This window comes from Triticum aestivum, chromosome 4A, assembly GCF_018294505.1.
Source record: "Triticum aestivum cultivar Chinese Spring chromosome 4A, IWGSC CS RefSeq v2.1, whole genome shotgun sequence".
Taxonomy (NCBI): Eukaryota; Viridiplantae; Streptophyta; class Magnoliopsida; order Poales; family Poaceae; genus Triticum; species Triticum aestivum.
The window spans coordinates 35,584,333-35,643,125 of record NC_057803.1 but is presented as its reverse complement, the minus strand read 5'-3'; the positions used below and the strand labels follow the sequence as shown (position 1 = coordinate 35,643,125).

General features: G+C 44.6%; 4 protein-coding genes across 6 annotated transcripts; 1 reads left to right on the top strand and 3 right to left on the bottom strand.

Moving 5' to 3' along the window:
* Positions 1-30,995: 30,995 nt before the first annotated feature.
* Positions 30,996-34,216, bottom strand: LOC123084952 (cyanelle 30S ribosomal protein S10). Of its 2 annotated transcripts, none has more exons than XM_044506494.1 (3): positions 33,904-34,216; positions 33,665-33,721; positions 30,996-31,470 (listed from the first exon to the last, which is right to left on the bottom strand). In XM_044506494.1, the coding sequence occupies exons 1-3, from the start codon at positions 34,084-34,086 to the stop codon at positions 31,159-31,161; spliced, it is 552 nt and encodes a 183-aa protein (XP_044362429.1). In that variant the 5' UTR covers positions 34,087-34,216; the 3' UTR covers positions 30,996-31,158. The 2 variants fall into 2 exon arrangements, with proteins under 2 accessions (XP_044362429.1, XP_044362428.1); XM_044506493.1 differs by lacking the exon at positions 30,996-31,470 and adding an exon at positions 31,559-32,556 and having other exon boundaries at positions 33,904-34,195.
* A 187-nt stretch (positions 34,217-34,403) lies between these two features.
* LOC123084951 (plant-specific TFIIB-related protein 1) lies at positions 34,404-40,309 on the bottom strand. The gene is made up of 3 exons (XM_044506492.1): positions 39,552-40,309; positions 35,570-35,728; positions 34,404-35,489 (listed from the first exon to the last, which is right to left on the bottom strand). The coding sequence occupies exons 1-3, from the start codon at positions 40,281-40,283 to the stop codon at positions 34,671-34,673; spliced, it is 1,710 nt and encodes a 569-aa protein (XP_044362427.1). The 5' UTR covers positions 40,284-40,309; the 3' UTR covers positions 34,404-34,670.
* A 634-nt stretch (positions 40,310-40,943) lies between these two features.
* On the bottom strand, positions 40,944-44,701 carry LOC123084949 (uncharacterized). Of its 2 annotated transcripts, none has more exons than XR_006439471.1 (7): positions 44,339-44,701; positions 43,554-43,842; positions 43,128-43,195; positions 42,783-43,011; positions 42,556-42,603; positions 41,692-41,774; positions 40,944-41,272 (listed from the first exon to the last, which is right to left on the bottom strand). XR_006439471.1 is itself a non-coding variant. In XM_044506490.1 (7 exons), the coding sequence occupies exons 1-7, from the start codon at positions 44,699-44,701 to the stop codon at positions 41,265-41,267; spliced, it is 1,137 nt and encodes a 378-aa protein (XP_044362425.1). In that variant the 3' UTR covers positions 40,944-41,264. The 2 variants fall into 2 exon arrangements, 1 of the variants encoding a protein (XP_044362425.1); XM_044506490.1 differs by having other exon boundaries at positions 42,556-42,652.
* A 59-nt stretch (positions 44,702-44,760) lies between these two features.
* LOC123084950 (uncharacterized) lies at positions 44,761-46,540 on the top strand. The gene is made up of 2 exons (XM_044506491.1): positions 44,761-45,840; positions 46,122-46,540. The coding sequence occupies exon 1, from the start codon at positions 44,761-44,763 to the stop codon at positions 45,625-45,627; it is 867 nt and encodes a 288-aa protein (XP_044362426.1). The 3' UTR covers positions 45,628-45,840; positions 46,122-46,540.
* Positions 46,541-58,793: the final 12,253 nt, after the last annotated feature.

Below are 58,793 nucleotides of genomic sequence, written 5' to 3'. Positions count from 1 at the left end.
GGCGCGGGGCGGCTCGGGCCCGATCCGGCCCGGGGCAGGCTCCCCGTGGGCCGAGCGGGCCGCGGCGGCGGTAGGTGGCGGCGTCCATGTGGCAGCGCGCTAGTGGGCGTGGGCGGCGGCGGACATTGTCCGGCCCGCTCCGGACACGTCCGGCGGCGGCGGATCTGGGATTTTTAGGGTTAGGGGGAAGAGGATCCGCGAATTTGGAATGGGGAGTGTATATATAGGCATAGAGGGAGCTAGGAGAGTCCAAATGAGGTGCGGTTTTCGGCCACGCGATCGTGATCGAACGCTCTAGGACATGGAGCAGAGTTTGGTGGGTTTTGGGCCAAATTGGAGGGGTGTTGGGCTGCAATGCACACGAGGCCTTTTCGGTCCCTCGGTTAACCGTTGGAGTATCAAATGAAGTCCAAATGATACGAAACTTGACAGGCGGTCTACCGGTAGTAAACCAAGGCCGCTTGGCAAGTCTCGGTCCAGTCCGGAAATGTTTAATCCCCACACACGAAAGAGAGCTAGAAATGACCACCGGAGGAGAACGAAGCGCCGGAATGCAAAACGGACAACGGGGAAAATGGTCGAATGCATGAGACGAACACGTATGCAAATGCAATGCACATGATGACATGATATGAGATGCATGACAATGATAACAACACCGGAGACAAAAACCCGAACCCGATGAAATAAATATAACTTAACGCCAGAAACAGCAAGAGTTGGAGTACAAATTGGGAAAGTTACATCCGGGGTGTTACACCATCTTCATCCTACGCCTCCCACGGATTGATAAACCTTAGGTCATCCACTTGAGGGAAATTTGCTACTGTCCTACAAACCTCTGCACTTGGAGGCCCAACAACGTCTACAAGAAGAAGGTTGTGTAGTAGACATCAAGACCTAGCCACAAACAACATGTAGGGTTGTTACCGGATGATGTTTCCCGGGGCCCGAAGCTATCTAAATCTTTGTCTTGCGTGTTACATCTCTCGATTCCGATCAACCCCTCTCAATCTACTACATAGATGTGTTGGCCTCACGACTAAGTCCTCTCACTAGGACATCTGTCGTGACAAATCCACGACACACCCCGACCCAAGCAAAAGCTCTCAAGAGTTCAAGCAAGAGTCTCAAGAGATCCCGTCAAACAAATCTTCAATGATATCCAAAACGGGAGAATCACTCGCTCTAAAACTCGTTTGGAAAATTTCGGTGAACATTATTCATTCATCTCTAGCATTGAACCTATGAAGGTTGAAGAAGCATTGGAAGATCCAGATTGGATAAATGCCATGCATGAAGAGCTACGCAACTTCGAGAGAAACCAAGTGTGGACATTGGTCGAGAAGCCCGACAACAACCACAACATCATCGTTACCAAATGGGTGTTTCGCAACAAGCAAGATGAAGACGGACAAGTCGTTCGCAACAAAGCATGTCTCGTCGCCCAAGGCTACACTCAAGTCGAAGGTATGGACTATGGTGAGACATATGCCCCCGTTGCTAGACTTGAGTCCATCCGCATCTTACTTGCCTATGCTAATCACCATGATATTACCTTGTACCAAATGGACATTAAAAGTGCTTTTCTAAATGGTGAAATTGAGGAGGAAGTCTATGTTAAACAACCTCTCGGCTTTGTTAACCCTAAGAAACCCGACCATGTTTACAAACATCACAAAGCTCTTTATGGTCTTAAACAAGCTCCTAGAGCGTGGTATAAATTCTTGATCAAGTTCCTTATTAAAAAAGGGTTTGATATTGGAAAAATATATTCTACTCTTTTTACTAAAAGGGTTAATGGTGAATTATTTGTGTGCCAAATTTATGTTGATGATATCATATTTGGTTCTACTAACCCTCATTTTAGTGAAGAGTTTGGAAAGCTAATGTCGGAGAAGTTTGAGATGTCTATGATGAGTGAACTCAAGTTCTTTCTTGGTTTGCAAATCAAGGAAACTAAGGAGGGTACCTTTGTTTCCCAAACAAAGTATACCAAGGACTTATTCAAGAAGTTCAACATGCAAGAATGCAAAGGTATGAATACACCCATTCCTACTAGTGGACATCTTGACTTGACCAAGGATGGCGAGCCGGTTGACCAAAAGGTTTATCGCTGTATGATTGGTTCATTGTTATATCTATGTGCCTCCCATCCCGATATTATGCTAAGAGTGTGCATGTGTGCACGATATCAAGTGGCCCCCAAAGAATGTCATCTGAAGGCTGTGAAAAGGATAGTGAGATACTTAATCCATACACCAAATTTTGGCATTTTGGTATCCTAAGAGGTCTTCTTTTGATCTTGTTGGCTATTCCAACTCGGACTATGCCGGAGACAAGGTTGATAGAAAGTCCACTTCGGGTACTTGTCAATTTCTTGGTAGATCTCTTGTGTCTTGGTCCTCCAAGAAACAAAACTCGGTATCCTTATCCACCGCCGAAGCGGAATACATTGCCGCTGGTTCATGTTGTGCTCAATTACTTTGGATGACCCAAACTCTTAAAGATTGTGGGATCTACGTGAAACATGTTCCATTGCTTTGTGACAATGAAAGTGCTATTAAGATTGCTCATAATCCCATGCAACATTCTCGAACTAAGCATATTGAAGTTCGTCATCATTTCATTTGAGATCATGTTGCAAAAGGGGACATTGATCTTAAGCATGTTCGTATCGATAAGCAATTGGCGGATATATTCACCAACCCGCTTGATGAGAAAGTATCTTGTCGTTTGAGAGGTGAATTGAACATCATTGATGCTTCAAACTTGGAGTAGAAACTCCATTTTGATACATGCAAGGCATGAGCCTTTGACTAATCCTTGATATTTCTCTTATGATGATGATCATATATCTTGGATATATTTGCACCCTTGCATGCTATCTAAACCTTGTAGGTACTTGGATGAATCTAAATCAATGAGATTGCAAACCACTCACATCTTGAGCAATCTATACATCACCAAGTCTCTACAATATGGTGGTCGAAGACAAGGAAGCATGAATCCTTTCAACATATCCTTTGACAATTTCTTTATATCCAATTTCATGATTGTCATTTCGGATACACAAGTGCTCTTCCTTGCAAGACTAACCTATGTAGCTAGATGAACTCAAAATATAAGCGGTGCTCCCAACTCTTGATGAGCTACATCAACCTTGAGCATTCTAGACAAGTTCATCTACATGATCAAGTTCAACACAACCACCCAAGGTATGTCATTCCATCTTAGAGAAGCTTTATCCCAAGTCATGGGTCAAAGTATCTCAACAAGATGTGAATACATCAAAATGCTTAAACGAAAAATGGCAACCCCATTTTGAGCTTAAACGATGAGTATGACCTATGATCAAGTGTTCTCACTTGACTCCTTAGTCAATATACTCTAACATAGGTGACTTTGTCACCGACCAATTCTAGATGAAGTTCTCTAGTGTTTTTCTGAGTTCTTGCATTTGTCTCTTGCATATTTGTTCCCCTTCTTTATGTTGGGGATCGTAGCAGAAATTTAAAATTTTCTATGCATCACCAAGATCAATCTATGGAGTAATCTAGCAACGAGGGGAAGGGGAGTGCATCTACATACCCTTGTATATCTCTAAGCGAAAGCGTTGCAAGAACGCGGATGAAGGAGTCGTACTCGTAGCGATTCAGATCGCGGTTGATTCCGATCTAAGCGCCGAACCATGGCGCCTCCGCGTTCAACACACGTGCAGCCCGGTGACGTCTCCTATGCCTTGATCCAGCAAGGGGAGAAGGAGAGGTTGGGGAAGACTCCTTCCAGCAGCAGCACAACGACGTCGTGGTGGTGGAGGAGCGCGGAACTCCAACAGGGCTTCGCCAAGCACTATGAGAGACGAGGAGGGAGAGAGGTAGGGCTGCGCCAAGAGGGAGATGATCTCGCGTGTGTTGCAGCCCCCAATACCTCAAGTATATATAGGGGAAGGGGAGGGGCTGCGCCCCCATCTAGGGTTCCCTCCCTAGGGGTGGAGGCAGCCCCAAAACCCATCTAGGGTTGCGGCCAAGGGGGAAGAGAGGGGGCGCACCTAGGGTAGGCCTTAAGGCCCATCTAGACCTAGGGTTTGCCCCCTGCCACTCTTCCTTGTGCCTTGGGCCTTGGTGGGAGGCGCCCCGGCCCACCTAGGGGCTGGTCCCTTCCCACTATTGGCCCATGTAGGCCTCCGGGGCCGGTGGCCCCTCCCGGTGGACCCCCGGACCCCTCCGGTGGTCCCGGTACACTACCGGTGATGCCTGAAACACTTCCGGTGGCCAAAACCATACTTACTATATATCAATCTTTACCTCCGGACCATTCCGGAACTCCTCTTGACGTCCGGGATCTCATCCGGGACTCCAAAGAACATTCGGTAACCGCGTACATACTTTCCCTATAACCCTAGCGTCATCGAACCTTAAGTGTGTAGACCCTACAGGCTCGGGAGTCATGCAAACATGGCCGAGACAACTCTCCGGTCAATAACCAACAGCGGGATCTGGATACCCATGTTGGCTCCCACATGCTCCACTATGATCTCATCGGATGAACCACGATGTCAAGGATTCAATCAATCTCGTATACAATTCCCTTTGTCTAGCGGTATAGTACTTGCCCGAGATTCGATCGTCGGTATCCCGATACCTTGTTCAATCTCATTACCAGCAAGTCTCTTTACTCGTTCCGTAACACATCATCCCGTGATCAACTCCTTGGTCACATTGTGCACATTATGATGATGTCCTACCGAGTGGGCCCGAGATACCTCTCCATTACACAGAGTGACAAATCCCAGTCTCGATTCGTGCCAACCCAACAGACACTTTCGGAGATACCTGTGGTGAACCTTTATAGCCACCCAGTTACGTTGTGACGTTTGGCACACCCAAAGCACTCCTACGGTATCCAGGAGTTGCACAATCTCATGGTCTAAGGAAATGATACTTGACATTAGAAAAGCTTTAGCATACGAACTACACGATCTTGTGCTACGCTTAGGATTGGGTCTTGTCCATCACATCATTCTCCTAATGATGTGATCCCGTTATCAATGACATCCAATGCCCATGGTCAGGAAACCGTAACCATTTATTGATCAACGAGCTAGTCAACTAGAGGCTTACTAGGGACATGGTGTTGTCTATGTATCCACACATGTATCTGAGTTTCCTATCAATAAAATTCTAGCATGGATAATAAACGATTATCATGAACAAGGAAATATAATAATAAACAATTTATTATTGCCTCTAGGGCATATTTCCAACAGTCTCCCACTTGCACTAGAGTCAATAATCTAGTTCACATCGCCATGTGATTAACACTCACAGGCACATCGCCATGTGACCAACATCCAAAGAGTTTACTAGAGTCACTAATCTAGTTCACATCACTATGTGATTAATACTCAATGAGTTCTGGGTTTAATCATGTTATGCTTGTGAGAGAGGTTGTAGTCAACGGGTCTTGCCATATTCAGATCCCTATGTATTTCGCAAAACTTTATATCATGGATGCTGCTACCATGTTCCACTTGGAGCTATTCCAAATTATTGCTCCATTATACGTATCTAGTATCTCTACTCAGAGCTATCCGGATAGGTGTTAAGCTTGCATCGACGTAACTCTTTATGTCGAACTCTTTATCACCTCCATAACCGAGAAACATTTCTTTATTCCTCTAAGGATAATTTTGACTGCTATCTGGTAATCCTCTCCTAGATCACCTTTGTACCCTCTTGCCAGACATGTGGCAAGGCACACATTAGGTGCGGTACTTCAGCATGGCATACCATATAGAGCCTATGACAAGAGCATAGGGGACGACCTTCGTCCTTCTTCTTTCTTCTGCCGTGGTCAAGCTTTGAGTCTTACTCAACTTCACACCTTACAACACAGGTAAGAACTCCTTCTTTGACTGATCTATTTTGAACTCCTTCAAAAACATGTCAAGGTGCGCGTTCTTTGAAAGTATCATCAGGCGTTTTGATCTATCTCTATAGATCTTGATGCCCAATATGTAAGCAGCTTTATCCAGGTCTTCCTTTGAAAAACACACTTCAAACAACCGTTTATGCTTTCTAGAAATTCTACATTATTTCGGATCAACAATATGTCATCCACATATACTTATCAGAAATGTTGTAGTGCTCCCACTCACTTTCTTGTAAATACAAGTTTCTAGCAAACATTGTATAAACCTAAAAGCTTTGATCACTCCATCAAAGCATATATTCTGACTCCGAGATGCTTGCTCTAGTCCATAGAAGGATTGCTGGAGCCAGCATACCTTTTAGCATCCTTAGGATCGAAAAACCTTTTATTGTATCACATACAACCTTTTCTTACGGAAACTGGTAAGAAAACTTGTTTTGACATCCATCTGTCAGATTTCATAATCGAAAAATACACCTAATGCTAACATGATTCCGACGGACTTAAGCATCGCTACGGGTGAGAAATTCTCATCGTAGTCAACTCCTTGAACTTGTGAAAAGACTCTTTCCCACAAGTCGAGCTTCATAGACGGTAACATTACCTCCCACATCCGTATTCTTCTTAAAGATCCATTTATCTCAATGGCTTGCCGATCATCGGGCAAGTCAACCAAAGTCCATACTTTGTTCTGATATATGGATCCTATCTCAGATTTCATGGCTTCTAACCATTTGTCGGAATACGGGCCCACCATCGCTTCTCCATAGCTCATAGGTTCATTGTTGTCTAACAACATGATATGTAAGACAGGATTACTGTACCACTCAGGAGTAGTACATATCCTTGTCGACCTATGAGGTTCGATAGCAACTTGATCTGAAGCTTCATGATCACTATCATTAACTTCCTCTTCAACAGACGTAGGCGCCACAGAAAACATCTTTCTGTGTTGCATCACTCTCTGGTTGAAGTAAAGGTTCGACAACCTCATCAAGTTCTATCTTCCTCCCACTCAATTCTTTCGAGAGAAACTCCTTCTCGAGAAAGGACCCGTTCTTAGCGACAAACAATTTGCCCTCGGATCTGAGATAGAAGGTATACCCAACTGTCACCCTTGGGTATCCTATGAAGATGTGTTTGTCCGCTTTGGGTTCGAGCTTCTCCGGCTGAAGCCCTAAGCATCGCATCCCCAAACATTAAGAAACGACAACTTTGGTTTCTTGCCAAACCAATGTTCATATGAAGTCGTCTCAACGGACTTAGATGGTGTCCTATCTAAAGTGAATGCAGCTGTCTCTAACGCATAACCTCAAAATGAAAACGGTAGATTGGTAAGAGACATCATAGATCGCACCATATCTCATAGGGTTCGATTACGACGTCCGGACACACCATTACCTTGTGGTGTTCCAGGTGGCTTCAACTGTGAAACAATTCCACAATGTCTTAAGTGATTGCCAAACTCATAACTCAGAAAATCCCCTTTTGATCAGATCGTAGGAACATGATCTTATTGTTATGATGATTCTTAACTTCACTCTGAAATCGCTTGAACTTTTCAAACGTTTCAGACTTGTGCTTCATTAAGTAGATATACCTATATCTACCCAAATCGTTAGTGAAGATGAGAAAATAGCGATATCCACCACACGCTTCCAATCTCATTGGATCACACGCATCAGCATGCATGATTTCCAACAAGACACTTGCCTATTTCATTGTACCTGAAAACGGGGTCTTAGTCATCCTGCCCATGAGGCATGGCTCGCATGTGTCAAGTGATTCAAAATCAAGTGACTCCAAACATCCATCGACATGGAGTTTCTTCATGCATCTTACGCCAATATGACCTAAGCGGCAGTGCCACGAGAAAGTGGTACTATCATTATTAACTCTACATCTTTTGGTGTGAACATGTGTATTACCACGATCGAGATTCAATGAACCATTCACATAGGGTGCATGACCATGAAAGGTATCATTCATGTAAACAGAATAACCATTATTCTCTAACTTAAATGAATGACCGTATTGCAATGAACATGATGTAATCATATTCATGCTCAACGTAGACACCTGATAACATTTATCTAGGTTCAATACTAATCCCGAAGGAAAATGGAGCGTGCGATGGTGATCTCATCAACTTTGGAAACACTTCCAACACACATCGTCACCTCGCCCTTAGCCAGTCTCCGTTTAGTCCGTAGCTTTTGCTTCAAGTCCCCAATAATAGTAACTGAACTGGTATCCAATACCCAGGTGCTACTAGGAGTACTAGTGAGGTACACATTAATAACACGTATATACTTTGAAGTTACAAGCCTTCTTATCTACCATGCATTTGGGGTAATTCCGCTAGCAGTGACCGTTCCCCTTACAATAGAAGCATTTAGTCTCGGGTTTTGGTTCAACCTTGGGTTCCTTCACTGGAGCGGCAACTGGTTTGCCATCCATGAAGTTTCCCTTCTAGCCCTTGCCCTTCTTGAAACCAGTGGTCTTGTCAAACCATCAACACTTGATGCTCCTTCTTGATTTCTACCTTTTGCGGTCTTAAGCACCGCGAACAGCTCCTGGATCAACTCCATCCCTTGCATGTCATAGTTCATCACGAAGATCTAGTAGCTTAGTGATAGTGGCTAGAGAACTCTATCAATCACTATCTTATCTGTAAGTTTAACTCCCACTTGATTTAAGTGATTGTAGCACCCAGACATTCTGAGCACATGCTCACTAGCTGAGCTATTCTCCTCCATCTTGTTGGCAAAAGAACTTGTCAGAGGTCTCACACCTCTCAACACGGGCATGAGCCTGAAATCCCAATTTCAGCTCTTGGAACATCTCATATGTTCTATGGCGTTCAAAACGTCATTGGAATCCCGATTCTAAGCTGTAAAGTATGGTGCACTAAACTATCAAGTAGTCATCAGGATGTGTCTGTCAGGTGTTCACAACATCCACAGATGACGTTGTAGGGGTTTGCACATCGAGCGGTGCATCAAAGACGTAAGCCTTCTGTGTAGCAGTGAGGACACTCCTCGGACTACGGACCTAGTCCGCATCGTTGCTTACAATATCTTTCAACTTAATCTTTCTCTAGGAACATATTGAAACAGGGAGCTACAATGTGAGCTATTTATCTACAACTTATTTGCAAAGAAAATTTAGACTATGTTCATGATAATTGAGTTCATCTAATCAAATTATTTAATGAACTCCCACTCAGATAGACATCCCTCTAGTCATCTAAGTGAAACATGATCTGAATCGACTAGGCCGTGTCCGATCATCACATGAGACGGACCAGTCATCAACGGTGAACATCTCATGTTGATCATATCTTCTATACGACTCATGTTCGACCTTTCGGTCTTCCGTGTTCCGAGGCCATGTCTGTACATGCTAGGCTCGTCAAGTCAACCTAAGTGTATTGCGTGTGTAAATCTGGCTTACACCCGTTGTATTCGAACGTTAGAATCTATCACACCCGATCATCACGTGGTGCTTCGACACGACGAACCTTCGCAAAGGTGCACAGTTAGGGGGAACACTTTCCTTGAAATTATTGCGAGGGATCGTCTTATTTAAGCTACCGTCATTCTAAGCAAATAAGATGTAAAACATGATAAACATCACATGTAATCAAATAGTGACATGATATGGCCAATATCATTTTGCTCCTTTTGATCTCCATCTTCGGGGCTCCATGATCATCGTTGTCACCGGCATGACATCATGATCTCCATCATCATGATCTCCATCATCGTGTCTTCTTGAAGTTGTCTCGTCATCTATTACTTCTACTACTATGGCTAACGCTTTAGCAATAAAGTAAAGTAATTACATGACGTTTATGTTGACACGCAGGTCATAAATAAATTAAGACAACTCCTATGGCTCCTGCCGGTTGTCATACTCATCGACATGCAAGTCGTGATTCCTATTACAAGAACATGATCAATCTCATACATCACATATATCATTCATCACATCATTTTGGCCATATCACATCACAAGGCATATGCTGCAAAAACAAGTTAGACGTCCTCTAATTGTTGTTGCAAGTTTTTACATGGCTGCTATAGGTTTCTAGCAAGAACGTTTCTTACCTACGCCAAAACCACAACATGAATTGCCAATTTATATTTACCCTTCATAAGTACCCTGTTCATCGAATCTGATCCGACTAAAGTGGGAGAGACAGACACCCGCTAGCCACCTTATGCAACTAGTGCATGTCAGTCGGTGGAACCGGTCTCAGGTAAGCATACGTGTAAGGTTGGTCCGGGCCGCTTCATCCCACAATGCCGCTGAATCAAGATAAGACTAGTGACGGCAAGATAATTGACAATATCGACGCCCACAACTACTTTGTGTTCTACTCATGCATAGAAACTACGCATAGACCTAGCTCTGATACCACTGTTGGGGATCGTAGCAGAAATTTAAAATTTTCTACGCATCACCAAGATCAATCTATGGAGTAATCTAGCAACAAGGGGAAGGGGAGTGCATCTACATACCCTTGTAGATCGCGAAGCGGAAGCATTGCAAGAACGCGGATGAAGGAGTCGTACTCGTAGTGATTCAGATCGCGGTTGATTCCGATCTAAGCGCCGAACCACGGCGCCTCCGTGTTCAACACACGTGCAGCCCGGTGACGTCTCCTACGCCTTGATCCAGCAAGGGGAGAAGGAGAGGTTGGGGAAGACTCCGTCCAGCAGCAGCACGACGGCGTGGTGGTGGTGGAGGAGCGCAGAACTCCAGCAGGGCTTCGCCAAGCACTACGAGAGACGAGGAGAGAGAGAGGTAGGGCTGCGCCAAGAGGGAGATGATCTCGCGTGTGTTGCAGCCCCCAATACCTCAAGTATATATAGGGGAAGGGGAGGGGCTGCGCCCCCATCTAGGGTTCCCTCCCTAGGGGTGGCGGCAGCCCCAAAACCCATCTAGGGTTGCGGCCAAGGGGGAAGAGAGGGGGGCGCACCTAGGGTGGGCCTTAAGGCCCATCTGGACCTAGGGTTTGCCCCCTCCCACTCTTCCTTGCGCCTTGGGCCTTGGTGGGAGGCGCCCCAGCCCACCTAGGGGCTGGTCCCTTCCCACTATTGGCCCATGTAGGGCCCCGGGGCCGGTGGCCCCTCCCGGTGGACCCTCGGACCCCTCCGGTGGTCCCGGTACACTACCCGTGATGCCTGGAACACTTCCGGTGGCCAAAACCATACTTCCTATATATCAATCTTTACCTCCGAACCATTCCGGAACTCCTTGTGACGTCCGGGATCTCATCTGGGACTCCGAACAACATTCGGTAACCGCGTACATACTTTCCCTGTAACCCTAGTGTCATCGAACCTTAAGTGTGTAGACCCTACGAGCTCGGGAGTCATGCAAACATGGCCGAGACAACTCTCCAGTCAATAACCAACAGCGGGATCTGGATACCCATGTTGGCTCCCACATGCTCCACGATGATCTCATCGGATGAACCATGATGTCAAGGATTCAATCAATCCCGTATACAATTCCCTTTGTCTAGCGGTATAGTACTTGCCCGAGATTCGATCGTCGGTATCCCAATACCTTGTTCAATCTCATTACCGGCAAGTCTCTTTACTCGTTTCGTAACACATCATCCCGTGATCAACTCCTTGGTCACATTGTGCACATTATGATGATGTCCTACCGAGTGGGCCCGGAGATACCTCTCCGTTACACGGAGTGACAAATCCCAGTCTCGATTCGTGCCAACCCAACAGACACTTTCAGAGATACCTGTAGTGAACCTTTATAGCCACCCAGTTATGTTGTGACGTTTGGCACACCCAAAGCACTCCTACGGTATCCGGGAGTTGCACAATCTCATGGTCTAAGGAAATGATACTTGACATTAGAAAAGCTTTAGCATACGAACTACACGATCTTGTGCTACGCTTAGGATTGGGTCTTGTCCATCACATCATTCTCCTAATGATGTGGTCCCGTCATCAACGACATCGTATGCCCATGATCAGGAAACCGTAACCATCTATTGATCAACGAGTTAGTCAACTAGAGGCTTACTAGGGACATGGTGTTGTCTATGTATCCACACATGTATCTGAGTTTCCTATCAATACAATTCTAGCATGGATAATAAACGATTATCATGAACAAGGAAATATAATAATAACCAATTTATTATTGCCTCTAGGACATATTTCCAACACTTTATTCAAAAAAAACCTTCATCTAGATTTCTTTTTTTTCTCTGTTTTTGTTCTGCATTCCCTGCATCCAATTCATTGCAAATCTTTCAGTTAATTCCTTGCAAATGTGAGATCTTATTTGCCTAAGTGAGCTGAGATGACAATTGTTCTCTCTCTGTGTTGAACTCGGACACACCGGTTTGTTCCTTTCGGCTAAACCGAACCATCTCGGTGCCACCGAAGAAAACAACTCGGTGTTACCGACTTCAACGCCGAGAAGACACTTTGCCATTTTCATCCTGCATATTTGTTCCAGCTCCACTCAATGATTCTTGTCCTCTACCTGCATCACATTCTATATGCTACTTTGCCATGTGACTCAAGGACCGAACCTATTCGACTCACATTCCAGAAGACCCTTCTTGGAAATTGATGTCAAAGGGGGTGAGAGATCACATCAAAGCTTAATCACATCAAAGGGGGAGAGTGCTTAATCACATCAAAGGGAGAGAGACCCCGGATGCTTGGTATTCAAGAGGAGAGAAGTCACATGTCTTTAAGAGGGGAAAGATATATTAGTATGTTTTATGACTGTGTTGTTCTGATTTTTCTGTTGTGCTCTGATTTTCTTTTCCCTATCTTCTCCCATTATCCATATCAAATTCAGGGGGAGAAATACATCTAAGGGGAGGAAATCTTTGAATTCATTGCATATCTATACCTTTGGGAACATGTCTATATCAAGTAGAGTACCTAGTACTCACTCACTACATGTCATCCCAATCTTGGAACTCTTGTGGTTTGCTGTTATTGCTCTATTTAGTAGATGTTTCTGTGTTATCTAACCTTGTTTACTCAGGTTCATCTCTTCCAAAGCTAGCTCAAGACCACAAGGTAAGTATATGCATCACACTCATGTGCATGAAGATCTCTTGCTGATGTACATATTGTTTGCAAGAAGGACTCATGAACTTGAAGGTACAATTCCTATATCACATCATTTGCTCTGGTGCATATAGCCAAGATACATGTAACTCGGTGCTTACTCTGTCATGTTTATGCATTCACATGCTCTTATACTTCATATTCACATGATTGCATACATGTAGGGGGAGCCTATGCATGTTACATGTTCTTCCAAAGCTTTACTTGTTATTCTTCATATCTTTATATAAAGCTTTGATGTATGTTTTCATCAATTACCAAAAAGAGGGAGCTTGAAAGCACAAGTGCTCCCTGGGTGATTTTGGTAATTAATGTCAACATATCTCTTATTGGACTAATACTTTTATCTAGTATATTTCAGATGAGTTCAACAGTGAAGTGGCGTGGACAAGAGGATGTGGAACCCCTTCAAGATGCTGTGGATAGAAGATTGGCAAAAGCTCAAAAGCTCAAGACTCTACATTTTCATGTTAGTGATCCAAGATCACATTGAGTCCATAGGAAAAGCCAATACTATTAAAAGGGGATGAGGTATTGCTTAATGGCTTGCTTGCTCAAAGTGCTTAGTGATATGCTCCAAAGCCCTCAATCACTTTCTCATTTCCACATTTGTCCCAGACCAAAAGTCAAACTCGACCCCACCGATTTGATCTACCCGGCGCCACCGAGTTCACTTGACATAGCCACTGCCAGAAACCCTAATCAGTTCAGTCTCACCAATGGGATCTCGGTCTCACCGGGATGGGCTTGCAAACTCTTTGTTACCTGTTGCAATAATTTCGCTCCCACCAAGATATGCAATCGGTCCCACCGAGTTTGCCTGACCAACTCTCTGTTTTGCTTATTACCAAAATCGGTCCCACCGAGTTTGTGTAATCGGTCAAACCGAGTTGAGGTTTTACCCTAATCCTAGCACATCGGTCTCACCGAGTTGATCATATCGGTCCCACCGAAAATCCTAACGTTCACATTTTGAACTAAATCGGTCTGACCGAGTTTTATGATTCGGTCCCACTGAATTTGGTAAATTGTGTGTAATGGTTAGATTTTGTGTGTAGGCTATAATTACCCCTCCACCCACTCTTCATTCACGGAGAGAGCCATCAGAACGTGCCTACACTTCCAGCATTCATTTTCTGAGAGAGAACCACCTACTCATGTGTTGAGACCAAGATATTCCAATCCAATCACAAGAATCTTGATCTATAGCCTTCCTCAAGTTGCTTTCTACTCAAATCATCTTTTCACCAAATCCAAATCTGTGAGAGAGAGTTGAGTGTTGGGGAGACTATCATTTGAAGCACAAGAGCAAGGAGTTCATCATCAACACATCATCTATTACCTTTTGGAGAGTGGTGTATCCTAGATTGGTTAGGTGTCACTTGGGAGTCTCTGACAAGATTGTGGAGTTGAACCAAGGAGTTTGTATGGGCAAAGAGATCACCTACTTCATGAAGATCTACCCAAGTGAGGCAAGTCCTTCGTGGGTGATGTCCATGGTGGGATAGACAAGGTTGCTTCTTCGTGGACCCTTCGTGGGTGGAGCCCTTCGTGGACTCGCGCAACAATTACCCTTCGTGGGTTGAAGTCTCCATCAACGTGGTTGTACGATAGCACCACCTATCGGAACCACACCAAAAATCTCCATGTCTCCAATTGCGTTTGCACACTCCAATCCCATTCCTTTACTTTGTTGCAACTTGCATGCTTTACTTTTCGTAGCTCATATACTCTTGCCATGTTTGCTTGAAATGTATTGTGAATGTTTAGACTTGTGCTAAAACTCCACCTTAACTTAAAGAATTTAAAATTTGCTATTTTTCCTTGTTGAGGGTCTAATCACCCCCCTCTAGACACCTCTTCTCGATCCTACACACTGGCACTATGTCAATAGGCTAGTCCAAAAAAATGATACAAAGTTGCTATAAAATGATTGTAAAACATCCAAGAATGATAATATAACAGCATGGAAAAATCAAAAATTATAGATACGTTGGAGATGTATCACATTACTGAAGGAAATATGCCCTAGAGGCAATAATAAAGTTATTATTTATTTCCTTATAATCATGATAAATGTTTATTATTCATGCTAGAATTGTATTAACCGGAAACATAATACATGTGTGAATACATAGACAAACAAAGTGTCACTAGTATGCCTCTACTTGACTAGCTCGTTAATCAAAGATGGTTATGTTTCCTAACCATGAACAATGAGTTGTTATTTGATTAACGAGGTCACATCATTAGTTGAATGATCTGATTGACATGACCCATTCCATTAGCTTAGCACCCGATCGCTTAGTATGTTGCTATTGCTTTCTTCATGACTTATACATGTTCCTATAACTATGAGATTATGCAACTCCCGTTTGCCGGAGGAACACTTTGGGTGCTACCAAACGTCACAACGTAACTGGGTGATTATAAAGGAGCATTACAGGTGTCTCCAAAGGTAGATGTTGGGTTGGCATATTTCGAGATTAGGTTTTGTCACTCCGATTGTCAGAGAGGTATCTCTGGGCCCTCTCGGTAATGCACATCACATAAGCCTTGCAAGCATTGCAACTAATGAGTTAGTTGCGGGATGATGTATTACAGAATGAGTAAAGAGACTTGCCGGTAACGAGATTGAACTAGGTATTGGATACCGACGATCGAATCTCGGGCAAGTAACATACCGATGACAAAGGGAACAACGTATGTTGTTATGCGGTCTGACCGATAAAGATCTTCATAGAATATGTAGGAGCCAATATGGGCATCCAGGTCCCGCTATTGGTTATTGACCGGAGACATGTCTCGGTCATGTCTACATTGTTCTCAAACCCGTAGGGTCCGAACGCTTAAGGTTACGATGACAGTTATATTATGAGTTTATGCATTTTGATGTACCGAAGGTTGTTCGGAGTCCCGGATGTGATCACGGACATGACGAGGAGTCTCGAAATGGTCGAGACGTAAAGATTGATATATTGGAAGCCTATGTTTGGATATCGAAAGTGTTTCGGGTGAAATCGGGATTTTACCGGAGTACCGGGAAGGTTACCGGAACCCCCCGGGAGCTAAATGGGCCATGATGGGCCTTAGTGGAAAAGAGAAGAGGCAGCCCTACATGGGCTGCGCGCCTCCCCCTTCCCCTAGTCCTATTAGGACTAGGAGAGGTGGCCGGCCCCCTCTCTCTCTTTTCCCCCTCCGCGAATCCTATTCCAACTAGGATTGGGGGGGGGGGGCAATCCTACTCCCAGAGGGAGTAGGACTCTCCTGGCGCGCCTCCTATGGCCGGCCAGCCTCCCCCCCTCTAGTCCTTTATATACTGAGGTAGAGGCACCCTAGAACACACAAGTTGATCCACGTGATCTATTCCTTAGCCGTGTGCGGTGCCCCCAGCCACCATAGTCCTCGATAATACTGTAGCGGAGTTTAGGCGAAGCCCTGCTGCTGTAGTGCATCAAGATCGTCACCACGCCGTCGTGCTGACGGAACTCTTCCCCGACACTTTGCTGGATCGGAGTCCGGGGATCGTCATCGAGCTGAACGTGTGCTCGAACTCGGAGGTGTCGTAGTTTTGGTGCTTGATCGGTTGGATCGTGAAGACGTACGACTACTTCCTCTATGTTGCGTCAACGCTTCCGCAGTCGGTCTGCGTGGGTACGTAGACAACACTCTCCCATCTCGTTGCTATGCATCACATGATCTTGCGTGAGCATAGGAATTTTTTTGAAATTACTACGAAACCCAACAGTGGCATCCGAGCCTAGGTTATTTATGTTGATGTTATATGCACGAGTAGAACACAAGTGAGTTGTGGGCGATATATGTCATACTGCCTACCAGCATGTCATACTTTGGTTTGGCGGCATTGTTGGACGAGACGACCCGGACCAACATTACGCGTACGCTTACGCGAGACCGGTTCCCTCGACGTGCTTTGCACAGAGGTGGCTTGCGGGCGACTGTCTCTCCAACTTTAGTTGAACCAAGTATGGCTACGCCCGGTCCTTGCGAAGGTTAAAACGGAGTCTATTTGACAAACTATCGTTGTGGTTTTGATGCGTAGGTGAGATTGGTTCTTGCTTAAGCCCGTAGCAGCCACGTAAAACTTGCAACAACAAAGTAGAGGACGTCTAACTTGTTTTTGCAGGGCATGTTGTGATGTGATATGGTCAAGACATGATGCTGAATTTTATTGTATGAGATGATCATGTTTTGTAACCGAGTTATCGGCAACTGGCAGGAGCCATATGGTTGTCGCTTTATTGTATGCAATGAAATCGCGATGTAATGCTTTACTTTATTACTAAGCGGTAGTGATAGTCGTGGAAGCATAAGCTTGGCGAGACGACAACGATGCTACGATGGATATCAAGGTGTCACGCCGGTGACGATGGTGATCACGACGGTGCTTCGGAGATGGAGATCACAAGCACAAGATGATGATGGCCATATCATATTACTTATATTGATTGCATGTGATGTTTATCCTTTTATCTTATCTTGCTTTGATTGACGGTAGCATTATAAGATGATCTCTCACTAAATTATCAAGAAGTGTTCTCCCTGAGTATGCACCATTGCGAAAGTTCTTCGTGCTGAGACACCACGTGATGATCGGGTGTGATAGGTTCTACGTTCAAATACAACGGGTGCAAAACAGTTGCACACGCGGAATACTCAGGTTATACTTGACGAGCCAAGCATATACAGATATGGCCTCGGAACACGGAGACCGAAAGGTCGAGCATGAATCATATAGTAGATATGATAAACATAACGATGTTCACCATTGAAAACTACTCCATCTCACGTGATGATCGGTTTTGGTTTAGTTGATTTGGATCACGTAATCACTTAGAGGATTAGAGGGATGTCTATCTAAGTGGGAGTTCTTTAAACTTGATTAACTGAACTTAAATTTATCATGAAACTTAGTACCTGATTAGTATCTTGCTTGTTTATGTTTGATTGTAGATAGATGGCTCGTGCTGTTGTTCCGTTAAATTTTAATGTGTTCCTTGAGAAAGCAAAGTTGAAAGATGATGGTAGCAATTACACGGACTGGGTCCGTAACTTGAGGATTATCCTCATTGCTGCACAGAAGAATTACGCCCTGGAAGCACCGCTGGGTGCCAGGCCTGCTGCAGGAGCAACGCCAGATGTTATGAACGTCTGGCAGAGCAAAGCTGATGACTACTCGATAGTTCAGTGTGCCATGCTTTACGGCTTAGAATCGGGACTTCAACGACGTTTTGAACGTCATGGAGCATATGAGATGTTTCAGGAGTTGAAGTTAATATTTCAAGCAAATGCCCGGATTGAGAGATATGAAGTCTCCAATAAGTTCTATAGCTGCAAGATGGAGGAGAACAGTTCTGTCAGTGAGCATATACTCAAAATGTCTGGGTATAATAATCACTTGATTCAATTGGGAGTTAATCTTCCAGATGATAGCGTCATTGACAGAATTCTTCAATCACTGCCACCAAGCTACAAGAGCTTAGTGATGAACTATAATATGCAAGGGATGAACAAGACTATTCCCGAGCTCTTCGCGATGCTGAAAGCTGCGGAGGTAGAAATCAAGAAGGAGCATCAAGTGTTGATGGTCAGCAAGACCACTAGTTTCAAGAAAAAGGGCAAAGGGAAGAAGAAGGGGAACTTCAAGAAGAACAGCAAACAAGTTGCTACTCAAGAGAAGAAACCCAAACCTGGACCTAAGCCTGAAACTGAGTGCTTCTATTGCAAGCAGACTGGTCACTGGAAGCGGAATTGCCCCAAGTATTTGGCAGATAAGAAGGATGGCAAGGTGAACAAAGGTATATGTGATATACATGTTATTGATGTGTACCTTACTAATGCTCGCAGTAGCACCTGGGTATTTGATATTGGTTCTGTTGCTAATATCTGCAACTCGAAACAGGGACTACGGATCAAGCGAAGATTGGTTAAGGACGAGGTGACGATGCGCGTGGGAAACGGTTCCAAAGTCGATGTGATCGCAGTCGGCACGCTACCTCTACATCTACCTTCGGGATTAGTATTAGACCTAAATAATTGTTATTTGTTGCCAGTGTTAAGCATGAACATTATATTTGGATCTTTTTTGATGCGAGACGGTTATTCATTTAAATCAGAGAATAATGGTTGTTCTATTTATATGAGTAATATCTTTTATGGTCATGCACCCTTGAAGAGTGGTCTATTCTTGTTGAATCTCGATAGTAGTAACACACATATTCATAATGTTGAAGCCAAAAGATGCAGAGTTGATAATGAGAGTGCAACTTATTTGTGGCACTGCCGTTTAGGTCATATCGGTGTAAAGCGCATGAAGAAACTCCATTCTGATGGACTTTTGGAACCACTTGATTATGAATCACTTGGTACTTGCGAACCGTGCCTCATGGGCAAGATGACCAAAACACCATTCTCCGGTACTATGGAGAGAGCAACAGATTTGTTGGAAATCATACATACAGATGTATATGGACCGATGAATATTGAGGCTCGTGGCGGATATCGTTATTTTCTCACCTTCACAGATGATTTAAGCAGATATGGGTATATCTACTTAATGAAACATAAGTCTGAAACATTTGAAAAGTTCAAGGAATTTCAGAGTGAAGTTGAAAATCATCGTAACAAGAAAATAAAGTTTCTACGGTCTAATCGTGGAGGAGAATATTTGAGTTACGAGTTTGGTGTACATTTGAAAAATTATGGAATAGTTTCGCAACTCACGCCACCCGGAACACCACAGCGTAATGGTGTGTCCGAACGTCGTAATCGTACTTTACTAGATATGGTGCGATCTATGATGTCTCTTACTGATTTACCGCTATCGTTTTGGGGATACGCTCTAGAGACAGCCGCATTCACGTTAAATAGGGCACCATCCAAATCCATTGAGACGACGCCTTATGAACTGTGGTTTGGCAAGAAACCAAAGTTGTCGTTTCTGAAAGTTTGGGGCTGTGATGCTTATGTGAAAAAACTTCAACCTGATAAGCTCGAACCCAAATCGGAGAAATGTGTCTTCATAGGATATCCAAAGGAAACTATTGGATACACCTTCTATCACAGATCCGAAGGCAAGACTTTTGTTGCTAAATTAGGAAACTTTCTAGAGAAGGAGTTTCTCTCGAAAGAAGTGAGTGGGAGGAAAGTAGAACTTGACGAGGTAACTGTACCTGCTCCCTTATTGGAAAGTAGTACATTACAGAAAACTATTTCTACGACACCTACACCAGTCAGTGAGGAAGCTAATGATGATGATCATGAAACTTCAGAACAAGATACTATTGAACCTCGTAGATCAACCAGAGTAAGATCCGCACCAGAGTGGTACGGTAATCCTGTTCTGGAAGTCATGTTATTAGATCATGATGAACCTACGAACTATGAAGAAGCGATGGTGAGCCCAGATTCCGCAAAGTGGCTTGAAGCCATGAAATCTGAGATGGGATCCATGTATGAGAACAGAGTGTGGACTTTGGTTGACTTGCCTGATGATCGGCAAGCAATTGAGAATAAATGGATTTTCAAGAAGAAGACTGACGCTGACGGTAATGTTACTGTCTACAAAGCTCGACTTGTCGCAAACGGTTTTCGGCAAGTTCAAGGGATTGACTACGATGAGACCTTCTCACCCGTAGCGATGCTTAAGTCTGTCCGAATCATGTTAGCAATTGCCGCATTTTATGATTATGAAATTTGGCAGATGGATGTCAAAACTGCATTCCTGAATGGATTTCTGGAAGAAGAGTTGTATATGATGCAACCAGAAGGTTTTGTCGATCCAAAGGGAGCTAACAAAGTGTGCAAGCTCCAACGATCCATTTATGGACTGGTGCAAGCCTCTCGGAGTTGGAATAAACATTTTGATAGTGTGATCAAAGCATTTGGTTTTATACAGACTTTCGGAGAAGCCTGTATTTACAAGAAAGTGAGTGGGAGCTCTGTAGCATTTCTGATATTATATGTGGATGACATATTGTTAATTGGAAATAATATAGAATTTCTGGATAGCATAAAGGGATACTTGAATAAGAGTTTTTCAATGAAAGACCTCGGTGAAGCTGCTTACATATTAGGCATAAAGATCTATAGAGATAGATCAAGACGCTTAATTGGACTTTCACAAACAACATACCTTGACAAAATTTCGAAAAAGTTCAAAATGGATCAAGCAAAGAAATGATTCGTGCCTGTGTTACAAGGTGTGAAATTGAGTAAGACTCAATGCCCGACCACTTCAGAAGATAGAGAGAATATGAAAGATGTTCCCTATGCATCAGCAATAGGATCTATCATGTATGCAATGTTGTGTACCAGACCTGATGTGTGCCTTGCTATAAGTCTAGCAGGGAGGTACCAAAGTAATCCAGGAGTGGATCACTGGACAGCGGTCAAGAACATCCTGAAATACCTGAAAAGGACTAAGGATATGCTTCTCGTATATGGAGGTGACAAAGAGCTCGTCGTAAAAGGTTACGTTGATGCAAGCTTTGACACTGATCCGGACGATTCTAAATCGCAAACTGGATACGTGTTTACATTAAACGGTGGAGCTGTCAGTTGGTGCAGTTCTAAACAAAGCGTCGTAGCGGGATCTACATGTGAAGCGGAGTACATAGCTGCTTCGGAAGCAGCAAATGAAGGAGTCTGGATGAAGGAGTTCATATCCGATCTAGGTGTCATACCTAGTGCATCGGGTCCAATGAAAATCTTTTGTGACAATACTGGTGCAATTGCCTTGGCAAAGGAATCCAGATTTCACAAGAGAACCAAGCACATCAAGAGACGCTTCAATTCCATCCGGGATCTAGTCCAGGTGGGAGACATAGAGATTTGCAAGATACATACGGATCTGAGTGTTGCAGACCCATTGACTAAGCCTCTTCCACGAGCAAAACATGATCAGCACCAAGGCTCCATGGGTGTTAGAATCATTACAGTGTAATCTAGATTATTGACTCTAGTGCAAGTGGGAGACTGAAGGAAATATGCCCTAGAGGCAATAATAAAGTTATTATTTATTTCCTTATAATCATGATAAATGTTTATTATTCATGCTAGAATTGTATTAACCGGAAACATAATACATGTGTGAATACATAGACAAACAAAGTGTCACTAGTATCCCTCTACTTGACTAGCTCGTTAATCAAAGATGGTTATGTTTCCTAACCATGAACAATGAGTTGTTATTTGATTAACGAGGTCACATCATTAGTTGAATGATCTGATTGACATGACCCATTCCATTAGCTTAGCACCTGATCGTTTAGTATGTTGCTATTGCTTTCTTCATGACTTATACATGTTCCTATAACTATGAGATTATGCAACTCCCGTTTGCCGGAGGAACACTTTGGGTGCTACCAAACGTCACAACGTAACTGGGTGATTATAAAGGAGCATTACATGTGTCTCCAAAGGTAGATGTTGGGTTGGCGTATTTCGAGATTAGGTTTTGTCACTCTGATTGTCGGAGAGGTATCTCTGGGCCCTCTCGGTAATGCACATCACATAAGCCTTGCAAGCATTGCAACTAATGAGTTAGTTGCGGGATGATGTATTATAGAACGAGTAAAGAGACTTGCCGGTAACGAGATTGAACTAGGTATTGGATACCGACGATCGAATCTCGGGCAAGTAACATACCGATGACAAAGGGAACAACGTATGTTGTTATGCGGTCTGACCGATAAAGATCTTCGTAGAATATGTAGGAGCCAATATGGGCATCCAGGTCCCGCTATTGGTTATTGACCGGAGACATGTCTCGGTCATGTCTACATTGTTCTCGAACCCGTAGGGTCCGCACGCTTAAGGTTACGATGACAGTTATATTATGAGTTTATGCATTTTGATGTACCGAAGGTTGTTCGGAGTCCCGGATGTGATCACGGACATGACGAGGAGTCTCGAAATGGTCGAGACGTAAAGATTGATATATTGGAAGCCTATGTTTGGATATCGGAAGTGTTCCGGGTGAAATCGGGATTTTACCGGAGTATCGGGAAGGTTACCGGAACCCCCTGGGAGCTAAATGGGCCATGATGGGCCTTAGTGGAAAAGAGAAGAGGCAGCCCTACATGGGCTGCGCGCCTCCCCCTTCCCCTAGTCCTATTAGGACTAGGAGAGGTGGTCGGCCCCCTCTCTCTCTTTTCCCCCTCCGCGAATCCTATTCCAACTAGGATTGGGGGGGGGGGAATCCTACTCCCAGAGGGAGTAGGACTCTCCTGGCGCGCCTCCTATGGCCGGCCAGCCTCCCCCCCCCTCTAGTCCTTTATATACTAAGGTAGAGGCACCCTAGAACACACAAGTTGATCCACGTGATCTATTCCTTAGCCGTGTGCGGTGCCCCCAACCACCATAGTCCTCGATAATGCTGTAGCGGAGTTTAGGTGAAGCCCTGGTGCTGTAGTGCATCAAGATCGTCACCACGCGGTCGTGCTGACGGAACTCTTCCCCGACACTTTGCTGGATCGGAGTCCGGGGATCGTCATCGAGCTGAACATGTGCTCGAACTCAGAGGTGCCGTAGTTTCGGTGCTTGATCGGTTGGATCGTGAAGATGTACGACTACTTCCTCTACGTTGCGTCAACGCTTCCGCAGTCGGTCTGCGTGGGTACGTAGACAACACTCTCCCATCTCGTTGCTATGCATCACATGATCTTGCGTGAGCGTAGGAAATTTTTTGAAATTACTACGAAACCCAACAATTACAACTACATATTAGCACACATATAGAAACTAAACATAAATTTGAATGTTCAAGCAAATCACGAATATAGTTTACAAACCAAATTACTAAAATTTAAACACGCTGAATGGTCCAAATGTAACAAATAGGATGTGGATAGAACAACTAGGACTTGCTAAGACGTTTCCAGTGATGCTCAATAAGATCTTGTTGGAGTTGAGCATGAACTTGTCGGTCCTCAATCTTGCGATGCTCCTCAAGGAATGCCATGATTCTCTTCGTATCATACTCTGGCTCAATCAGAGTCCCGTTGGTGATGTACCAAAAGTTCTCAGGCATGTCCCTCTCGTCTTCAATGATCATGTTATGCAATATGATGCAACAAGTCATGATCCGCCATAGAACCTTTGAGTTCCAGTACTCAACAGGGCCACGAACAATTGCAAAGCGCTTTTGAAGCACATCGAACGCTCTCAACATCTTTCCTAGCAGCTTCTTGACATTGGGCAAAGTAAATGTTTTTGTTACCTTTTTAGACAGGGAATTGTTTTGACCAAGGTGGCCCATGGTGGATAGGTGCTATCTGCAAGGTAGTAACCCATCGAGTAGTTATGCATGTTGACCGAGTAGTTGTAAGCAGGGGCATCGCCTATAATAAGCCTAGAAAACAATGGTGATCTCGACAGCACATTCAAGTCACCATGAGAGCCAGGCAAACCAAAGAATGAATGCCATATCCAAAGATCCTTCGATGCAACTACCTCAAGAATGATGGTTGGATTATTGCAGTGGCCTTTGTACATACCCTTCCACCCTGCAGGACAATTCTTCCATGTCCAGCGCATACAGTCAAGTGATCCAAGCATCTCTAGCCTTCCTCTTGCTTCACTCTCAATCATCAGCCTCTGGGTGTCTTCCTCAGTTGGTGATCTCAACTACTCTGGGCCAAAGACAGCGAGCACTGCTTTAGTGAACCTTCAAACAACCTCCAAGATTGTGTCTTCACCAATGTGGACACAGTCATCAATTGCATCAGCCGGACACCATATGCCAAGACTCAAACAGTTGCAATGCACTTCATCAGAGAGCTTGCACTATCTCTCCACATGCATTTCGCCGGAGTTTGAATCAGTCATCATATCTCTCAATGGCTTTTGCAATGGTCAGAAAAAGACTTGTGTGCATCCGAAAGCGTCGGCGAAAGTGCTTCTCCGGTTAGGTTGGCTTTGGATCAAAGCAGTCTCTCATAATCTTGGCATGACCCTCCGCTCTATTACAATTGATGTGCATGCGGCCAAACTGTGATCCTCTCCTAGGTTGTCGAACATCATCACTGAAATCATGCCTAAAACGGTGTCAAAGTCATCATCGTCTTCTTCCTCTTTGGACGATGATGAGTCCTCCAAGACCATCTCCCTCAACATCTTCATCTACAATTCAAATGGCTAGGTTCAATCCAAACGGCTTGGTTTAAAAAGAAACGAACAAAAAAACTCACCTAGGCATTTCGTCGAACACTTGTGGTGCGATGGTGGTGCATCGGCTGTCTGCTGTCGTTTAGACCAAACCAATGCGCGGAGACGCATGCGAATGACCTGCATCGGTGTGCAAGCAAGGTGAGATGCGGTGGCCGACAAAAAATGAGGAAGTTTCGAAGTAATCCGATGAATCGGCTATGGCGATGACGATGGCGTTCCACCTTGATTCCGGTGACGACGACGGGGGCCGAACGGGCTCGACGTCGAGCAGAAGGGTGGCGGGGGTCAAGGGAGGCAACTAGGTAGCGACGGGGCTGGGGGGCGCATCGGCAAAGATGCAGGGGCGGGGGGGCCGACGCGAGGGAGAGGCGCGACTTTTACTCGGAGCCGCAGCGGTTGAGTATATTTAGGGAGAAGGTTGGTGCTGGAGTATAATTTTTACTCCCTTACGGTGAATTGGGGATCGGTTAGGTGCGCGTTAGAGGAGTGAAACCGACTTTTTACTCGTCTAACGCCGGATAGGGGATCGGTTAGAAATGCCCTAATGCATTTGCTCATGGTTACCTCACTGTTAATGGTAAGAGAAATAAACACTTCGTATAAAACGAAATCAGACAAGATACATTTGTTTTTCTGCTTTGCCTTGCATAAGTATCTCCAACTTTATAATCCACTTCCCGCAAAAAAAATAAAAACTTTATAATCCACTCTCTAGATGAGCAGTCATCACCTGTGGAAAGAACTCACAGGGCTCACCCAGTGTTTTACGCTATGTTAGGCATAAACAGTCAATTTTATTTATTTCTCGATAAGAGGAGACACTCAGTCCTACTTCTTACGAAAAATATAGTTTTAGCCATGCATCACATCTCTAGCATACAAACCACATCAAAGATGCTTGAAACCTACCTAGAGTAAAGCTAAGCGTGAACTCCACACTACAAAAGTACTATTGTCGAACTAGAAATATGAACTTCTATTTCATAGAACCTCGTCAGAGGGTCGGGGTTGTCACATTAACAAGAAAAGATTTGATGTAGTTACTGAGGGAAACTAGAACCGAAAACCACACCTCTATTGGTTAATTAAAGAAAACCAGGCGAAAACCAAATACAAACATAAAACCAGAAAAAATAGAACTCGGGGATAGGATTTAGATGAAGATACACTCGCAGCATCATGGAACATCATCTGAGCAAGATAGAAGACATTGAGGCCCAAAACCATATGATACAACTCAAAAACACGAACGCCTTTGTATCCAAGCAAACATGAACTAACATTTCACAGTGTCCACCTTTGACTTACCGTTGATGCCCGCCAATGCGCGGATTGGGGATCGTCTCGATCGCTTGTGAAGAAAGTTAATTTTTGAATTCATGCCCCGACCAGTTCACCCAAAAGTCTGAACTAGAGTAGAGAGGTGGGCAATATGCCCCAACACTCACTCTCACGTCTAGTCTTTTTAGCCCTTAGACATGGGAGTGATGTAGGGCGCATGGTTTTTTTAATACTAGATTGGCAGAGTCTTCTACTCAAGACCTCTTGACTTCGATATATATTGAATTCATGTTCTAACCAGTTCACTCAAAAGCCTAAATTGATGAAGAAAGCCAGACAATATATTTCAACACTGGAAACTCATCAAAAGCCTTAGTCAATCCTATGCTCCACATGCTTGGCCATCGGGATATTGCACACATTGCTCTTCTTATGTAGATGCTCATTACGCCTCTCCGTGTGAGAGGCACCACTTCCTCCACACACGAGGGCATTGGGGTCCCAAGCAGTGTGTGTGGGATCACGCGATCGAGAAACTCATCCATCGAGATTGGTGGCGCATCAACCTGTGTCACATTGCCATCAACATGCATCTCCTCAACCCATGACCCAAACTCGGTACGAGGCTTGCGCTTCACACTGGACTCGGTGTTGTTCAAGGAAGTAGGTGGCTCCTCCCAATTGAACACCGGACATGCACGAGATTGCACATCGGTGCTCGGAGAGCATTAGGTCAAGGCAACAAGATCAGGGCCTCACAGTACATGAGGTCAATATATTCCTTGCCCCCGCTGACAAAACAACGAAGTCCATAATCAAATCCTCACCCCAAGCAGAGCACGTCGGCAGGGACTTGATCACATGCGCAACCTGGAGAGACGACACTATGGCTTCAACATGACAGGGTCATTCCTGCCAAACATTGTCCATCGACCCAGCCAAGAGCATCGCAACAACATCAAGCCTATAGAAGGTGAATCAGAGGACAACCAGAGTAACTATAGGGGCTTTGAGACCAATATACCACATCAATTGACTTCACATAATCCTTTTCATATGCGGCGCCAAACCATGTCCACTTCCGATGATATTGTGCGTCACCAGCGGAATACGTCTAGACACCTGTGGAAGCACGAACCCAAGATGGAGAAAACAGAGAAAATAACACCACTAGGATCTCTAGGCAAAACACTTTCAAAACATGACTTGTTCCTTGTTCTCCGGATTGACCACAACCGAGTAGCAACACCAAGTGAAACAATTATCAACAGCACCCATTATTTGTTCCATAATCCCATCGTGCTATCCTTCCATATATGTGATGATATTGAGATAGTGCCCCACTGGTCGTCTGCAATTCGATCTCATCTATCTTTTTGATATCATGTTTAAATGGAGATTGCCAGTCTGTTACACTTTTTTCGAAATGGCAAGATTCTTGCATTCACTAAGAAGAGCCCGGTTAATTAACAGAAAATCAAGCAAAAACTGTCATATCACGCCCGCAAAAACAAGGCACTTACGATGACCTGGCAACCCACACAAGAACGCACACACGTCGTGGAGCAGAAAAATGTCTTCGAGGTTGCAATCTGATGTCATCGTTATTACACCTCCGCTAGGGCGACTCGGACTCCGCCATCAACGACCACCGATGTAGCCCTCACCACAAAAGAGCATCGAAACCTGCGTCGGTCGATACCAAACAGTCCACCGCACGTGTCGGTGATCAGGCAGCTCCGACTGCATCGACGAGCATTGCAGGGGAAAGGCGTTGGGCCTGCGCCGAGCCAGCACCGGAACCACCCACCCGTCTCGCGTCATCGTTGCCGCAAGGGCCCTCCCTCGGTAGCTCGGACACAAGGAAGACAAAGTGAGGCACGACGACCCCTCGAACACGCCCGACGAGACCGACTACCAAAATGCAGCGAGCATCCAGTCCATAGAGCCGTAAATAGGATCAAATACTCTTCAAGGCGACGCCCCCAAAGAGGGAAGCGACGATGCCAACGCCGTCGTCCGACCTTAACGGGCCTTGGGAGAAAACCTTAGGCTTTCACCCTAAGAACTGAATCCGAGGGTGTGCAGGGGAGGACTCCACGGCGCCTCACACCAGCGGTTACCACCTACGTACCGGCGTGAGATTTGTACCAGCGTGCACCCGGCCGGATCCCAGAGTTGCTGGGCCACATCCGATCCAGCCCTTAGATTATTGGCGCGAGCGAACGTAGCAAGTGACACAAATCCAGTCCAAGCGAAAGCGACGCCTGCGTCGTCGCGGTAGCTAAATTTCAAACAGAGAGCGCACTCGCCACTCGGAATCGATAAGCCGCCGCCGCCGCCGCCAGAGCCGCGCGCAAGATCTATCCTATCCCTCTCTGTCCAAAAAGCAAGCAGCCGGAGAAATTCGGAGGAGGGAGAAGGCACCATGCATGATGCAAACGGGGGGCAAAAACAGTGCAGGGGAGCGCGCGAGCTACTGTTGTGACCGATATGTGCTGCCACTATTCGGCCCGGCCGATAGTCAGTCAGAAAAATGACAAGGAGAACGTTTCAAGCGTTGAAACTTGAAGTGCTCTACTACTTTGTTTTCTCAGCTCAAAAATGGAACAGGATAGTGCTCTCAGCAGCTCGACGGCGACGCGTCGGTCAGCTGCTCTGCATTTCAGGAGTTCAATATGCGGTTCACTCCAGTGTGCCAGCAGCCCTACATCCGACTCATCTAGTGATCAAGCAGCCGGAAACAACAATAATAAAAATAGAAAAAGGAAAGGAAAAGGCCAAAGCGGCAGGATTGTGGTCAGTGACCTGACGGTGACATCTCGGTCAGTGATTCTGCATTTCGAGAGGAGGCAAACGTATGCGATTCCACTGATAGACAAGTAGCCGGAAACAATGATGAAAATACGTAGCAGAGAAAGGCCAAAGCATCGGAACCAGGTAAGCTCGTATGGGCCACCTCCATACATAAGATGAGAGATGCTAGACTTACGGACACATTCTCATAGGATTTCTGTTACGGGCTCGCGGAAGTTGACATAAAATACCCCACACACGCCCAAGGTCTCGTGGAGACAGCATGTAGGCGTCATCATCATCACTCTTCTCCTAGAGGTCATCATCCTTAAACCCTGAGCAAATGACTCCAACTTCGACGCACGCGATCGTCGACTCAACCACATTGTAGAGGCTGAGTGATGATGAATGAAGATCCGCGCCAAACAACCACATTGCGATCAAACGGCGCAGTTCCGACTCTGACGGAGAACCACGAGGGACAAAACCAGGCACGGCAATATGACTCTTATAGTGATCAAGCAGCCGGAAACAATGATAATAAAAGTATAAAAGGAAAAAGGCCAAAGCGGTAGGATTGTGGTCAGCGATTCTGCATTTCAAGAGCAGCGTATGCGATTCCACTGATAAACAAGTAGCCGGAAACAATAATAAAAATACAAAGGCATCGAAGGAGGCAGGTAAGCTCGTATGGGCCACCCCCAAGGATGGATAAATTATGCATTTGTTGGTCCACAAACACTGGCCAGTTTCGGCAATGCTGCGGCCGTTTCGAATGGAGGCAAAAAATAATGGACACTGCAAATATACTACTCAATGCATGAGCAGATGAGTTATGGGGGCTGCGAGGTGTATGTAGTAGGCTGCTAAGAGTAAAGACCAACTTTTTTTAGTCATTTTTTTTCTCAACCAGGAAGACCAACTTTTTTTTAGTCATTTTTTTCTCAACCAGGAAGACCAGTTGATCCACACGAACAAACGTCTCATCAACCGTGAGATCAAATAACAGATGCTTTTTTGGGGACAAACCAATCACAGATGCTCACTGAATTGGCCGGCAATCTGCAGCTACTGCACTGTATTGCTACTGACACATGCCTGTGAATGTCTGTTTTGCACTCCTCTGTTTCTAAATATAAGCCCTTTTAGAGATTTCAATATAGACTACATACGGATATACAGACATATTTTAAAGTGTAGATTCACACATTTTGCTTCGTATGTAGTCAATATTGAAATCTCAAATGTCTTATATTTAGGAACGGAGGGAGTAGCTGAATTTAGCCCACAACAGCTTTTCCCACAAGTGATGCTAGATTGGCTACATACCAACCAAACAGAGCTTCCCGTGGCTTTTAGGTCGAAACTTTAGAACATACCCTGATCAAACTAGCTTGTGAACTTCTACTATTTTCAGGAGAAATCAGAAAGCTTTGCCAGTAGTATGTTGAATCAGCGCAAGAATCAGTGCAACCAGTATGAATGGGGCAATTTCTAGATGAATCTGTTCTGGGACAGGAAACCAAAAAACAAATGCCCACCGACAATTTGCAGCTGCTGCACTGTTACTAACGATCAAGGTCAGACAATTCCGCTCCTTCAAGAAACTTAGATTTAAACAAGACATCAACATAGCACAATGCAAATAACCTTGCTCGATACTTCTTTAACTGCATGATATTTCATATCTGAACATGTTTTTCCGTGTTACAGGCTCTACATATGTTTCAAGTCTCAGACAGCAAAAAAAGATCGGTCAACTAGGAAGCCTGCAGAAAAGAGCATAACATGACATAGAATTTTAAAGAGTTCAGCTCTAGTGGGATCATAGCTTAACCTCAACATCCACCCCGGCGGGGAGCTGGAGCTGCATCAATGAATCGATTGTCTGGGCAGTCGGGTACATGATATCAATCAACCGCTGGTGTGTCCGGATCTCGAAGTGGAACCTTGAATCTTTGTGCACATGGGGAGAGTTGAGCACACAGTATATTCTCTTCTTGGTTGGCAGAGGAACAGGACCCATGGTCTTGGCATTAGTTGTCTTTGCAGCTTCGATGATCTGCTTGCAGGAGTCCTCGATCAATGGCACCCAGTAAGACCTCAGCTTGATTCTGATCTTCTGCTTAGGTGCCAGCTGCAAACATAAAATGTTGATACCCAATAGTGTTAGTTCTACAGAGAACAGCAACTTCTGCAGGTGACCCCAATGAAACAGAAACACCAAATGAAAATATGCAGTTGACTAAGGTATGATGGAAATACAGCCAATAGTGCCAGAAGCATGAAAACTTCGCACTTCAACTAAATTTGATAGGGCAATCACAAAAACATTTGGTCAAACATGCATCGTCATGGTTACATTTGTTCCAACATCGTTCTGTCAGACAGATGTAACAAATTTCATTACAATGTTAGCCAGCTCAAGCCGATGAGATGAATATCTATGATCAGCTCCTTCAATAATATGCACTTCGTGGTTGCCTATATATTTATGAAATTCCAGAGCATCCTCTGATGGCACAACATCATCGTCAGAACCGTGAACTGTCAGGACCCTGCAATTAGGGTCAATAGACATGCATGCACTTTGCATATCTATGCTAAGACGGTCCATCAGACTTTCTTTGGTTACACGGTACATGAACTGTCCTGTTTTCTGTGCCACGTCAATGAAACCATGTTGATTTATCCTTTCCATATAGTCACCGCCAAGACGATCTGCAATTCCACGTTTCAGATCAAATCTGCCCGATATGTTGATTACACGAGATACATCTTGATACATGGACGCATAGATGATGACCACATCTCCTCCCTTACTGTGGCCAGCAATAGCACGAGTATCACGCTTGTGTTCCTTAAAATGCTGGATTACATTATGCAAATCATCCACCTCTTTATAGTAGTTGCCATACTGAAATGTACCTTCACTTTCTCCATTGCCAGAAAAATCAAACTGAAATACACTAATCTTCTCTGATGTTAATGCATCAGTAAGACCCATTATGGTTCTACTTTCCTTTGATGACCTAAACCCATGGCATAACACTACAATGTCCTTAGATCCAGCTTCGTGCAAAACACCAATGAGTTTCTCTCCAGAACTGTTGGTTATCACTATCCTCTCTTGAGATACATTGAAGGAATCACTGAAGGACGAGTGCGACTGCGCACGTGCCCTTGAAACAGTTTCTTTCCCGGCAGTAGCACCAAACAGTAACTGCACGCAGACATGTACGATGGACATGCTTAAGAACTGACAAACGTGCAAGCAAGAAAGGAAGCACATAATGTTAGGCAGTAGTAATCACTGGCAGATTACTAACCAAATGTAACACAAAATCTACTTCACCAACACCAACAATATTAGAAGTCAGCAGTTAGAACACAATCTAAGGAGTTCCCACAAAAGATAAGCAACCATCCATAGATTATTCCTGAGAGGGATAATCAGTTTTGGTGATAGACTACTTTTTCTCAGCCCATAAACCTAGCAAATCAGTCCCAAGAAAGAAAAGGCAATAAGAGCTAACCGCAGAGAGAATGATGCTGTTGGTGTTATAAAATCTTTGCATCTATGCACGAATAATGGTTGAGCAAATATATAGCAGAAGATAATAAAAAGAATGGGAAACCATTTGAGAATTTAAGGCAGGTGGTTAGAGAAAATTCAGAAGATCATTGACATGGAGAAACCCACAAGAGTGAGAGAACAAGGTGTTCAACAAGAGCGGTGATAGACAGGTTAAGGGCACAACTGAAGAATATTTAAACTAAGCTTCGAAACCACAAGGCCGACTATTTTAAGAAAGATACATGAGATGGAGTCATGGTTAAATACAGTTAGCCTTTTCATCCAGAGACCATTTTAGCATTCAGTTGAACATGGAAGACTTCACCAGCAGTCCCACGTCCAAAACAGAGTCACACCAGCAACATTTATCACGAGTCAAATGCTCAATGTGTGCGCTAACCAAGAACCCACGAAGAACTTTACCCCACATAATGTCACTAGTCACTATGCTTAGTACTCCCTCCGTAAACTAATATAAGAGCGTTTAGATCACTACTTTAGTAATCTAAACGCTCTTATATTAATTTACAGAGGGAGTACGTTGTATGCTTACTATCAATTTTTAGCTCAGCTTATCAACACACCCATTTCATTTGACATGGTTATATGCAAAGTATGCAGCAGTCACAAGACAAGGAGGCAATGCGTGAACATGAAATCTTGCAATGCAGTCACATCAATAACAGCTCGTGAATGGAAACATTTGCCAACATAACAACCATGATGAAAAAGTTTAAGCTCGTGGATAAGGTACCTCCTCCCCATCCTCCCCAATCGACGACGGCATCGGAATTCCCGACCCCTCACCAACCTGAAAAACAACGAGGGCAACAAATTTACAATCACTTGAATAATAACAAATTCCAACAGAGATATACGAACTGTACCAATGCCTCCAGGCAATTACACGCCAGTAACGAGAACATGTCTACAATGCAATCTACAAGTTTCACAACACATATACGCGAAAGCACATGCTCACGTATCACGTACCGGGGGCGTGTCGGAGGGTAGGTCGTCGGCGAGGGTCTCGGCTGGCGGGGCGGCGGAGGCGCGGGAGCGCAGCGGGGACGCGCGGAGGGGGGAGGCGAAGGAGAGCGCGGTGGGGTTCGGGCTTGCGGTGGAGCGGTGGAGGAAGAGGAGGGGGAGCGTGGTGGTGGAGGTGGAGACGGCCATGGCGACGGGGAGGGGATGAGAGTGGAAGGAAGGGAGAGCGGCGAGGGAAGGAGGAGGCGTTGGAAGGCCTCTGCTTCGCTATCGTGCTGTATTATCCAGTTCGGAGCGCGTTTTTGCGTTTGGGCCCTTCAAATTTGTCCAATTGTGATTTACACTTCAACAGTTGTCCGGCTTTAGCATGTTTTGGGGGAAACCATGGCGATTTTTCACCCGTATTTTCTGCTTGAAACTCAACTGCATCTCTGTACTAGAAAAAAAAATGAGGCAAATCTCTGTATTAGATGATCAACTACTGGAAGATCCATTGGAAATCTCCGTGTTCAAAATGGGTGCTGCTGTTTTCTTGGTGTAGATTGTGTAGGCAATGCAAGAAATTGAAAGGCACGCCAATTGGTTACATGAAACATTATGAGAACTGGCAAGCTAAATAATTTGGAAGTATCAGGTTACACATTATGAAGTAAAGTTCATCATCTATATGATGCATCTTGTTGTCAAATTAATCTCGACTATAGATGAACATCTATATCTACACAGCTGATTTCTTCTAATTTGGTTATAAACATCTGCAGCTGCAACCTTCTTCACTTGCCCTCTTTATCACGGCCATCGCCGCCACCATCCCCGGCGCTCCTTTTGCCACGCCCAGACAGAAAGTCCATGCCCAAGCCCAGCTGCGTCTCACGACTCCTCGGATAAGACGATGACCCGGCTGTCGGCGCCGCTTGCTTAAGCTGCCATGGCAGAGGCTGCCTATTGGGAGGGGATGGAAGCACCTTTGGTTCAGTCGGCCATCGATCAGCAAAGGGCGGCTTCATTGAGACGTCTGGCTTTTCGCAATCCATTGGGCATGATTCCTCGTTGAGGTTAAACCCACGAATGTTCGTCTCCATATTGTCGCGGTCCAATTTTGGAGACGCCGAAAATGGAACATTCGGCTGCCAACCCGCCTGGTTCAAGTCATGGGGCTCATGCTTTGAAGGGGGCCACCCAGGAGGAGCGGTTTTCTTATCTTCATCCTCTCTTACAATTACCATGTGATCAGGCTCTGCAGCTTCAGAGCCTTTTTGCTTGATATTCTCCATCAACTTGTCCTGATAAAGATCTTTTCCACTCGACGAGCGCGCTGAATATATGTTTGTCATTGGGAAAGCTTTCTCCGGTGGTGTAGCTGGTGTGTAGTTAGGGGGTAGCAGATCATCCCAATTTTCCAAAAGCTCTTTATACACTTTGCGTAGGGTCACCTCTGTAAGGCCTGTAACCTTACAGATCTCGGCCTGGGTCTTGCGCTTGTCTTCAAGCTGACATGCAAGGTAGATAGCAGCAGCAGATATGCTTATAGGGTTTCGCCGCGTGCAGAAGCATTTATTAACAACCACCTCGCCGATGTGGGCTGCAAGTTCCTAAGTAAACAACACAGAGTATGTTAAAAGCAGGACAAATTAATTGTCATGATGTCTCAGGTTTACAGCTCATCTGATACCTGGGCGGATTTATTGAGCTGGAGGAGGTTGCAAAACCGAGGCATGTGAACTGCTATTGAATTGCTGTTAAGAGGTTGGCTCAGTTTAAGAGATTCGCCAAGTATTTTGATGTATTTTCCTATTTCTTTCTGAGGAAGATTGCTAGCTGTGGAGATTTCCTGGATATGCAGTACACAGAAAATGGATCAGCGCTAACTGAAAAATACAGCAATAACCAAAAATGCTGCTACATCAACTATATTTACTATCTACTCCCTCCATTCCATATCAAGTGTCCCTGATTTAGTACAAAGTTGTACTATATCAGCGACAATTAATTTGGAACGGAGAGAGTATCTATTATATATGAGAAAAGCATAATACAAACGAAAAAATAGAGAGATACGCTAGAAATTCTCACGAAAAAACAAAAACATCTGAACATCGATCTGGCAGGCCCTCTTTACATCAAGAAAGCATAACCATTAGATGTTCATATTTGCACTCAATTTCATTGACTGGTGTACCCATATTACCTATGCAGCACAGCAGTAGATCTAGACCACGAATCTCCTATACTTTAGGTTAACCAAAACCAGCACAAACACGTATGTCACGTTTTGATCTCTTCAGTGCTGTGACCTTCCTTAAATTTGTTTGCCCCTTTTATGTCTCTCCACATGCACGTGCAGGTACGCACCATGTTTTTTTCTTAATAATATGGATATAGCCCCTATCTCTAAGTTTTGCTACATACACGAATGTAGCATGTACTTAGTATGTGATGATGGTTGGCGCTGTTCACCAAAGAGAGATTAAGTAGGATCAGCAGATTAATTAGGGAGCTGCTCTGATGCATATATACATGTCATGTAGGGCGGCTCCTGGATGACATTGTTGCATGGTTGTCAGTGGCACAGCTAGCTCCCGGCGACCCCAAGCAACTGCTCAGGCCCAGCCGACGAAGTTCCCCACTGGAATTTGAGCCAATCATGAACAGTCGATTAATGGGCAAAGGCCTAGCTAGCTCAGTGCCTTTTATTCTTTGCCCAGGCACTACGATCTGTATAGCTCCATCCCTGGTGGTGGTGGTGGTGCAAAGTCTGGAATATAGGGCTAATTTTGTGGTCCACTCTGGGTCTCAACTAGCAGCCCAAATTGATCAAAAGATCACGAACACACAAAAAAATACTATACAATCTTATTAGAAAAACAATATAGCCATTATAATTGCAGCTAAATGCATCCAACCATTGATCTTGTAAATACCTCTCCTAGATGGTGCATACTATTATAAGCAAACATCATTCAATCTTCTGAATTGTAGGCTTGGGCATTGGTACACAAGAAGGTCGATTTAATGTCTATCTATCCTTTCGAATAGCATCCATCCACCAGAATACACATGCGCACCTTGCCCGCGGGAGTTCCAAATCAAAAACCAAAAGAAGGTAGTAAATGAAAAGCCTCCCATGTGTGTTGATCCGACATCAGGGTTAACGATCCAAACTTTTGTTCCGAGCACCATTTAATACAGTAGACGAACGTAATATACAAAACAACCTTCTGGCTTGATACATACATACGACCAACATATTTTGATCTGAACATTAACTCCATCATATCGATCTAATACCATGTTCAATGACCAGCCTCTTTTGTTAACAACTAACCAACCTTATTTTTTTGTAACTGTCTCAACAACCGGCCATCTCATGTGGTGTTACAGCAATGATGCATACCCTACTAAAAAGTAAACATGGTTAAAATGCGCCCCACGCAGGCATACCAGACTCACTGCCTTCGTGTACTATGCAAACGACAAATATGAAGGTTAGTCTGGAGTTATTGATAATATATACCTAGGACAAGGCATTGCTTTTGCCGCGTACTAGGCTCAATTAATTTTGTGTACTGATCTGATATCAAAAGGCAAAACCATCCGTAGATATATTGTTGTTGTGACAATAATAATAGGCAAATTAAGATAAATAGACAATTAAAATATTTCCAAAATTACATGATTAAATTATTTCCCGCGCGGGACACCATGCTAGTTTACACAGCACAAATTTCCATGATCGACGGCTGACTCGGTGTTCGGTTCCATGGACTAATGTGGTTTTGTTAGGTTGAATCAAGGTATTTGTGACACACAATACTATATAATTCGACAAAATAGAGCAAATGTTACTAAGAATCAAGCAAAAGAAATTTTATTTGCTATCCTCGTAGTTAGCAAAACTCCGCCTATGTCTTCTAGGCATAGCCGGTCCCAAGCCCGGGTAAAGGAGGAGGGTTGTGATAGGCTTGGCGAGCCAACGTAAAAACTAGCCAGTCCCATAGGTATGAAACCCATTTGAGCGAGAATAGTACTAGGATGGGTGACCTCCTAGGAAGTCCTCGTGAAAGGGTTTCATATCTAAGGGTTGTGATAGGCTTGGCGAGCCAACGTAAAAACTAGCCAGTCTTTTGGGTATGAAACCCATTTGGGCGAGAGTAGTACTAGGATGGGTGACCTCCTGGGAAGTCCTCGTGAAAGGGTTTCATATCTAGCCTACCCCAACTTGTTTGGGATAAAAGGTTTCGTAAGTAAGTAAGTAAGTATCCTCGTAGTTAGCAAGACCAGATGCTCCATAAAAAGGAATACTGCTAAGTAGAGCCATTTCAGTAAATTGATTGGGAGACCTTTGGTCCGTAAATCAGTTTACAGGAAAGCAGCATATGATCCAACAACAATTCTGTCCAGACAGGGATCATCTGTTGAGTTGCTTGAAAATTGAAAGGATAGGATGATTAGAATTGTTGAACAAGATCCCCAATTTTGAAGCAATTAAATCTTAAATTAAATTGTGGCGATCCATCTTTTCTTTTCAGAACCTAACTAACATTCCTGGTTAGTCCAAATCCTGGCTGCTTGGAGCAACACACCCATATATGCCTATCAATCTCCACACGGGAGAATCTGAATGATCATGTTGATCTAATAAACATAAACTCCATCACATTGATCTAATACCATGTTCAAGTTCAACGACCAATCTCTTTTGTAAAAAACCAACTAACTATGTTTCTTGTAACTGTCAACAACCAACCGTCTCATGTGGTGTTATGGCAATGATACGTACCTACCCTAATAAAAGGTAAACATGGTTAAAATGCGCCCCGCACAGGCATACCAGACTCACTGCTTTCGTGTACCATGTAACGATAAATATGATGGTTATTCCGGTGTAATTGGTAATATATACCCAGGACAAGGCTCGACTGCTTTTGTCGCATACTAGGCTCGATCAATTTTGTGTACTGATCTGATATCAACAGGCAAAACCGGTCGTAGATATATTGTTGATGTGATAATAATAACCATAGGTAGATTAAGATAAATAGATTATTAAAATATTTCCACAATCACATGATTAAATTATTTCCCGCGCAAACACCATGCTAGTTTACACAACAGAAATCGCCATGATCCAAGGCTGACTCGGCGTCCGGTTCAGCCATTGACTAATGTGGTTTTGTTAGGTTGAATCAAGGTATTTGTGACATACATAATTATATAATTCAACAAAATAGAGCAAATGCTATCCTCGTATATTCAGGTTGACAAGACCGGATGCTCCATAAAAAGCAATACTACTAGGTAGAGTCATTTCAGTAAATTGATCGGGAGATTAGAGACTTTGGTCCTTAAATCAGTTTACTGGAAATCAGCATATCATCCAACAACAATTCTGTCCATAGAGGGATCATCTGTTGAGTTGCTTGAAAATTGAATGGACTAGCTTATAAGAATTGATGAACAAGATCCCCAATTTTGAAGCAATTAAATCTTAAATTACATTGTGGAAATCCATCTTTTTCTTTTCAGAACGTAACTAACATTCCTGGTTAGTCCAATCCTGGCTGCTTGGAGCAACACACCCATATATGCCTATGAATCTCCGCACGGGAGAATTTGGAACAAATATAAAGAGAGCACGAGCAGCAGAAACAAACCTGCAGCGTCCTGGGCTCCCGTGCCTCGCGGATGGCCTGCACGAGCGCGGCGGTGGCCAGCGCCTCGACGCTGCGGTTCCTGAGGCAGGTGGCGGTGGAGCACTCCTTGAAGAGGTCGAAGGCGTGGTCGGCGATGTCCCGGTCGAGCCTGAGGATGGAGGCGACGTCCACGATCTGGAGGTAGGCGCGGAGGCTGTCGACGGAGACCATGGGCCCCGCGGGGTCCGGGGTGGAGGAGGCGGCGGCGTCGACGGCGAGCGCGCGCTCGAGCTCGGCGAGCTGGCCGGAGAAGGCGGAGGCGGAGCGGGCGAGGACGGGGTGGCGCTCGAGGGAGAAGGCCGAGAAGGCGGAGACGAAGCCGGCGGGGAGGAAGGGGTCGTCGTCGTCGTTGGCGAGCGGGGAGGAGGGCGCGGGGGCGGCGGCGGCGAGGTCGGGCGTGACGAGGGGGAGCGGGTGGAGGGAGGGGAGGAGGGGGAAGAAGGGGTGGGTGTGGAGGTGGCGCTCGAGGACGAGGCGGGCGCAGGAGGAGCACTCGGATACGGCGCGGGAGAGCGGCGGCTGCGTGGTGGCGCACCGCGCCGGCGCGGGGGAGCGGCAGTAGGGGCACTGCGTCGGCAGCGACATGGCGGCGGCGGCGGCGGCGCGCGTGCGGAGAGGAGAGCGGGGACGCTCGGGCGTGCGTGCTCTGGGTTCGGGTAGTTCGCTCTCGGCCGAGGCAGTGGGGTGGGTCATCACCTCACACGAAGACCCCGACCCACTGTCACGCACTCGGCCTGCTGGTACACTCGACTACTCGAGCCTGAGTGGCTGGGATCAGGAGTAGGAGTAGAACATTTTGTTTGTTTATGTCTTTCATCATCATCGTGTACATAATAATCACTTCTGCTTCAGTACAACCCTTTTTAAACACATCCCTAAACACCTGATTTATTTAGAACTTCTAGTCTCCCTGCTCGGCTTTCTTGTTCCGAAGACAAACATGACTCAGATTTTTATGAGTGAAGTCTGTTTTAAACCTTATACTGGCAGAGCTAGTCGGGAATAAACATTAGACCCTTGTTTCCTTGAAACTATGTACTGATCCCGCCAATTTCAAGAATTGAGAAGAAGCAACATTAGAGAAATGAAACATGAACCAAGAACGGCGATGCCAAACAGCAAAGAGAGTCTTTGAAGTCTGTCTGGCTATTTTAGAACCCTCTGATCGTCTATAAATATTTTTATCATGTATATCAAGCAAAATGGAGTAGCAAAGCTATCGGTTGAACATGTTAGACACACAAAGGAACATATGAAACAGAGTATAAAGGAGTCCGGAAACCACAAGGAATGACTGATCCCATCAGCTGCATACCAGCAACAATGGAGAAAGCCAAAATCAAAGTGCACTCAGTTGTACAAACACAACCAAAAAGATTGGCATGATTTGGGTGCATAACATTGCTGATATCAATCCATGTGTGCTCGCTCAGGAGCAGGTTCATTAATCTTCATGACCAGGCAAGCTTTACAATGGGATCCATTCCCGTATGTTCTATCAATAACACTTCTAATCTTGCCAAAAGATATTACAACATGGGTATCGACTTGATCTTAACTAACCTCTACTATTATAATAACGAACAGGAAGACAAAACAGTTGTCAAGCTTCCACTTCCAGGAGTGCTTTTCTACACAACAATCTGGTCTTCAGTATATAAGTATCAGCAGCTCTCATTTACCTGAGACGCAAAATGTTAGATGGCGAAATGAGTAAAAACTGTTTTGTTTTTAACAAGCATCAAGACACGTTAGTGCGTTCAGGGCTATCATTGATGAATATAGGGTCTTTTCCCCGGATGAATAAAAGCAAGTATCAGTACTGTTGAAAGCGAAAACATCGTAGGGGTTGCTTATTCTGTAAGAAAATTATTACAAACCAGATATAATATAAAAGGTTGCTATGCCCTAAAAATTTAGTGCAGTTCCTATAGCGATGAAACAGAGGTCATTCTAAATATTACAGCATGAATTCTTTTGCAAACATCTTTTTCCCATAAGATCAGGGTACTGTCACAAGTTAAAATGTTCATCTGTGTAACTGCTAAAGGTAATAACAATATGTTGCACGGCACAATTCCTGGTCAAAATCAAAACGTACCATAGTTTTGGTGTTTCTTTGAGTAGTTATGGAAGGCTTTCACAATGGCGCCGTATTTCATTGATTTCAGAGGTCCCATATGCCTGGAAAGGAAATAATGGAGAGTTTTCAATGGTGGAAATAGATAGTGATATAAATTTACTCACTCACACTCCAGTTGGAATGATCTTATAACATGACTGAAGCATGGTTTTCTCTTCTCTACTTGTAACATTCAGAATCTAAAGTGGTATTCAGAATCTAAAATAATATCACCTATACTTTCAGGGGCAGCCAACTAAGCATGACAATTATATCAACTAGCTAAATGCCCACGCGTTGCCACGGAAAACTGCACATAAACACTAACGTGGGAGGCGACTGACGATTGGATGCAGGAGGGTCAAAGACGGGTGACAAATTGGACATTAACATTCTCATATATCTAACAAAAATTACATTGGATGCACTCTAATTAGCCAGCAAGAACATGTATAATTTTATAAAAGCATATAACAAATTCTGAAACTCTAGTATAATGTAACATTTGCTTAGTACTTTATGGGGATGGTATGCTAAGTTCAACTTTGCATTAATTGCGCAAAAGAGATTTACAATGTTAATGAAGGAAAAGTTAGGCAATAAATGGACTGAATGCATTTAGAGGAAAATATGAGAAATAATTTTCTTCCAAAGCAGCAAAATTTGAGTAGAATAAAACTCCAATCAACAGTATTTTTCTACCATATGTTAATATAAGTAGGTATGGACAAGAGTTATTTGTGTATCAAAGAATGATAGCATGTGATCTAAGTTCAGTATGACAGGTCCAACGTGACACCTAGAACTAGGAATACTATATTACTACCAGATGAGGAAACTTACATAATCTCAGTATACCGCAATCTCCATGTAGGAAAGCCTAAATGGCATCTGGCAGGACCATACACAAGTAGAAGATCAGGTTCTGGTCCAGCACAACCTAACATACAAGGCAGGCACTTAAGTACTCAACTGGAGTTGCAATGAAATAAATTATAAAACAACTAGAACATGATCCAGTAGTATATAAAATATATCATGCATAAAAAAGGGGACTTATTTAAGCGTACCTATGGATTTCAGTGCACTGGCCATGTCAGTTTCTGTAAATACTGGCTCATTTTTTACATTCACTTCACTTTTGACATCCTCTTGAGTATGGCTATCACCGTTTAAATAAGTGGAGCAAAGTAAGTTGGCTGCTTTAGCAATGCCCTCTTTGCCATCAGAACCAGAAATACACTCTATCGTCATCTGTTTCTGACAACAGTCTAAGGCTTTGATATTTGCACTGACATCCTACATATGGCCATAACCAATGGTTCATACAAACTATCAAAAACATAAACACTAGGGAATGGAAACACCGCGAAGCTTTTGATAGAAAACAAAGCAAGCTCAAGTCTGTAACTTACCAAATAATCTCCGGGATTGTTATCTCTTGAGCCATTCATACCAGGTTCAAACAATTTCTTCAGCACTCCTGTGTTGCAGTATAGAATAATAAAATACAGATCTTGTACACTGTTAAGTGTTCGTGCATAAATAAAATAAATATTAGAAGCTGAAATGTATGAGGCAGTATGGCTATTAGTCTTGTATTGTTCGGTTCTGCCCCTGCCCTCCAAATATGAATACAGCCCCTGTGTTGCTGCTTAATGTCTCTTGACTTCTACTTCCTCCGTCCCATAATATAGGACGTTTTTGCAAGCTAATATAGCTTGCAAAAACATCTTATATTATGCGACGGAGGGAGTATAACCATGTCCATTTTTGCAAGATAAATTTCAGACTGAAAGCAATAGTACCTACAAATTAGAATAGTGAACTCAGTGTCTTACCGTCAATGTCGTAGAGACATACATACTTCACACCAAGAGTTTTGAGCCAATATAACAGCTGATTGATCTTCACGGTATTCTTAGCTTCTCTGCTATCTACCACGATAGCGAGGTATTTGAGTTTCCCAAGTTGGAGATTCCGGTACTTCCACAACAACCCAGATGAAATAAGACAACACTCTAGATTGAAAATCAGATGAGAACATAAGCTTAAAAGGCTGATTGCTAAGTGGATGATGCACCAGAGCAAACCCAAAGTGAGCTTTATAATCATTGATGGTAGAGACATCTGCACAGAGAAACAAAACTTCTTAGCCAATTTCTCCCCCAGAATGAATTAATACGAAGATATGTATATTACCAAAAAGATAAGTAGTCATTTACTTTAAGTGGTATTGGAACCAAACCCATTTTTTGCGAAAGGAACCAAACCCTTAATACACTCCAATAATGAGATGGTCATCTCAATGACATCATGCATATTGCTTTGCATCCTAAATTTACTATTTATTTTCTAACTCTCATTCGCCAAACAAACACTAGCATGATGCCTGAAATATTTGAGTAAATAACTTAGGGGTTGGATCAATCTAAAATAGGGTTGTTGCAACAAGCAAGAAGTATTATAATGAAGATTGAAGCTTGACATGATTATAATTTTTTGTAGGACTTGTTAGAACAGGGTTGTGCTGTGTGTGTAGTTATCATATTGTATAGGGGCTTCTTTGCTTATTTCCCTTCATGTATATGTGCTGGCCTGTTGGCCCGATGGAATATAGGCTCACTTCATAACATGGTATAAGAGCTAGGGTTAGGTTCCCCAGCCGCCACCGCCGCCTCTGGTCGCCGCCGCCGCCGCGGCCGCCGCCGGCCGCCGCTCCTCTCTTCATCGAGCCTCTCCCCTCTTCTTCCTGGTAGCTGCTGCCGCCTGCTGGTCCAGGCCGCCGCCGTTCCAGGCCGCTGCTGCCGCCGTCCTTCCCGGCCGGCGCCGCCGCCTCAACGTGCTGCTGCTGCTCTTCAACGAGCTGCTGCTGCTGCTGCTCCTCTTCTCTGCTGCTGCTGCTGCTGCTCTTCTTCAACGAGCTGCTGCTGCTGCTCTTCAAAGTGCAGCTGCTGCTGCTCTTCTCCTCCTGGTCTGCTGCTGCCATCAAGCTGTGCCTCCTGCTGCTGCTGGTCTTCAACGAGCTGCTGTTGCTGCTCTGCTGCAATGGCGCCCTCCACCACCACCGGTGCTGTCCCAGTCCCACGATGTCCTGTTATCTTCAACGGACAGAACTACAGGGACTGGGTGCAGCACATGAAGCTGCACATGAGGGGCCAGCTGGTCTGGGAGCACCTCTCTGGTGCTCTGCCTTGTCCCCTGCTGCCCACTCCTCCAGCTGAGTTGGCCTTCCCTGTTGATGCCGATGAAACCAAGCAACGTGAGATGCTAGATGCTTTTGAAGAGGCCACTGAAGAGTATCAGAATCAACTCCACTTATACAAGCAATGGACAAATGATGATGCTCGAGCCTCTTCTATCTTGGTGAACAGCATGGATGTTGATCTCACCATGGATGTGGTGGCCCTTACCACTGCATATCAGATGTGGGAGCACCTTCGCCATCGCTATGAGTCTACAGGGGATGCCATGTATCTCTCTGTTGTTCGTCAAGAGCAACAACTACAACAGGGAGATGCTGCTGTGGATGATTTCTACAAGGAGATGTCGGCGGTGTGGCGCCAATTGGACTCTCTGGGAGCTGATGTTTGTCGCAGTTGTCAGTGTTGTGTGCGGCAACAAGCTAAGCTGGAGGTTCGTCGCCTCTACGACTTCCTCACTCGCCTCCGGCCGGAGTTCGAGCAGAGTCGTGCTCAGCTATTGGCACGCCATCCTCGGCTCTCTACTCTAGAGGCCCTTGCTGAGGTGCGATCTGAGGAGGTGCGCCTAGGGAGCACGGGCTTATTGCCATCCTCTTCAGAGTCCTGGCTGCCCGCGTTCCACCACCGCTGCCTGGTGTGCCCTCTTCTACACAGGTGGCAGCAACCTCCACTAGTGCTTTCTGCAACTACTGCAAGCAGGATGGTCACATGATCACGGAGTGCATCAAGAGGAGGAAACAGGGTCGCCGTGGTGGCCGTCCTCAAAAGGACTCGGGAGGCTCCTCTAATTCTCGTGAGGGCTCCCTTGAGAAGGTTCACCAGGAGATGCTCACCTTGCTGCGCCGCCTTACTGCTTCTGCACCATCCTCAGGTTCTGCTGGTTCTGCTGGTCAGACGTCTGGTCCACCACCGCACTCTTCGTCAGGTACATCTTTGCCCTGGATTCTTGATTCTGGGGCCTCCTTCCACATGACACCACACAGAGATCATCTTTGTGCTGTCAATTCCGTGCCTTCTCCTCTTACAGTTCAGACTGCAGATGGCACTTCTCTTTCTGTTGCCGCAAGAGGGACTCTTTCCACGTCTTCTTTTCATGTCCCTGCTGTTTCTCATGTTCCTAAACTGACTATGCAACTTCTATCTGCTGGTCAACTTACTGACTTGGGTTGTCGTGTTATTCTGGATTCTGACTCTTGTTGTGTTCAGGATCGTCGTACGGGGACTCTGGTTGGGATCGGTCCTCGGCGCCATGACTCTCAGCGCCTTTGGGAGCTCGATTGGCTGCGCCTTCCTTCCGCTGCGTCCTCTAGCCAGTCGGACATCACCACCCCTTTTGCTTCAGCTGCCACCTCCACCACATCCTTCGCTCAGTGGCATCATCGATTGGGTCACATTTGTGGCTCCCGCTTGTCTTCTTTGGTTAGGAGTGGTGTTCTAGGGTCTGTATCTGGTGATAGTTCACTAACTTGTATGGGTTGTAAGCTTGGCAAGCAGATACAACTTCCATATCCCTCTAGTAATTCTGTTTCTCAACGACCTTTTGAACTTGTTCACTCTGATGTATGGGGTCCTGCCCCCTTTGTTTCGAAAGGGGGTCACAAATATTATATAATTTTCATTGATGATTTTTCTCGCCACACTTGGATCTACTTTATGTCATCTCGTAGTCAAGTGCTTCAAATTTACAAGTCGTTTGCTACCATGGTTCGCACTCAGTATGATTCCTCTGTTCGAGTTTTTCGTGCTGATTCGGCTGGCGAGTACTTATCTCGTGCGCTTCGTGGTTTCCTTGCTGAACAGGGTACCCTTCCTCAGTATTCCTGTCCTGGTGCACACGCTCAATATGGGGTGGCTGAACGCAAACATCGTCACGTCCTTGAGACTGCTCGGGCTCTTCTTTTATCTTCTGCTGTTCCCCCGCACTTTTGGGCTGAGGCTGTCTCTACCCCTGTTTATCTCATTAATATTCAGCCTTCTGTTGCTCTTCAGGGAGGGATACCAGTTGATCATCTAGGTGATGGTCCAGCTGATTATAGTGGTCTACGCATGTTTGGTTGTGCCTGTTTTGTTCTTCTCCACCCTCATGAACGCACCAAATTGACTGCTCAATCTGTTGAATGTGTTTTCCTTGGCTACAGTTTGGAGCACAAAGGTTACCGTTGCTGGGACCCTATTGCTCGAAGACTGAGAATCTCCAAAGATGTCACTTTTGATGAGTCTCGCTCCTTCTACCCTCGTCATTCTTCTACTGCCACAACCGAGTCGTTAGTCGAGCCTCTCTCTTTTTTGACTCTACCTGATTCTTCACCTTTATCGTCACCTGGTAGGTCCACTCCTAGCCTTTCACCTGTGTCTGCTCATGAGCTTCAGCTTACACAGGATGAGGTTTCTATTCCTGACTCTCCTACTCGGGTTGAGCCATCCACTCTCTCTCCTTTTCCTTTTACCTACTCCCGTCGTGCTCAACACCCTTCTCCCTCTGATGCGCCACCTTCCACTTCCCCTCTCTCTCCGCTTCCTTTTGTCTACTCCCGTCGTGCTCGGCACCCTTCTCCCTCGGATGCGCCCACTTCCACTTCCACTCCTTCCCTGTTGGGTCCCATTCCTTCAGAACCACCTACCCCTCCTGCTCCTCGGTATAATCTGCGTGATCGCCACACTCTCCAGCCTCCTGCGTACTATGTTGCTGCTGCTACCACTCTTGTTGAGCCGTCTACGTATCGTGAGGCTGCTGCTCATTCTGAATGGCAGCATGCTATGGCAGAGGAAATTCATGCTCTTGAGCGCACAGGCACTTCGGACCTTGTACCCCTGCCTACAGGCGTTAGACCCATCACTTGCAAATGGGTCTACAAGGTTAAGACACATTCAGATGGTTCTCTCGTGCGCTACAAAGCTCGTCTTGTTGCGCGTGGCTTCCAGCAGGAGTATGGTCGTGACTATGATGAGACTTTTGCTCCTGTTGCTCACATGACCACTGTTCGCACTCTTTTGGCTGTTGCTGCTGTTCGGCAGTGGTCCATCTCTCAATTAGATGTCAAGAATGCCTTCTTGAATGGTGAGCTGCGGGAAGTGGTCTATATGCAGCCGCCTCCTGGCTATACTGTCTCTGATGGCACTGTCTGTCGCCTTCGGCGCGCTCTTTACGGGCTAAAACAAGCTCCTCGTACCTGGTTTGAGCGTTTCTCCGCCGTCATCACAAGGATCGGGTTCTCTGCTAGTGTTCATGATCCTGCTCTGTTTATTCACACTTCTCCTCGCGGTCGCACCCTTTTACTACTCTATGTTGATGACATGATTATCACAGGGGCTGACCACCAATTCATTGATTTTGTGAAGAAACATCTACATGAGCAATTCTTGATGACTGATTTGGGTTCTCTTCGCTACTTTCTTGGACTTGAGATCATTTCTTCCCCTGAGGGTATTTATCTCTCTCAAGAGAAGTACATCCAAGATCTTCTCACTCGTGCCTGCCTCACTGATCAGCGCACGGTTGACACTCCTATGGAGTTTGGTCTCCATCTTCGTCCTGGTGAGGGTGAACCCCTTGCAGATCCCACACGCTACCGCCATCTTGTTGGGAGCCTTGTCTATCTAGGCATCACTCGTCCTGACATTTCTTATGCTGTGCACATTCTAAGTCAGTTTGTCTCTGCTCCCACTCAACTTCACTACAGTCACCTTCTTCGTGTTCTTCGTTACCTTCGTGGTACCGTGACTCGTCGCTTATTCTTCCCTCGCTCCAGCTCTCTTCAGCTTCAGGCCTACTGTGATGCTACCTGGGCCAGCGATCCCACTGATCGCCGCTCTCTCTCTGCCTATTGTGTTTTTCTTGGCTCCTCCCTGATTGCCTGGAAGACCAAGAAGCAGAATGCTGTATCTCGCTCCAGTGCTGAGGCTGAGCTGCGAACTATGGCGTCCGTGACTGCAGAAATTACTTGGCTACGATGGCTTCTTCAGGATTTTGGTGTTTCCACTGCTACACCGACCCCTCTGCTCTCCGACAGCACTGGGGCACTCAGCATTGCCCGTGATCCTGTTAAGCATGAGCTCACCAAGCACATCGGTGTTGATGCCTCCTACACTCGTTCTCAGGTGCAAGACAGAATTGTGGCCCCTCAGTATGTGCCCTCGGAGCTTCAGCTTGCTGATTTTCTGACGAAAGCTCAGACACGGTCCCAACACAGCTTTTTCCTGTCCAAACTCGGTGTCCAAGATCCCCCTTGAGTTTGAAGGGGGGTGTTAGAACAGGGTTGTGCTGTGTGTGTAGTTATCATATTGTATAGGGGCTTCTTTGCTTATTTCCCTTCATGTATATGTGCTGGCCTGTTGGCCCGATGGAATATAGGCTCACTTCATAACAGGACTAAGTGAACTGAACTTCAGCTAAGATCATAGAAAGTATAGGAGCAAATCAACGGTTAAAGATCATCAGAAATATGGCAAAGAGGCGACTCACTTCAGGTAATATCACAAAAATATAGGACTAAATCAGAAGTTAAGCTTTCAGCTCAGATCGTACAAAATAAGGAAAAGAGACAACTCAGAGAAGTCTTCTTAGTCAAGCGATTCGGTCGCACTATATATAGAAACCAAAGAAAACTACTGCAAAGAAGCTAAGGTACTGTTTATGCGTAATCTTCCTTTCGCTCACAAGAACAATGAATAACTTGTCTACAAGAACATAAACTACTCACTGCTGCGTTTCTGCACTATTATTATAGCTACCCACCACTATTCGCAGCAAGTATTCAGTCCCCAGGTTTTAGCCTCTCCTCAAACCAATCACTATATATAAGAGGGAAATGAAGCTAACAACAGTTGCAAGGGGAAGAATGAAATTCACCAGTTTAAATACATGTGGAGGAGGCTTATTCACGATTATGGGGGTCTCATTGGCCACAAATGCCTCCCTGCACCAAGAACCACGAGATTGATATTTTCAAGAAAGGACGAAGAGGACATCGTAGATGCAAACGACCTGTGCACAGTACAATTTTTGGATGTTCAAAGAAAAGGAAGAAGAGGACATTGTACAAACAACGGCTTATGCGAAGAGGAGTTTCTGGAAGAAGAGGACATCGTGCATATACAACGACCTATGCAAATAACAAATTTTGGAAGTTGAACTAAATTTATTATTTCTGAACGAGGGATCAATCAGGTAATATTCGTTCAATGCTAAAATGGCACAGGGGAAATGGAAACAGGAGCAGAGGACAAGCAAGGAAATCTGACATGGCCTTGGTACCCATGGTAGCCGCAGCTAGCTGGGCTGAGAGAGATGGGGAGGAAGCAGCCGAAGGATCAAGAACCAGGAGCACGCTATCAAATTGGAGAAACCGAGTTCGTGGCCGGGCTGAGGAAGAACTACGATCGCACAAAAGCTATAAGATTTGCCTTATCAAAGGCGAGCTATCACGTACTACTGATGCTGATATTGACCTTTGCTGTCTGCTTGCTTTCTGAAAGTTTATTCGAAGTTCTCCACGCACACACAAAAAGAAAAAGCTTATTCGAAGCTTGAGCCACTAATAATTGATGCCGACGGCATAATTGCAGGCAGTACGTGTACGTGCTTGGGCATTTGCACACGTGTGAGATCAAGCGGACAGTTGCCGACGTGATAGTACTAGAATAATTGAAAGGCGGGTACAGTACTTTGATTCGTGCGGACGGACGGTGCAGACAGCGAGGCGAGGCGAGGATAAACTAGTCGGCGTCTCTTGCCACGCATTTGGGCGAACACCTACCGTGCGGCTCCACGAGAAGCTCACCGTTTCAATGGGGATGAGAGATGGAAGGGTGGGATTGGGAGACTTGCCTGAGCGTGCCGCCGGTCGAAGCGAGCGACGCCGTCGCTGCCGCGCTTCCCCCAGGCCCGGCGGCGTCACGGCCGCATCGGCACCGAGGTGCGGTGCTGTGCCGACGGACGCGGCTGCGGCGGCCGGGCAAGAGCGGAGTAGTCGGTCGGCTACCCCTGAATTCACGATCTGGACCCGGCGAAACTCGAAGGGTTGAAGAACAGCGACCGAATTTTGCTTGACCAGAAAAGACTGAAGCTGTGGGCCTTAAAAGCCTTTCTCCCCAGATGCAGCAACGCTGGGCTGGCCTGACAGTCAAATGGGCCTGGCCGGTTTGGAACTTTGAAACCACTTCCGGCCCAAATGCAAAACCACACGAACTTTGCGACCACTTACGGCCCAAATGCAGAAACAGATACTCAACCCACTTTTGGTAGGGTGCATAAAAGATGCATGAGGGCAAAATTTTCCTACTCAACCCTTTTTTTGTGTTTGGTAGTCTGCACGGGGCATTTTTAGCATGCATTAGCTCATCCCAAATACCCTCGTACAGTAGCATGCATGGACAGAGAACACCCCATTAGTCCTTGGCTGGTCAACATGCACGCGCAAAGCGAGCGACGACGTGTTTCAAAAAATGTTTGTAAACTAAAAATTTGTTTATGTTTTCAAAAAAAATTATATTTTAAAAAAAATTCAGATTCTAAAATTTTGTTTTAAAATTTTCAATAAGATTAAATTCTAAAAAAAATTAAATTTTTTAAAAAGTATTCAGAATTTCAACTTTTAAAAAATTTCAGAAAATGTCCAAATTCTAAAATTTATTTAAGTATTCAAAAAATGTTCAAAAATTGTGTTCGTGTTTTAAAAAATTCTTCACAATTTTTTTTTAAAATAACCCTTTCAAAAAATATATTTGGAATTTAAAATTGTTCAGCATGTCTAAACAGATGCAAGTTGTTAAAGAAAGTCTTAGCTCAACATGTCTCAGCATATACACCATTATCAAATAACAGCAAATGCATGTACTCAGCATATCTATATTGAGCATGTATAAGAGGAGAACAACCATGATAGGTTGAGAATGCTATCAAACACACTGTAACAAGATGTGGGGTTTGGAGCCATCCATTTGCTGCCGCAAAAGGAAGCGGATCGATCTATCCGAATGCGCTTCGAGCGGTGTCGTGCTGAGGCATTGTTATCACGGGCTTTACAAATAGGTTGCCTTCGTGTTGTTAATTTCATAATTCAGTGGATCTGGTATGCACCACAATAGTGGAGAAATGGTATGTTTCTGTTTGATGTCCCTATCTTGGACAACACTATCACGCACTATTTGTTTTGCCCACAATTTTCATCATGTATTGTATTGTATTGTATTTGTATTGACCTCAGGATGCCCATGTAGTTTTGTATTTTCCCAAATAAGTGCAAAAGATATTCTTTAGTGTAGAATCTATCTTTTATGACGCTTTGTGCACCGCATTATTGCAACATAATCACTCGTGCCCTTGTCGAAAAGCACCGGCGTAATGCAGAAAGGGAACAAGAAACCTTTTGGTAAGCACAGATGTGTTGGTTACACGTACATAATGCACACTGCAAACAAGAAACTTTTCACAAGCAGAAAATATGTCGGTTTGGGATAGCTCACAGGTGGTGCAGGTGCCATAGTACCGATCTGAACATGATGAATAACATCTACAAGACTTATTGACAGGATAATTTTTGTAAGAGAACTAACTGGGAGGTAATACTCCTAGCATCTTTTAAGGCAAGATATTGTTCGACACACTTATAATGTCACGCTGCTTTTGCCACTGCCATTGAATTGATGGCATGCTTCTGTCCATAAAAATTTAGCACTCAGTGATTTTGAAGGTGTGCTAGCGAGAATGACGTCTCAGGTACTCCAAACGCTGAAAGGAAACTGAAAGGGAGCAGACGGCAGAGAGAGAGAGAGAAAGAGAGGTTGTTAACATTACTATCATATAGTGGGATTGTTGCACACAGGCATTTGTGCAGCCTTACAAGGCAAGGCAACTAGTGACACTGAAACGACAGTTGCCGATCACTGAAACGACAATTGTCCTATCTAAGTGTGAGTGTAGAATACTTTATTCTACATCTTAGTAACGCTACATCCGAAATCTAATAATCAGTATATTAAATGCTATGATTTGATTTTTTTTAATATCCAAGTTTCTGATTTACTATTGTAAAAAAATGTATAGTGATTTTTTTGATAATGTAATAAATTGGATTTTTTTTGACAATGTAGCAAATTAGAAATTTGTATAGTAAAAATAAATATTTTTGAATTACCAAATTTAGTATACGGAGTTACTAGATTTTGTATGTGGTGTTACTAGGGGTAGGGGTGTACAATAAGTCATTCTATACTCACGCTTAGAATAACGCTACTGTATATATATACATAGTTTAGGATTTTCTATCATACAAACCTAGTTAAGGTTTTGATTGAAGGAAATATGCCCTAGAGGCAATAATAAAGTTATTATTTATTTCCTTATAATCATGATAAATGTTTATTATTCATGCTAGAATTGTATTTTCCGGAAACATAATACATGTGTGAATACATAGACAAACAGAGTGTCACTAGTATGCCTCTACTTGACTAGCTCATTAATCAAAGATGGTTATGTTTCCTAACCATGAACAATGAGTTGTTATTTGATTAACGAGGTCACATCATTAGTAGAATGATCTGATTGACATGACCCATTCCATTAGCTTAGCACCTGATCGTTTAGTATGTTGCTATTGCTTTCTTCATGACTTATACATGTTCCTACGACTATGAGATTATGCAACTCCCGTTTACCGGAGGAACACTTTGGGTACTACCAAACGTCACAACGTAAATGGGTGATTATAAAGGAGTACTACAGGTGTCTCCAATGGTCGATGTTGGGTTGGCGTATTTCGAGATTAGGATTTGTCACTCCGATTGTCGGAGAGGTATCTCTGGGCCCTCTCGGTAATACACATCACATAAGCCTTGCAAGCATTACAACTAATATTTTAGTTGTGAGATGATGTATTACGGAACGAGTAAAGAGACTTGCCGTTAACGAGATTGAACTAGGTATTGGATACCGACGATCGAATCTCGGGCAAGTAACATACCGATGACAAAGGGAACAACGTATGTTGTTATGCGGTCTGACCGATAAAGATCTTCGTAGAATATGTAGGAGCCAATATGGGCATCCAGGTCCCGCTATTGGTTATTGACCAGAGACATGTCTCGGTCATGTCTACATTGTTCTCGAACCCGTAGGGTCCGCACGCTTAAGGTTACGATGACAGTTATATTATGAGTTTATGCATTTTGATGTACCGAAGGTTGTTCGGAGTCCCGGATGTGATCACGGACATGACGAGGAGTCTCGAAATGGTCGAGACGTAAAGATTGATATATTGGAAGCCTATGTTTGGACATCGGAAGTGTTCCGGGTGAAATCGGGATTTTACCGGGTTACCGGGAGGTTACCGGAACCCCCCGGGAGCCATATGGGCCATCATGGGCCTTAGTGGAAAGGAGAAAGGGGCAGCCCAAGGTGGCTGCGCCTCTTTCCCCTCCCCTAGTCCTATTAGGACTAGGAGAAGGTGGCCGGCCCCCCTCTCTCCCTTCCCCTCCGAGGAATCCTAGTTGGACTAGGATTGGGGGGAGGAATCCTACTCCCAGAGGGAGTAGGACTCTCCTGCGCCTCCCTCTTTGGCCGGCCAGCCTCCCCTCCTCTCCTCCTTTATATACGGAGGCAGGGGCACCTCTAAACACACAAGTTGACACAAGTTGATCCACGTGATCGATTCCTTAGCCGTGTGCGGTGCCCCCTGCCACCATATTCCTCGATAATACTGTAGCGGAGTTTAGGCGAAGCCCTGCTGCTGTAGTTCATCAAGATCGTCACCACGCCGTCGTGCTGACGAAACTCTTCCCCGACACTTTGCTGGATCGGAGTTCGGGGATCGTCATCGAGCTGAACGTGTGCTCGAACTCGGAGGTGCCGTAGTTTCGGTGCTTGATCGGTTGGATCGTGAAGACGTACGACTACTTCCTCTACGTCGTGTCATTGCTTCCGCAGTCGGTCTGCGTTGGGTACGTAGACAACACTCTCCTCTCGTTGCTATGCATCACATGATCCTGTGTGCGCGTAGGAAATTTTTTTGAAATTACTACGAAACCCAACAGTGGCATCCGAGCCTAGGTTAATGATGTTGATGTTATATGCACGAGTAGAACACAAGTGAGTTGTGGACGATACAAGTCATACTGCCTACCAGCATGTCATATTTTGGTTCAGCGGTATTGTTGGACGAGACGACCCGGACCAACCTTACGCGTACGCTTACGCGAGACCGGTTCCCTCGACGTGCTTTGCACAGAGATGGCTTGCGGGCGACTGCCTCTCCAACTTTAGTTGAACCAAGTATGGCTACGCCCGGTCCTTGCGAAGGTTAAAACGGAGTCTATTTGACAAACTATCGTTGTGGTTTTGATGCGTAGGTGAGATTGGTTCTTACTTAAGCCCGTAGCAGCCACGTAAAACATGCAACAACAAAGTAGAGGACGTCTAACTTGTTTTTGCAGGGCATGTTGTGATGTGATATGGTCAAGGCATGATGCTGAATTTTATTGTATGAGATGATCATGTTTTGTAACCAAGTTATCGGCAACTGGCAGGAGCCATATGGTTGTCGCTTTATTGTATGCAATGCAATCGCGATGTAATGCTTTACTTTATTACTAAACGGTAGTGATAGTCGTGGAAGCATAAGATTGGCGAGACGACAACGATGCTACGATGGAGATCAAGGTGTCGCGCCGGTGACGATGGTGATCATGACGGTGCTTCGGAGATGGAGATCACAAGCACAAGATAATGATGGCCATATCATATCACTTATATTGATTGCATGTGATGTTTATCTTTTTATGCATCTTATCTTGCTTTGATTGACGGTAGCATTATAAGATGATCTCTCACTAAATTATCAAGAAGTGTTCTCCCTGAGTATGCACCGTTGCAAAAGTTCTTCGTGCTGAGACACCACGTGATGATCGGGTGTGATAGGCTCTACGTTCAAATACAACGGGTGCAAAACAGTTGCGCACGCAGAATACTCAGGTTAAACTTGACGAGCCTAGCATATGCAGATATGGCCTCGGAACACGGAGACCGAAAGGTCGAGCGTGAATCATATAGTAGATATGATCAACATAATGATGTTCACCGATGAAACTACTCCATCTCACGTGATGATCGGACATGGTTTAGTTGATTTGGATCACGTGATCACTTAGAGGATTAGAGGGATGTCTATCTAAGTGGGAGTTCTTTAATAATATGATTAATTGAACTTAAAATTTATCATGAACTTAGTCCCAGATAGTATCTTGCTTGTTTATGTTGATTGTAGATAGATGGCTCGTGCTGTTGTTCCGTTAAATTTTAATGCGTTCCTTGAGAAAGCAAAGTTGAAAGATGATGGTAGCAATTACACGGACTGGGTCCGTAACTTGAGGATTATCCTCATTGCTGCACAGAAGAATTACGTCCTGGAAGCACCGCTGGGTGCCAGGCCTGCTGCTGGAGCAACGCCAGATGTTATGAACGTCTGGCAGAGCAAAGCTGATGACTACTCGATAGTTCAGTGTGCCATGCTTTACGGCTTAGAATCGGGACTTCAACGACGTTTTGAACGTCATGGAGCATATGAGATGTTCCAGGAGTTGAAGTTAATATTTCAAGCAAATGCCCGGATTGAGAGATATGAAGTCTCCAATAAGTTCTATAGCTGCAAGATGGAAGAGAACAGTTCTGTCAGTGAGCATATACTCAAAATGTCTGGGTATAATAATCACTTGATTCAATTGGGAGTTAATCTTCCAGATGATTGCGTCATTGACAGAATTCTCCAATCACTGCCACCAAGCTACAAGAGCTTCGTGATGAACTATAATATGCAAGGGATGAACAAGACTATTCCCGAGCTCTTCGCAATGCTAAAAGCTGCGGAGGTAGAAATCAAGAAGGAGCATCAAGTGTTGATGGTTAACAAGACCACTAGTTTCAAGAAAAAGGGCAAAGGGAAGAAAAAGGGGAACTTCAAAAAGAACGGCAAGCAAGTTGCTGCTCAAGAGAAGAAACCCAAGTCTAGACCTAAGCCTGAAACTGAGTGCTTCTACTGCAAGCAGACTGGTCACTGGAAGCGGAACTGCCCCAAGTATTTGGCGGATAAGAAGGATGGCAAGGTGAACAAAGGTATATGTGATATACATGTTATTGATGTGTACCTTACCAATGCTCGCAGTAGCACCTGGGTATTTGATACTGGTTCTGTTGCTAATATTTGCAACTCGAAACAGGGACTACAGAATAAGCGGGCACTGGCAAAGGACGAGGTGACGATGCGCGTGGGAAACGGTTCCAAAGTCGATGTGATCGCGGTCGGCACGCTACCTCTACATCTACCTTCGGGATTAATATTAGACCTAAATAATTGTTATTTGGTGCCAGCGTTGAGCATGAACATTATATCTGGATCTTGTTTAATGCGAGACGGTTATTCATTTAAATCAGAGAATAATGGTTGTTCTATTTATATGAGTAATATCTTTTATGGTCATGCACCCTTGAAGAGTGGTCTATTCTTACTAAATCTCGATAGTAGTAATACACATATTCATAATGTTGAAACCAAAAGATACAGAGTTGATAATGAAAGTGCAACTTATTTGTGGCACTGTCGTTTAGGTCATATCGGTGTAAAACGCATGAAGAAACTCCATACTAATGGACTTTTGGAACCACTTGATTATGAATCACTTGGTACTTGCGAACCGTGCCTCATGGGCAAGATGACTAAAACACCGTTCTCCGGTACTATGGAGAGAGCAACAGATTTGTTGGAAATCATACATACCGATGTATGTGGTCCGATGAATATTGAGGCTCGTGGCGGATATCGTTATTTTCTCACCTTCACAGATGATTTGAGCAGATATGGATATATCTACTTAATGAAGCATAAGTCTGAAACATTTGAAAAGTTCAAAGAATTTCAGAGTGAAGTTGAAAATCATCGTAACAAGAAAATAAAGTTTCTACGATCTGATCGTGGAGGAGAATATTTGAGTTACGAGTTTGGTGTACATTTGAAAAACTGTGGAATAGTTTCGCAACTCACGCCCCCCGGAACACCACAGCGTAATGGTGTGTCCGAACGTCGTAATCGTACTTTACTAGATATGGTGCGATCTATGATGTCTCTTACAGATTTACCGCTATCATTTTGGGGATATGCTTTAGAGACGGCCGCATTCACGTTAAATAGGGCACCATCAAAATCCGTTGAGACGACGCCTTATGAACTATGGTTTGGCAAGAAACCAAAGTTGTCGTTTCTTAAAGTTTGGGGCTGCGATGCTTATGTGAAAAAGCTTCAACCTGATAAGCTCGAACCCAAATCGGAGAAATGTGTATTCATAGGATACCCAAAGGAAACTGTTGGGTACACCTTCTATCACAGATCCGAAGGCAAAACATTTGTTGCTAAGAATGGATCATTTCTAGAGAAGGAGTTTCTCTCGAAAGAAGTGAGTGGGAGGAAAGTAGAACTTGACGAGGTAACTGTACCTGCTCCCTTACTGGAAAGTAGTTCATCACAGAAAACTGTTTCAGTGACACCTACACCAGTTAGTGAGGAAGCCAATGATAATGATCATGAAACTTCAGATCAAGATACTACTGAACTTCGTAGATCAACCAGAGTAAGATCCGCACCAGAGTGGTACGGTAATCCTGTTCTGGAGGTCATGCTACTAGATCATGATGAACCTACGAACTATGAAGAAGCGATGGTGAGCCCAGATTCCGCAAAGTGGCTAGAAGCCATGAAATCTGAGATGGGATCCATGTATGAGAACAAAGTATGGACTTTGGTTGACTTGCCCGATGATCGGCAAGCGATTGAGAATAAATGGATCTTTAAGAAGAAGACTGACGCTGATGGTAATGTTACTGTCTACAAAGCT

Excerpts from the sequence above, each read along its gene's own strand:
- LOC123084952 (XM_044506493.1), bottom strand. The coding sequence starts at position 34,086 with ATGGCCGTCTCCACCTCCACCACCACGCTCCCCCTCCTCTTCCTCCAC. Across the intron at positions 33,722-33,903 it reads TACCCTCCGACACGCCCCCG|GTTGGTGAGGGGTCGGGAAT; the intron begins GTACGTGATACG and ends GTTGTTTTTCAG. Across the intron at positions 32,557-33,664 it reads TTGGGGAGGATGGGGAGGAG|TTACTGTTTGGTGCTACTGC; the intron begins GTACCTTATCCA and ends GTCTGCGTGCAG.
- LOC123084951 (XM_044506492.1), bottom strand. The coding sequence starts at position 40,283 with ATGACCCACCCCACTGCCTCGGCCGAGAGCGAACTACCCGAACCCAGA. Across the intron at positions 35,729-39,551 it reads GGGAGCCCAGGACGCTGCAG|GAAATCTCCACAGCTAGCAA; the intron begins GTTTGTTTCTGC and ends CTGCATATCCAG. Across the intron at positions 35,490-35,569 it reads AGCTCAATAAATCCGCCCAG|GAACTTGCAGCCCACATCGG; the intron begins GTATCAGATGAG and ends TTGTTTACTTAG.
- LOC123084949 (XM_044506490.1), bottom strand. The coding sequence starts at position 44,701 with ATGGCAGCAGCAGACCAGGAGGAGAAGAGCAGCAGCAGCTGCACTTTG. Across the intron at positions 43,196-43,553 it reads ATGTCTCTACGACATTGACG|GAGTGCTGAAGAAATTGTTT; the intron begins GTAAGACACTGA and ends ACTGCAACACAG. Across the intron at positions 41,775-42,555 it reads TTGCGGTATACTGAGATTAT|GCATATGGGACCTCTGAAAT; the intron begins GTAAGTTTCCTC and ends TTTCCTTTCCAG.
- LOC123084950 (XM_044506491.1), top strand. The coding sequence starts at position 44,761 with ATGGCGCCCTCCACCACCACCGGTGCTGTCCCAGTCCCACGATGTCCT.